Here is a 72,089-nt window from a genome sequence, read left to right as displayed (position 1 = left end):
AATTAATTATTCCAAATATTCTAAGAAATTGTCAAATCCTTTGTTCTGTTGTCATTTAGCAGTCGCAGGCTGAATGTAAGTATCTAATTAAACTTGCTAAACCTCATATGGAGAACTCATTTTTTAACTGATAATATCAAGATGTAATCTAACACTTATTATCACATTACAAGGTTCAAGGTACATATTGCTCAACTGAATGTATATGTTTTTATGCAAATCAAGTGACAAGAATTACTAAGTCAAGAGCAAAATATGTTGTTGATACTAAAGCTAAGGAAGTTAATGATAGCTCAACTAATAGGTCCTCATCAGAGCTTGAAATAAATGTCAAGGTATAACATTAAACACACTAATATATATGATGATCTGACATAAATATTCTAAGTTAAGGTATTGTGAAGTGTTATATTCTACTTTTTACCATGTTGATTATTCTTAGAATGTACATATTTTTGTATTCGATTTTATATTAGGTTATGAAATAATGCATATGTTTTTTTTCCAACAGATTTATACTATATAATTTGATGCAGATCAAATAAGAAGAAAAAAGATTATTGAAGAACCTAAGTAATATGAAAATCTTGATAAAGAAACTTGGCATAAGATGAAGAGGGAATGGATTGATGAAAAAGAATGCATTGGAAGGGATCCAAAAATAGAATTAATGGAAGTTTGGAAATGTGTGATTGTGAATGACATTCAATCATTTTCTTTCTTACGTTTTCTGTATTTTGAACAAAGTATGTATGAACAATAGTTACGTTTTGAATGTTCGAATTCCTTGTTATGTTTAATAAAATACTAGGTATGGTTGGAAATATGATGTAATTATGATAAAGTTTTTTCTTGCACTGTTGTAGTCATCATATATTTTCCAATGTTTTTGATACATTTAAAATGTAATTGTAGAGAATCATAGCCTCATCATTAATATCATTAAATATTGTATCTATATCAGGTGTGACTAGAATCAACATCTGGAATGTAAACCAAAGAACCATTAGCTACAATGAATATGTTACTTGAGTGAGATTCCTCTACAACATCATTACTTTGAGTTAAAAAAAAGCCATATAGAATAATATTATGATAAAATTCTAGATTTTCTGGTATTAACTTTAAAATCAATGCGTATTTGTGTAATATTCTAATAGTATAAATGTTTATACATATAGTATTCTAATAGAATAAAAATTAAAATTTTCTAATATCATTAGAATGATGCACTTAAACACACTAAGGTCATATAATGCTGAAATCAAAGCTTTTAAATGGCTAATAATATGAAACAGAAAACAAAATCAAACTAGATACAATATTTGAATCTATCGCATGATGTATCATGTTGATAATCTAATTAAATAGTTTTATAGGTTTCTTGTTAAATAATTTCATTTTTTAAATAAAAATAATATGTATATGTAGAATATTCAAATAGAATAATGTTATATGTTATCTGTATTCTAATAAAATTATGTTATAGGTTTTTAAATAAATAAGTTAATTTATTACATGAAAATAATGTGTAGTATATGTAGAACATTCTATTAGAATAATGTTATATGTTGTTAGTTTTCAGAAGTTTATACATAATGAGCTTTTTAAAATATAACACTACTTGATTATATCAGCAACAAATATCAATATAGAATATAACACATAACAATAATCAAATCTAGAATATTAGTCATGGTAAGAAAACACATTCAATTACATCATCATTTATAAATGTATATTAGAATATTACACTTATAAATTATTAAAAATAGAATTATACACTTCAATAAGATATCAGTATTATCAATATAGAACATATAATAATAGACTATATCATTAAATATGTGCACTATATCATGTATCATATTCGAAACGAAATATGGAACTAATTGAGTAGTTCAACAAACAAAAATCAAAGTAGACTATAACATTATATATCTGTACATGTAGAATATCCAGAATCCAAACTAAATAATCATTAGTTGAACTAAGTTCATTGCTTGAGTGTGATTCTTCAGCACCATCATTAATTTGACCTACAAAAAAGTATTCCATTAATATTTATTATTGTATAAATATTTACAAAATTGTATTCTAAACTTAATTTTCTGAATAAGTAAGGACGTATGAGTAATGTTTTTCAATTATTCTAATCAGAATAATATACTATGTACTATGTAATGTAATAAAAAATTATGATGAAATGGGACCAAGTACCACTTCTGCTTCACGCTAAACTGGTCCAAATTCATCATTTACTTCACATGATACTAACAAGGAGGATAGTAAATAATCTAAACCATTCACTCAAATAATCAAAATAATAAAAACAAAGAGGAAACATGTTCCAAGCTTCAAGCTTCAAGCTTCAAGCATCAACATGGTATGAGATTTCCCTACAATGATTACACCAATCTTTCATATATGCACCATTTAGTGTACTTATCTAAATATGATGGAAAAAGAATAACATTTATATCAACAAGAATATGATTTAATCATTTAGAGGCAAACCAAAGGAAAAAAAAACTTTTGATAAGTATCCATTTCCATTTCAAGGTTAGTGAAGGTGCATGATCACTTGACTTGATGTAACGATTTTGTTCTGTTGTGCTTATCTTCAACTTATATATGTAAAGTTCACACTTCAGTGCCATAATATTGCTACTAGATAGCAGTTAATTAGGAGCATATCTAGAGTTTAAATGCATTAGAACTTAAGTTATGATTATTCTCTTAGGCATTTCATCAAACAATTGGCGTATCAAACAATTACTCCAATTCTTCTGTCCTCAAATAGATGGTACATCAATTGCTACTAATGATGAGTTGTTGAAATTGTTCTATAATGGAGAAATTGTTCCTTATTGATGATGAATTGAAGAAAATCGATCCTTACTTATCCTTATGTGCTTTGCAATTTGCGATTGAACAAAATTAATTAAGAAAATCATGAATATATTGACCCATTTTTGCAATTACAATTGAACGACTCCAACTCAAACAATCATCAGATGAAGAAGAAAGAAGATGAACTAGCAAATCACTAAAATCGTGAATTTAATAGCTGAGATTTTGATAGGAGAGGATAATTGATAAATCAATGAATGTCAATCTCAAAATCGCGTTGATCTGGTAGAAATACATACCTATTCAAGGCGATGAAGATCTTGATTTCGTGAATATGATGATTTTGATATGAAGGATAATTGATCGATCAATGAATATCTATCCTAAAGCAACGATGATCAGGCATGAGACTTGAAGATCGAAGGAGATAAAGATCCTGATTACGTGAATATGAAGCTAATTTTTGTAACAGGTATGTTGATGATCTGTTTAACCTAACAATGACTAATCTACCCTTAATTAACAAATCAGGTACATTAATAAGTCTTAATCACGTTTTTTGATAAGCCATAGGATCAATTTTGATCAAAGGCTAAGATGTTGTCCCTATGTCTCACAAAAAACTATTGGTCTCAAATGAACCTCTACCTATATATATATATATATATATATATATATATATATATATATATATATATATATATATATATATATATATATATATATATATATATAGAGAGAGAGAGAGAGAGGACCACTTTTAACTTATAGAACCATAAAAGTAACCTTGTAACTTTAAGATTATTATATCAAGAACAAATTACATGAATGGTCCTTAAGGTTTTGTTTTTTCCCTAAAGTAGTCCCTACGAAATTTTTTTCCCTCAGATGGTACCTACGGAGCAAACCTTGCACACAAAAGGCCCCTATGACTAACTTTGTTAACATACTCTGTTAAGTGTATGTGAAAAGACAAAAATACCCTTTGTTTTTATTTATTTATTTTGTTTTTAATATTTTGTTAATTTGAAATTAAAAAAAAAGTGAGACCCTCTCTCTCTCTAACCATTCTATCTATATCTCTCTCACACGGTGGAAGAACCACCTACCGGAGGTACGTTTTCCGGCCACTAGAATAGCGCAATAGCCCTTCTTTTTTTTCCTTCCTGTCGATACCCAATAGCCATAAACACCCCCTAATCGGAGCTGATCGTTGTTATTCTTTTCGTCCCTATCTCTCTATTTTGCTCCCTGATCAGATGAAGACGGAGACTTGTTCCCTTGGTTCTCAACCGGCGACGACGCATATTAAACCCCCATAGGGTCGTTATAGATCGGATCTCCCTCCTCACGACTGTGTAACCACCACCAAGCCTCCATTGTTGGCTGCCTGTTTCCAATCGTGTTCCTAACCTCCGAACGCCACCTGCAACTGTGATTTCTTGAATTTTCTTTTCCAAACGTCACCTGCAACTGTGATTGCAATTGTGATAAGCTTCTGAGGATGTCTCCTTTCCAATCTCAGGTACTTGCAACCTTCCTCCTCATTTTCCTCATGCTTCCTCTTCCCATTGCTTCTCACCTCCAGTAATTTTTCATCCTCTGCTGTCACATACAACAAACAATCATACAACTTCGGTCGATCTCTCTAAATCCCTAATTTTCTTCAAATTACATCAACTAATCATTTACCTGGATGTCAGATTTGGATAAACCAGGTACGTCCATGTACATAATCAGTTCCTTGGGTGTCTCCAGTATATCCACTGTAATGTTGCCTTCCGATTCTCCATTTCCATGATGAGAACGATAAGAAGGGAAGATTACCTGAAGATTATCTTCCCAATTGCGTCAGGGACATCCAACTGATGGCTCACTAGACCACCAAAATCAAGATCTCCTGGAGAAGAAATCGCAACCCTGCTCATGATTTTCTTTCTTTTGAGATTAGAATTGAGAATTAATCAGTTGATTTCTTGATGAGAGAAAGAGAGAGGTGGGGTGTGTATTTTTTTTATTGAGAACAAATTACACGAATGGTCCTTGAGAGAGAGAGAGAGAGAGAGAGAGGACCATCATAAAACAAAGGGTATTTTTGTCATTTAAAAAAACTTAACAGAATCTGTTAACAAAGTTAGTCATAGGGGCCTTTTGTGTGCAATGTTTGCTCCGTAGGTACCATCTGAGGGAAAAAGGTTTCGTAGGGACTATTTTAGGGAAAAAAAACAAAACCTTAAGGACCATTCATGTAATTTGTTCTTATATCAATGAATTAGATTAAAAATGTGCATAATAATATTATACACCTTTTTCCATAGAATCACATACTAATGAGGGAATAATCGGGATTAAAAAATCATAATCCCTATAAATTAGATAAATTGATTGTATATTCTTTTTCTTTGTAAATTAGCCGTCTGCTTATCTAATCTGCTTATCGAATTGCTTAACCCGAAATATCATTCCACCATACAATTCTCCATGATATAAAAAATACTCATAAACCACATTAAGGAAAAGGTTGCATGCCGTTAATTTTCTGACAAAGCTGTTCATGAATATCAACTCTTTTGTGATGCAATAAAGATTTGAGGAAGATATGTTTTAAGATGCATCTTTTAATAACTTTAAATTAGTCATTGTAGGATTTGAGGGTCTTCATAATTCCTTTATTTTTTTATTAAGGAAATTATGTGTTCACTTTTCATGTTAATCCACTTATTTGATTATGTGATAAACATCATCGGTGGTTGTGATACAAGATTAATCTAAAAATTTATTTTGTTTGATACATATAACATATCTTGAAGGTTCCTCTACCTGTTGTTAATCGAAGGCGGTGGCTTTGGTACGTCTTGTTTTTTCAATCCCCGTTTTTTTCATATTTATTTTATAGATCATTCTTGATTTGTTTATTAAGGTAATATGTGTAAATGTATTTTCAGAGGCTACCATGGAAGCCAATCACAAGATTTTTAAAGTAAAATATGAAAGTGGGACATCGAAAGATGTTTAATATCTCATTTTTCTGCTATATGTTTACATTGAACGAATGTATTGTTCATGAGGAAATTAGGCGTCTTTAGTTATATGAATTGAGGTTATTTGGTAACTGGATTTGGGTTTGACAGATTCTTTTTTACATAATTTGTATGTGGGCTTTTTTGGTTCATATGGGATATTGATGAATTTATTTACATAATTTATTGTTTTTATACAAATGTCATTTATGAACATAACAAATTTCTGGGTTTTTAAATATATGTTCATGACTTACATTCGCAAGTGAACATGTGAAGATGCATACATTTAATGTTCATTTCGGATAGTAACTTCATACGTGTTCACTTATAAATATATGACTAATTTATGGGTTTTTGTATGTTCAGTTATGAACATTAATATGACAACAAGTATGTATATATAAGTATTTTGATAACTGCACATTTAATGTTCATTTCTGATAGTAACTTCATAAATGTTCACTTATAAACATATACGATTATGACTAATTTATGGGTTTTTGTATGTTTAGTTACGAACATTAATATGACAAGTATGTACATATACGTATGTTCAGAACTGTACATAAATGTGTATTATAAGAATCTCCTACTATTTTGTATAATAATTAATTAAATTTATTATACCCTTAATGACTGTCATTTGATTCAAGAGTGACTAAGGTGTTTCTATGGTTCTATGGATAATTTTGGTTGTATTTTGATCCAACCTATATATATATATATATATATATATATATATATATATATATATATATATATATATATATATATATATATAAAAGGTCCGGTTCTAGTGATAACTTATAAAATGGTGAGAACTTGAGGAAAATTCTCCTCTAACCATTTGGTTAATAGCACAAACATCAAACCCAAATACTTGGTCTTTATGCGTTAGCATACGACTCACGTCCGTTGTAACTAATACGAACTCGGTGATTTAATCACGTGCGGCGAACGTTCATTGAACGTCATTTAAGTGAGTTTTATTATTTTTTTCGTTTTTTTTTACTATTTTTTTTTTAATTTTTCGTTAAAAAAATTTTCAATTTTTTTTACAATAGATATATATCCTCGGTTTTAACATTTTTAATTTTTTTTTTTTTTTTTAAATTATTGTTCTTTTGTTTTTTTCGTTTTTTTAATATCTTTAGTACATAGTTAAAGATACTGGTGTTTTTCTTTATTTTTGTTTTTAATTTTTAATTTTTTTGTTTTTAATTTTTATTTTTTAAACTAAGTATCGGTTTGAGTTTTTAATATTTAACAATTATAAAATTTTAAATAAGAAAAATATTAAAGATCATAATATTTTCCGTTCATACTTTTTTTTAATCATATTAATTTTGGATCATAAAATTATGAATCGTAGTATTTTGAATCAAATCATTTTTTAATCATATGATTTTGGATCAATAATATATTCAATTAAATATAGTTTTTGTTTAAAAAAATATGAATCATTATATATTTTGAATCATTTAATTTTGAATCATAAAAGATATAATTAAGGGTTATAAAATATTTGAGTTTAAATATTTTTAGATCATAAACAAGTTGAATCAAAAGTTTTTTTAAATCATAAATATTTTGAATCATCACATTTTGGATCATATTATGTTCAACATTTTAAAAAAATTTAATATTTCTTAGAATTATAAATAAATACTTCAAAAACTTATTTTTGAAAAATTCTTTTTACAAAGTCACTAGTATATTGAGTAGAAGTATCCCTTAAATTTTTATAATTTTTTTGGGTTTTTTATAAAAAAAATAATAAATAAATAATATTTTTTTTTCAAATTTTCATGATTGTGCTTATTTTGTAGTACTCGTCGATACAAAGTCAATGATACAAAGAACGTCGAAAACGGAGTTTGTATTGATAAGTTATGAATTTCACAGCGTTATTTATAGTCTAAGTCTCCTCGAATCGAAACATGAAGAACTTGAGAACTAGTCGACAAAGTCTAGATAAAAGTTTCAGTACTCTTTGATAGCTACACGTGGATATAAAAATCATCGAAAACGGAGACTGTATGCAAAAGTTATGAATTTTAGAAAATTAATAAATCTGGACGACTCAGATCTTGACAGGTGGCGCGATCAGATTACACCCTTCTTCCCGAAGGCTTTCAACCAGATGTTGGCACGTGGCTTAAGGAGAAGTTGCCACATCACCACACGCAGCACGCCCCTCCTGAATTGCTATAAATATGGTCGATTTCTTACTCATTTGTTTGCCAATTTCTCCTAAACTCTCCTGAGGTCCCGAGGCCCGATCTTAGTACTTCTTAGGTGTTAGTAGCGAAGCTCTGGAGCGTGAGAGATCCCCGAGAAATAGAGCTTTCGGTTTCGAAGTTCCGCCCGCTTAATATCCGATTTTTCGTCAAACAACTTGTAAGTTGAGTTATGCTTACCGTGTTTTAAGTATAACTTATATTTATGTTTATAATCGTTATTATGAACTTATAAGTAAGATTTATCATTAATACTAGTCGTTGTACTGACTGATCTACTTGCAGGAATGATGTCAAGGAAAGATCAGTGAGTTGTTTAAAGTGGATTTTCCGAACAATATATATGTATATGTCAAATGGATCCTACCTCCGATACGATCTTACCTGGTTGTTTCTTATCAACTATATATATATATATATATATATATATATATATATATATATATATATATATATATATATATATATATATATATATATATATATATATATATATATATATATACACACACACATGTTGTTCTAGATGCTTAGGAAGCATAATTTATAAAATATATAACATTAACAACAACGACATAAACATTGTTCTAATCAACCAACGGGATGCCACAAAATAGGAATAAAATTACAGATGCCACATGGGACTAACAATTAGAGAAATCACTCAAAAAGAAACCAGTTTCCATAATGCACTAATGTGAAGTCAGAAATTCAGTCATTCAAAATACGTGTGTTAGCGTGGAACAAAAAATGAGAAATTCGTTTCTGTTACATTCGTTAATCAACGACAATAATCAAAATATAAAAACGAGATACTATCATATTCAGAAATTAGAAATACTGGAATACTGGAATACTTGTTTAATTTCAGTCGACAGTAAAAAATGAGAGGTGGAGTAAAGTGAAATCAGATTACCAAGAAACAAAAAAAAAACAACGTTTGAGCTTTGTAATTGCCGCAAATTTGGAAATTTAGAATTGGAACAAAACGTAAGTTCTTAATTGCCGCAAATCTACATTAGCCCATTATTAACATAAATGCAATTTTTACTTTAAGTCCAATTTTCTAAAAAGTATGTTGTTTTAATTTTAATTGTAGAGTGACCTCTTAAAATTGAAAATGAGCTTTTGTCTTTTAAATTATGAAATTGTCTTTTAAATTATGAAATTGGATCTCTTCTAAAACATGGACATTGTACAATCGCTCACCTCACGTATCCTCAACGACGCCCCTAATTATGTTAACAAATGAATAATGATATAGAGATCAACAAATCACTCTAGGTTTCACATATTCAAAGATGTCTTAGATATATAATAAGAGTAAATTACACAAATGGTCCATATGGTTTAGGGTAATTTGCTCGTTTGGTCCCTAACTTATTTTTTTAACTCGGAAGGTCCCTACTGTTTGTTTTTGTTACGCGTTTGGTCTCTATCTTACCTAAAAATACTATTTTGCCCTTCATTTTTAAATTTATTTAAATAAACATACCCCAACCCCACCCTCCTCACCTTACCTTAACTATCCCACCATTTTTTCATATTTAAATAATAGTCTTTTTAGGTAAGATAGAGACCAAATGCGTAACTAAAATAAACCGTAGGGACCAAGTGCGTAACAAAAACAAACATTAGGGACCTTCCGAGTTAAAAAAAATAAGTTAGGGACCAAACGCGCAAATTACCCCAAATCATAGGGACCGTTCATGTAATTTACTCATATAATAATGTATTATTATTTATCGGATACCATTTTTGAATATTTGCAATATAGATTTTGGGATCGGATAATCTAATTCATATATTTTTGTTCGCCTCGAATTTCTTTCTCCAGCCGTTCACCGCTCCTGCTCCTCTACACCTCCCTCATGCTCCCCTACACCATGTATTTATATTTGTATAACCAAATACAAAATAATTTTCAATATTTAGTTGGAATAAGTTTTTCAAAAACAATGAAAATTTTAAAAATACTATACTACAGTTAAGTATATCTTAAAAGTAGGATGCTTTAATAAATTTAAAAGTATAGTTAATGTTAAAACAGAAGAAACTAAATTTAAATGTTATAAAACATCCACAAATAAAAGTTTTATAATCATTTATTAGATTTAACCCAACTAATTACCAACCTCAATAACAAAAGATATTTTTATACTTTTCATGTTAATTGATAATTAGTGAACATTTTAGTATAATTATTAGTTGTTTATAAAAAAGTTAAGTATATTCATATCAATTTTTATATTAAAATGATTAGTTTGTTTGGCATTCATTAGAGTAAACAACACTAATTTTTCCACTGATATCTTATTTAATGTTCTAACTTTAGGTCTTCATAATCATAATGTCCTTTAAAAACGTATAAATATGGTATTTGATTTTTTTATTAACTATTTTCATGTATCCGTAATGGATCCAGAATTTTTTTACATAAAAATTAAACACGATACATATTGAAGATTAATTAATATTTCTTATTGTAAGATGATATAAGTAAATGATAATGGGTAGGCCATGATTAAAAGATGAGGAACATATAAAATGGAATTTTGCTTTCTAATTGTCCCCAAAAGGATCCAACTTTGTGTTGTTTAATATTCTGTCTTTTAGCAACTTGTAAGTTGGCTATTTTCCATTGTTCCAAAAATGAATTTTCTAGTTAACTTCTTTAATTACTCATGTAAAAAATACCAATTTTAATACGATACATACATAAATCATCTCTTCGTCTATCTAAAAAGTAGGGCTTTTCGGCTTATTTCCTTTCTTCTTCTGCTTCAAGCCTAAGGTCTGTTCAAAACATGCTTTGATTTGTTATTCATCACTTGGTTTTTTTTGTTTTTTTTGTCCTATCAACAACTCGATTCTGACCATATCAAATAACAGTGTGGTAATTTGGGGTCTACTTACTGGCTCTGGCAGATCGTACACATCACATCCTCTTTTAGTTATTTTGTAAACAATTTGAAAGTCATTTTTAAAATCTTTTCCTTAGCTTGAGACTGGATTCACACGAGTGTTCCTCCAATTCCCTCAAACCAAGGCTCTGATACCAACTTGTAACATCCATAAAAATCACAACAAATTTCAACTTTTTAAAACAACCCCAAGTCATAGAAAATCATTATTTTCAAAGTATTGTTCCATATCAGAGTATCACATAAATTTATTAAAATCTTCATTAAATATCTAAAATGTTTATTCAATGAATATAAAACAGACATTATACAAACTTAATTAATGATTCAATATTGTCACATCTCGCCACAATTTAAAGTCATTTTAAGGACCAATTCCCAAGATTTTTTTCGTTTGGAGTTCAATATACAGTTGATGACCGACTTCCATTCCAAATCCGGACTGGGTGTTTATGTTGAAATCAGAGAAGGTGAACATTAATGCACTGAGTTGAAAGAGATTTCGCATTCGGTTGGTATTTTTGAGCAAAATGATAGACTTGTTTGCGAGGGATAATCCAACTAGATGAAATTATTTAGTTACAATCAACTTAAATGTTTTGGGTGGAGATCGCGTCTAAACATGGTGCCTACCAAATTTATTCTGGACAAAGCTGAGGGATTGATATTGACTCTTTTCTATGTCATATTTGCTATTCTCACATGAAACAATTGATCATCTTTTTGATCTATTGTTTCGTAGTATCTTTCATTAGTCGTTAATGGGATATTGATTTTTCATCTTCTATTAGAGTTTCAGAGTGGATCATTTGTTCAGATCGTGCGACTTTAAATGAAGTGCAAAGAATGTGCTTTTATCCTTCCATCTTGTTGCTTAATATAATATTTGTGGTTAAAAAAAATGAAGCATGCCAAAAAAAACACATAGCAACGATGGTCAAGGAAGCATGTCAGTTTCATTTCAGGGCTTCATTTAATTCCACTTTTCAACTATTGGACATACTATACGGAACACTATATATGAGATTATATTACTTTACTCACGTGACGAGAATAGATAAAGTACAATCATTATCAATGATGTTATGTCAACTTGCTATATAGATTTAATAACTTTATTTTACCATATGCACAGAATATAATAACATGATATAATGACTTAATACTTAGAATTTAATCATTTATATTGCAACTGGTAAGATGTATAATCCACTATTAGATTATCCATGAACCACCCTATATAAGGAGGAGAACTTATAGATCGAGAACCCACAAACCTCTTCTATATCTCTCATTTTTCTGTCTAGTTGAATTTCAAGACCTCAATTATAGATGAAAACACCGTACTTTTTTGTTTTCTTCTTCTTCTTCTTCTTTTTAGGAATATCAGCATATCCAGGCATAAAAAGACAACACTATCCATGCAAAAACTTAGTTTTATATTTTCATGACGTTATCTATAATGGCCAGAATGCTGCTAATGCAACTTCTGCTATTGTAGGCGCACCCCAATGGGGAAACCTCACAATATTAGCAGACAAGTTTCATTTTGGGAATATAGCAGTTTTTGACGATCCAATCACATTAGATAACAATTTTCATTCTGTTCCAGTAGGTCGGGCTCAAGGGATGTATTTTTATGACACCAAGAACACATTTACTGCTTGGCTAGGGTTTTCCTTTGTGTTGAATAGTGCACAACATAAAGGAACCATAAACTTCATTGGGGCTGATCCGATTATGGTGAAGAGTAGGGATATATCGGTGGTTGGTGGGACTGGAGATTTCTTCATGCATCGGGGAATTGCAACTATTATGACTGATTCTTACGAAGGGGATGTGTACTTCAGGCTTCGTGTTGATATCAAGTTTTATGAATGTTGGTGATCACACTCATCATACAGAGTAAATTATCTGCCGACTGTAATAAAAGTCTGGGTTTATCAAAGCGTGCTGCAATAAAATAGTCTTTTTTTTTTCATGAGTTTAAAATGGTCGTGTAAGATGTTTGAATTACATACATAATTTTGTTTGAATGCATATATAAGTTATTCAAGATTAATTGCTACGATATATCGACCTCCTTAATATTTTGGATTTTTGGCTTTAAATAATAAGATACTAGGTACGAGACTCATATATTACATGAATTTGTTTAAAAGAAAAAACTAAATATAAAATTCTAAACATCTAAAAAGTTTGAATTTATAACAAAAATGAAAAAATATTGAATTATAAAAATTAAAGTGTTTTTTTCTTTAAATTTAACAAATAATTCAGATAAATAAATAAATGAAATTAATGAAGCAATTTTGAAATTAAAAGGAAAGTTCGTTAAGAAAACTAATATGCATTTATTATTGTATTTAAATACTATGTTGAATTTAATAAAATAGAAAAACTATAAAATGACATGTGGAATAAAAATTAATTCAAAATAACCAAAAATGACATTTGGTAATTTGAATAAGAGTATGACAAGTGACAAAAAAAAAATTTCATTTATTAGAGTAGATTTCGAAGAGTAAATCTTATTAATTACCAAGATAGCTAGCCAAAACTTAAACAATTCAAACCCGGCTCTTTGTGGAATTTGAATGGAACCACTTATTAGTATGCAAGTGGAAACATTGACATGTCCCCATAGGCAGAAAGAGTTTAGTGCAACATATATTATGTCAGTTATAAAAGCCCGGTAAAAAATAACTAAAATCTTCAAGGCCTTGATAGCAAAAACAATTAGCTATGGGTGCTTCTTCCCATACTGATTAAAGATGTCATGCAAAGCAATTCAACAAGGTGGGTTCCATTATTTCATGCTTTATGTTGAATGATTGAGCAATGGCGAAGCTACATGAGACGGTGGGGTACTACATAATCCCAAAAAAATGTCTTATATATAATTATTTGTAAATATGTGTTATATTATTGTACCCACAGACAAAGGGATTGTACCATGTTTTAATGATTGTGATAGAAAAACTACGTAAAATATATCTTTTCTGGTTGCTACAACAAGCGTAGTGAGAATAAATTGCGGAATCACATAGATGATCAAGTTTTAAACGATTTTTTAGTCACACTTCATTAAGAATGATTTGTTTCTACAGATTCTTGATGACGATATCATTGATTGATTTCAAGACATGACGACTAGGATGATTCAGTTGTAACTTTTGCTTAAATTATATGTTTTTTTTATTTATGACTTTAAATATTAAGAAATTTTTTGCATTAATATCTTGAATCTTGACAATATTTGTATCCATTTATCAAAATTTATGGCTCTGCCACTGATGATGAGTCGACGCCAATATTTAAAAATCTATCTAACCAACACAATTTTAGACTATGATCTTTAGTTTTAATGTTATTTTGTGCCAAATATATGTCTTTTACTTTTAACAATTAAATAACAATAATGTTTAACAAAATTCTATTTTTTTTCTAAAATTGGTAATATATTATTATTTTAGTATTATACATAAAGAAATAAGAATATTAGGTAATTGAGAAGTGTTATATTAATTTGTAGGAGTTAATGAATAAAAAATAATTAAAAAATATAATTATTTACCTTAAACCATATGAGCTCATTGTAAAAATGAATTATCTAGATGTTTTTTTGGGAATTTATTTTTGTGAATCATGTTATTTTTTATTCATCTATTTATTCATTTGTTTTTTTCACCAAAAAAATATGTAGAAAAAAAAAACTTTTTACCTTCCTACCAGAAAAAATTTCTTACCGGATATATATATATATATATATATATATATATATATATATATATATATATATATATATATATATATATATATATATAGTAGGTTAAAACCCGTGGAAACCACGGGTAATAAAAAAAAAATAATATTGATGATTAAAAATAATTATGAAACATCAAATTTTTATTAAAATTTTATTAAATTAAGTTAATGATTTTGATAGAAGGGATATAAATTTGAATAGAGTGTAAAAAAAGACAATCAATCATGCAAATAGCATTGATATACGAAAATTTTAATATAACAAAAACGTAATAAAAATAAATTAACAAAACACAATAAATTTAAAAAATTCTTTACTGCTCTCATGTAAATGTAAACCCCTTATGTTTATTAATTTTAACTTTTATTGTTTTTGAAATTCTTTACTGCTCTCATGTAAATGTAAACCCCTTTTGTTTATCCATATTGGTCTTCCTTATATTTAACAAATATAATAAATTCTTACTAATTAAAATAGAAAACCATTTACACATAAAAATTTTGTTAACCATGTATCTTATAATGTAGGGTCTCCAAAGTCAAATTCAAAACCGACAATAAACCCTTCCCCTCAATTCCTATCAACTATCATATCCAAATAATAAACCAAAAAGCATATTGTGAAAAAATTTCAATTTTGACATTGCTGTTTTAAACAAACACATTTCTTTCAAGAATGAACAACATAATTACTTTTATAATAAAAACTAAATGAGTTAGGTTACATTGTTATCAAAATTAATTGGTTACCAATAAAACCTAATAAATAGAAAATAAAATAATGGACGAACAGGACTTCTGACTTCTAAGCTTGTCTTGATCTTAATATATTATTTTTGTATTTTAATTGGTTTTTAGAACACACTAATCTTGGAAGTGAAATTGATTATATCGGTTCTTAAGATTTTGAAACCGGTGTATAAATCACTTGAAATTCTCCGATTTCTAGATATTTAAAAATATTTTATTCTCAAAAGTTTAAATAAATGAACATTCCTAATTTAATGTAAGTATAAGAATGAGTTGGTTTTGCAAAAAAAATGTTTATATGTTTGGTAATAAATATGTATTGAAAAAAAATGCAAATTTGCGTATATGTTTTCTGATGATGTCATCTGTTGAAGATATCTAGCCAAAAAAAAGCAAGTCATGTAGGCTAGGACATATTTTTGAAGGGTATATATGTAAAATACTTTTTTTTAATTGTTAAAAGATGAAATGATAAATTTACGGTATATAAAAGTTCATGATAGTTGATGAAAGGTATGCCTGAAGAGTAAGACAAGTCATAACTCTATAAATAACTTCAACTAAATCTTGGTCATCCTTGTCAACTCAGAAGCCAATGGTAAAATGGTAAATAAATGGAAATATGCATAGAATCGTAACAAAAAAAGTATGTTAAGTGATAAATATCCAATTTATTAGAGGAGATTGTGTGGTTCACCTTCAAGGGTAGTAGAATATAACTTCTTGAATACCGAAAACGAAAATTACATCAAATACATTGATTGTATCAGATCATAAAATATTTTTAAAAAAAATGGAAAAATGTACCTATCATCTAATATTTCCACAACAGGCTTCTTGTAAGCTGATAGCTAAGGTGAAATGAAAAGAAATATATAATGTCAGTTTTATATAAATGGATTTAAAAGATATAGGTTATATAAAAGGCTTAGCAAACTGACAAGCCATTCTTCCTACCTGTTTAATTAAAAATCCAGAATCAGAGGTCAATCGTATACTCCAAGCTATAAACCGAGTGATACTGGTCACTTTGAGTTTAAAGAAAAAGATGATAGCTTTATTTTTGGCTGCCAATTGTAAGTATGAAACTAAAGAAACCACAATCCAACTTGGAAATTGACAGAGAAATCATTTGTTTTCATTCCTTATCATTTCTTTTCCATCAATTTCAGATATGTTGTCATGAATTCAGATTTCATATTCTTTGTATAACTATAAATATGGAATCATAATGAAACTAAAAATTGGGTAAACTTTGAAAGATAGAAAACTGTAAGGATTGAAGAAAGAATTTCCTTGATAACAGGCATTTGATCACCAAAAATTAACAATATACCCATTTGAAGTATCACGATGGCAATTAGCTCGGTCACTTGTAATGCATGATTTTAAGGGTGGAATTAAATGGAATCGAAAAATATGTAGATTTTTTAGCGGGCATACCTTAAATTGAGGGCTGCAATCTTGAAATTTGAATCAGTAACGAAATGATTTTTCAACAATCGTAGCTAATTGAAATCAGAGAGATTCACAAGGTTCTGACTCATAATCATCTTCTAAGAAATAAACCTACTGAATTTATTCAACTGAGTTGCAAAAGAGCTGGCTTATTTGCATCACGGCTATTGTTCCCATCATACTTATTACTTATGAAAATAAGACTAACAACCCTAATCAAAACAAACCACAGAGAAAATATAAGAATTACCTCTCTTTATAAAAATTGAAATCTTAATTATGTCTCCTAAGTGAAAGATAATTTCGCAACTCTAGTTGAAACCTACAATCCAGGTGGAAATCACCTAAAAAATAGTGCACAGATGAAATTTTAACAAACTAAAACAGGAAAAAATAATCCCATTTGAGTTAAAAATATAACTTTATCAAATTTTAAAAATAGTTGACCCAGTTTTTGACCATATCTTTGACAGAAAGCTCAACCGGGAAGAGGAATGAGGATAGAATGTGCTAAAATGCTTCTGGTCTGTAAATGGAAAAATTCAGAGTCCAAAATCGTAATCTTAGCAAATAAAATACTGAAAATACTTTAATTTCATCCACAAAAAAATACTGAAAAGACTTCAATTTCATCCCACCCGGAAACGTCAAGGGGAAGGGTAGAAAGACAAACCTAAATTTCAAACTGCATTGTCGGAGCTGGGAGGGTGGAGACGGCGCCATAGCTTCACAACCTAGACATCACCTTGAATCCAGAGAAGAAGAATAAGGATTACCATTAACCATTGATCGGATCGAGGGTTCGAATGGGACAAGTATTAACCGAATCTTACCATAGAAGCCCTACTCCACTGATTTCAATTTTGGATAGATTACGTTCCTTATTTGTAAAAAAAAATTATCGTGATTTCAAAACAGATTAACAAGTGTTGAATTCAAAAAATCAGGGATCAGATAAGGAAACAAGGCAGAAAATCAGGAAGAGAATGAAGACCGGAAGATAAGTAAAGCACCGATTCAAATCCCTGATTTTTGGATTTTAAATAGGTGAAGATCATGTTCCTGATTTTGCTGAGGGATGAGTAGAATTGACCAAATGGTAATTTCGGGAATTCACTTAGAAAAATGAGTGGAAAAAATCGATTAGGGAGGCTGATTGATCGCTACGTGGCAAAAATGGTTTTATTTATTAGTATAGGGGATATACATATATATATATATATATATATATATATATATATATATATATATATATATATATATATATATATATATATATATATATATATATAGAGAGAGAGAGAGAGAGAGAGCTAGGTTCAGGTGTTTAAACTAATTATTGTGTTATTGTATGCATGAATATGGACCAATCAAAATTAAATAAAAAATTAAATAATTAAATAAATAAATAAGGGTAATAAAGTAATTTTATAAAAAACTTCCACAAATACTTCCTATAATTAAGCTAGTTATTTTGACTTTGACCTAATTTCTTCTCATTCTTATATACACGGCCGTTCACTATCAAAAACCCTATTCCACCATAAAAAAAACTTCCATCGACGTACACCACCTCGATTTACAACAACGCCTCACCACTTCCACCGATCCCCATCAATAATTGAAATCGTTTTTTGAATCTGAATGTACCCATTCCTCTTCAACCGCTCGTTAGATCGAGCTAAGGGATCAGTCAATCGATGGGGACAATCGACGGGATCTTCGTCGACAAATAAGCAGAAGCAGCTCGCGAGGTAAGTTGGCATCAATCTTCGATGATCTGCCCTAGGCCTTCTTGATCTCATCTCTAGCAACCACAGATTAAGGAGGGTGAAGTAGATGCGGTCGATGGAGCTCCGGCAGTGGCTGGAGATTATGAACGAGGGTAGGAATCGATCTTTGGCGAGCCCCTCCTTATTACATTGTTCGTCATCGGCGGTCCAATCAAGGGGAAGAAGAATGGATCGAAAGCAGATCGAATGGGGTTGCACGTGTTTGGACTGCACATAAAAATTTGATAGCTGAGACCCAAGAACTTGAGGGATATGCTTCTCTACTTTTGCATTACAAGGGCAGCAGGTATCTTTCCAGTTTTGCCCTTTGTATCAAAAGATTTAATAGATAGTATCATTAAAGTTTTGCTAATAAATCATATCTTGATTTTGTTTTTGTTAGGAAGCGAGTTGGAGGGTTGAAATTGGAGGAATTACCTGGTCTAGAAGCTTTGCAGGTTCCAGGTTGATGCACATAATTCCGATTCTGTTGGAATGGAATCATGAATTCCAATTCTGTTGGAATGGAATCATGAATTCCAATTCTGTTGGAATCTTAACTACAATCTGGCTTTGTTTTGACAGAATTTGATGCTTGAAGAACGGACCGCAAATTTGAAAGTGATTCTAAGCATTCTCAGGGAATATTATTCTTACATGATTTGATTCATGACAGTTATTTTCGTTAAATGTCTAATTTCATGGATGATCAAGGAAAGAGTTATTCTTTTGATAGAATAATCTACAATAGAATGATAGGAGTATATGTAATAATATATTCTGCTAGAATATTCAGGTCGAATAATATACATATTTTTTATTTGTTATTAGTGAGTATTTCATTATCATAGACTATTATATAAAGTTTTTACTTTTTTAAGAATGTAATGAAAATTTTGAAGTTGTACCCAAAAATGTGTTATTAGTCGGTGTTGGCATTCTCATAGAATATCATTCTAATAGAAATATTTATCCTGAAATTCGTAGAGAATATGATTCTAACAGAATAAAATCGGGTTTAATTAAAAAAATTATGTTATTATTAAAATTAAAGTAATTAAAAAAATTAGAATTTTAAAATCAAGAGAGTTAATTATCCCAAAAAATATAGAATTTTCCTTTTTTAAATTTATCTCAATTGTCTAAAATACCCTTAGAATGAAATTAGATGGTATTTTTCAATTATCTTTAATTTAATAATATATATTAATCACTTTCTTAAATTGAGTAAAATGATTGGTCCACATTTATGCATACAATAACACAATAATTAGTTTAAATAGAATAACTTAAGCCTATATATATATATATATATATATATATATATATATATATATATATATATATATATATATATATATATATATATATATATAAGATATAGATCCGGTAAGAAATTTTTTTGGGTAGGAAGGTAAGAAATTTTTTTTCTACATATTTTTTTGACGAACAAAATAAATGAATCACTAGATGATTCATTTGTAAGATGATTCACAAGAAAAAATTCCCAAAAAAACATCTTTATGATTCATTTTTAAGTAAATTAAGAAAAAATTCACTTTTTATGAGAATTTTAGTGAATAACAACAAAATCATTGTATAAATGAATCATCGAGATGTTTTTTTGAGAATTTTTTATTGTGAATCATCTTACAAATGAATCATCTAATGATTCATTTTGTTTGTTCGCGATAAAAATATGTAGAAAAAAAACTTCTTACCTTCCTACCAAAAATTTCCTTCTTATTTGATCTTGACTATATATATATATATATATATATATATATATATATATATATATATATATATATATATATATATATATATATATATATATATATATAGTCATACAATTAACAATTAAAAATAGACTAGCAAAGAGCTAACAAAAGATAGTGTCGACAAGGAAACAAAGCAAATACATGGAACACCCAAATGATCTACATCCACTTAGGCTGTGGGGAGTGGTCACAGCCAAACCCCCAACCAACTTAGCGCTACGTAGATATTTTATCATTCCACAACCAACCCACCTGGTTGTGGAAATGGTGTTCATTAGTGGGTTGGTAGTGAAGAGGCAAAAAGGAGGAGAGAGAATGAGAGAAAATGTGAAGGGAAAATTAAAGAACTAATAAAAATGTTTGTCTTCTTCCGTCTTCACAACCACTACAACCCACTTCACAGCCAGACCACCGATATATGGGGCGGTGTTCACAGGTGAGTTGGTGTGCCACATGTGTGCCACATAGGAAACTCACGCGTGGGTGTGAACCCACTCCGGATAGCCTTATGGTGCTTGAAGTCATTGGTTTTTTTTTGGGGGGCGGGGGTTGGGGGAGCGGGTTGAGAGGTGTGGGTTGAGTGGGTTTGATATGCAGTATGCAGTTTCCGTAACCCGATTCCACCATTTTCAATCCATGCAATAATTAATTGTACATTATTCTTCTATATTTGTACCAAAATATTTTTATATGTTTTTAAATTAGTTTTATATGTTTTTAATATTTTTTAAATTAGTTTTGTATGATTTTTATTAGTTTTTGTTCGTTTTAAAATTAAAAATTAAATGAGTTGAGAAAGATAAGGTTTCCATGTGTTATAGGTTGAGAAAGATGGAAGAAAGAATAGAAAGAAAATATGATGAGGCAGTGGGTTGAATGGGTTGGGAGTGGTCGTCCCCACTAGAAAAAAAACCATATGAGAGTTATAAGTGACAGAGATGTAGCAACCAAGTAAGCATCGAACATATTAAGGGGTCGTTTGATAGTTGTTGACTGAGTTAGAACTGACTGGGTTAGAAGTTGATTGGGTTATAAATTCTGATTGAGTTAACTTCTGACTGAAACTTGTTGTTTGATTTTACGTCTGACTGACCAAACAAAATGACAATATTACCCTCAAACAATATTTTTTTATAATAATACATTTATGCAATAATCTTAAACCACAATATATTATTAATTAACTCCATTTATACAATAATCTAAAAAACATGAAGATTAAAAGAAAAAATTAACATATCTCTTGATTGTCTTCACTTCTTCTTACCAATTGAAAAAAAAAACTTGTGTTTGCATTCATATGTACTAGATTTGAACCATTATCATAAGTGGTTGCTACTTATCAATATTGTTTCAACAATCACATGAATAAAATATGAAATACATTGATCCTGGTTACAATTTATAAAAACAAATCATAAAACTACAAAAGAAAAAAGCTTGAACTCAGGGAAAGGGGTTGTCACACTTCTTTAATTGATGGTAAACATTGATCAGTAACCCACCTGTTTAAAAATTTGTTTAGGATAACAAGATAACAAACCTCTGGTGTAACAAGGCAAAGAAACAATCCAAATGCAAAACCATAATAAGAAATCAAATACATAAGTCATCTACAGATCTAGTAAGCATCATTAGTATAACTCCAAGTTTAAAGTAGCATAATACCAATACAAATTTGCAGATTTTGATCTAAATTAATCACAGCACATCTCAAGGATCACTTTTCAAATCACTAGTTACTTGAATTTTATCCATTAGTATATGCTCGTTCTACCCCTAGCTTAAAAAAAATAACTCGATCTCGGCCTATCTACAAAGAACCTCCATAGTAATTCAAGCACCAAGCTTAAGCGAATCAGATGCTAGAGTTCAAGAACCCATAGTAAATTATTGAGCTTCTGATTTCATCACATCAACTACCTATTTCCGGGCAAAAAAGAAATCATTATGAAAAGAAATCAATTTTTTGTGAAATCAGAAGGAATCAACAAGTAATGGATTGCAATTGAAAAGAAATAGACCCATTTGAGATGGATTAACCTCATCTTCTTTCCAAATCAACATACCCATAATGCCAAATCGTGTTCCACAGCATAATCGGTACAAATTGAAAAACATCTTCAAGCATGAAAACGAAAAAAAATGAAAAGAAAAAGGAAATACCTTATTGGCGGTGGAAGAGGAAGACGATGAACGAACGATGGGGATGTAGGTAGGTATGACGATGCTTCAGGGGGTTGTGAGTTCAACATTGAAGGAGGTAGCCGGTGGTGAAGAGGATGGCGGCGGAGGAAGTTTCCAGCGAGGCTGAAGAGGATAGACAGAAGCAATAGAGAGGACGAGTGATGTCCGTTGAAGGAAAAGCTGCTTGGAGCGAAGGAGATGGTGAGCCATGGGTAAGGGTAAAAGACGTCTATTTTCCAGTCATCCTTTTATGTTTAGCGAATCGAATAAGAGCAATATGGATTGACTGTGGACCGAGTAAGCTAAGAAATAGAGATTATCAAACACACTGACCGGACCGGGTCAGTCAAAATGTCTGACCAGACCGGGTCAGTAAGAAATTAAACAGCCCCTAAGCATTAAATAAAAAAAATATATGTAAAGAGAAATTCTGCTAAGGCTGAAGGAAGTGGTAGCACTCCTAGCACACCGCAACATCAATTTTTTTTGCTGACATGCAATGTTTTAAAAACCGGTTTGAACCGGCCGGTCGAACCGGTTGGACCGGGAACCGGGAAAGAGAGCGGTTTAACTATCACCGGTTTTATATCTATTTCTGAACCGGATCGAACTGGCAGGTTTTTACAAAAATCCGGTTGAACCGGTTAAATTGAATAAAAACACATGAAATTGAAACCTTTTGGATAATAAACTTTGGTAGTTTTTTCATATTTTTTAAGAGTTTTTCTAAATAAAAGCACATGATAAATGTTATGAAGTTTTTTGATGCGTTTATATTCATCTAGGACTTTATTTTCTTTTTAATGCACATAGATTAATGTAAAACTTGTGGTTATGAGTTATTTTAATGTATTTAGATTGATCTACAACTTGTTTTCATGTGTATTTTAATGCTTGAACTTGTGAACATCAAATTCTTGATTTGTATATGTATGTATGTGTAGGAAAATACGAAAAAATATGAAAATTATAGAAACCGGTTTACTCAGCGGTCGAACCGGTTAAACCGGTTGAACCGGAAACCGGTCACCGTACCGGTTCAACTAAAAAACCGGTTTTTAAAACGTTGCTGACATATCATTTTTTTGCTTCCCCCTCGCTAGCATCTTTTTCTTAACATTTCATAACTAATGGTAGCACCCTAACATTCTTTGATTTTTTTTTATTTTCTTTTTCAAACTTAAATAAATTATATATTTTTTTTAAAACTCAAACATTAATATTAAATAAAAAAAGGTTACAATAAACTAAAACTTAAAATATGACTTAATAAATTAAAACATGACTTAATACCTAAAATTTAAAAGCATGACTTAATACTCAACTTAAAACATAATTTAAAACTAGATTTAAGACATAAATCCTACTACATATCGCAATTAATATTGTTTCGCAATCTCCACCTTTGCGTTTGCAAAATTCCGACGATCCTTTTCGGACAACTTCAAGTCACTTTTTAAAAAAAGCTTTAGCGCACAGTTCCTTTCTATTTCCTTTCTCACTTCCAAATATTTTTCATGCTTACTATGCAACCCTCGGATGTCGTTCCTCATCTCATCCACTTCACTCGATGAACTTTGAACACCTTTTAGCTTTCTTTTTGCTTTATCTCGTCCCATATGACGAGTTGGAACTTTATATGGATCTCGTTGTTGATGTCAATCACGATATGCGCATCAGAAGATTGATTGTGGGTTGGCTCGGAAGTTCTGGTTCGTTTGGACATACCCGTAAAATCATCAGCACTTTTTAGAGCAAGCCATTTTGGTTTGTTCTTCACAACTCCCCAAAACGCCTCATTTGCAAAAGCTTTACCGACTTTTTTCTTATAAATTTGACAAACTTTAGCTAGGACATCCACCTCATTTGCACTGTTGTGCGGGTTGCGGGTCGCGTTCATGTAGATGCCATTAAACTCCATTGAATTTTTGTTGGAGGTCCTCCATTTCGAGTATATTTGACTAGTAGAGCGGTACTCCTTATTCATTCGGGCACACAAACCTTTACAAACTCTAAATTTAAACGTTGGCCCATTTTGGTCGTCCTCCTTCGCCAAATCCTCCGATACATCTAGTCATGCTTGCGCCAATCCCCTATCTTCTTTATTCGTCTATCCTTCGCATTTTGCCTTTGCTTTTTCTTTTCTTTTTCCTTTAGGCCAACTTCGGGCTCTTGAACATGTCCTTCATCGGATGAATCAGTAGACTTATCGACTAGGCGGTGTGGTTCAGATTGAAAATTAGTTGGGGTTTGGGTTGGTGTTGGGGAAAGAATTGGGTTTCTTCAACGGACTCAAACAGATCAAGTTTGAGATTTGGACCGGGTATGGGTTGTGAAATTAGTTTGGGGTTGGGGTTGGTACAATGGCATGGGTTGAGATTGGAAATGAGAAGGGTATTGATTAAGTAGATATAATTGTGGAGCCATAGTAGGATAATAGTAACTAGCGGGTGAATGAATGAGTTGGTCGAGTGAAGTTCGATACCAAGTTGGTGATGAAAGGTTTGGTGACGGTAAGTTTGAATATATATATATATTTTTCTTTTTGGGATTTTGTTTTGGCTAGGTGAATTGATAAGTTTTTTGAGAGAAAAAATGGGATTCTGTGTGGTGAAATGTTGATGTTTAAGTGTTTATTTATAGTAGTTGGAATAAAATTCTAAAATTTAAAATTTTTTTAGTAAAAAATGGCTATTTTTTATTAAAAAAGAAAGATTTTTAAAGAAAAATTGGTTAAAGAAGGTTTGAATTCTAGTCAAGAGGCAACCACCAATCAAATCCATTTACTACTCCGTCGAGCCTAATGCACACGCCAAGCTGCATTTGACACCCCTCCCATGTTTGAGCCGAACAAATCTTTTTGATATAGCATCAAGTCGTCAACCCCACAAACACAAAGTGGCAGTGCTTCCCAAATTTTTTGGAGACTTTCCCAGTAGAACGAACTATTAGAAATATAGATATTTTGGCCGTTCAATTTTTTTTTTTAAAAACAGACTAGACTATTAGAATGATATAGTTTAAATGTTTAATAACCTCTACCTAGGTTTTTTTATATTAGTAACACGTTTTGTTGTTCCAAAAAGAAAAAAAAAATGATATGGTATATTAGTGTTACCATCTCTGCCAAAACTGTTGTAGAACATGTTCTTCTACACCATGATTTGCCTATCTTCTAAAAAATACAAAATAAAATAATAATAATAAATAAAATAAAATAAAATAAAAACCAATAAATATTGTTTTTCATAATTTTTCAACTCCTGGGTTTTTTTTCTACAATACACATATGCCCACTCCTCACCCCATCTACACCCCCATCCCCTGATATCTTTATTAGTTACAAGTCCCAAATTTGCAACCCAACTTATTAGTCCATATCTGCAATCCAATTTGTTAGCCCAACAAGATAAACTGTCCATGTCTGTGTCTCAGTATTGCACATCTACACCATGGCTCCATTGTAGCTTCGAATTGATCTCGTCCACAACAGTTATCGATCTATTCCATAGCTTAATATTTTTTCTCGTCGTCTCATGTTTTCTCAACTATTGATCTCTTCCACAGCTTCATATGGATCTCGCTGTCTCACGTTTGCTCCCCTCTTTGGCTCTCCTTCTCTAAGGTGCTGTTTGTTTTTTCGAAGAGAAAATGTATGAAGTCTGCGGACCACCTCTGCAATCCTCTATAGCAGAAGAGGTGGAACAAACGGCTGCGGCATTTAATAAAAAATATGTTTGTTTTTTAATAAAAAAAAACTCAGCTGAAATTAAACCTGCTATTTGTATCTGAATCTGTATGCAATACTCCAATTCTTGTTAGCACGATAACCCTGACATCCATTCTCCCATACTAAGAGGTTAAGCATCAACCAAGCTATTCACAATTGGAAATATATATATATATATATATATATATATATATATATATATATATATATATATATATATATATATATATATATATATATATATATATATATAGAGGTTTAGGTTCTATGAAAAACAAAAAAACCTTTAAAATATATAAAAAAAAAATACTTACAGATCACAATTTTTTTTTTTGACTTTATATATACAAAAATCGCAACTTTATTAACAAATTCATTGATTTTTTGAAAAAAAAACAAAAAAAAAAATTCAATTTTTTAATTTTTTTTTCAACGAATTTATTAAAAAAGCTGCGATTTTTGTATATATAAAGTCAAAAAAAAAAATATTTGTGATCTCTAAGTATTTTTTTATGTATTTTTATGATTTTTAGGGTTTTTTTTAAGGTTTTATTGTTTTCCAAATAATCCTTCCATATATATATATATATATATATATATATATATATATATATATATATATATATATATATATATATATATATATATATATATATATATATATTGTATCTGCTTCCAGTTTTTATACAAAGGTTGAGTATGTAATGTGTTTGGTGAAATTCTTTAAAAGTGATTTTATTTTAGAGTCAATATTTTCTTTTTGTACTTTTTCAAATTTGTCGAACTGATCTTGAATCTTCATTAAAATCTTGGAATTACATGCTAATCTTGAGGATTTTGACCTTCTAATCATCTTCTAGCTCTAGTAAAATTTGGTGAGCAGAGTAATTTTATTCCTAAGAAATACTTACTAAAGTGCTCACCGGCCTTTTGGCCCTTTAACATCAACTTCCAAGTGTACTTTTTAATCACTATTACAATAAATGTCAAATATATGACTTGTATGCGTAGAATCCGTACATATCCAACTCTACTGCACATGAATGTATATAAGGTTGACTTTTAACAATTATGTTGTTATCATTATCATGGTTAGGGTAATGGGAGTGGTGTTACATTTGTTACGGTCCATCTAAATGCCAATTAGGATTTACAGCATTGTCTCAGTTTTTTGCTATTTGCAAGGCGTGAATTGTCATTTTTGTCATATTCATTTTTCTTGCAATTTATTTAAAATTATATTTTAAAATTTCAAACATATTATTTTTATAAAACCTAAAGATTCATTAAACTGGAAAATAAACTTACAAACATACTATTTATTTTAAAAACACAAGACTAGAAATTAAAAACATCACAAGACCACTAGAAATTTAAAAAAATCACACTGGAAACTTAAACACACAACTCACTAGAAATTAGAAGACAACGAGTTCAAATTTGAACAAATTTTGGACATTACCTCATAATTTACCAAAACTCAACAAGGTGGAAATCGTTATTATTTTCAACACGATAAGCCTGAAGAGAATTCTGTAGCAAAGTATTTTCATTTTCACCATTTTCGGCTTCATGCATCACCCTACGAAAAACATTAAACCGAGTTGCAAGTGCGTTTGCTCGCCTCCAATTGGCATACATTTCTTCTTTACGTTGAGGTACGGGGGCTTTGCGGTTGTATATGTCGGTGACTCGCCTCCAAAAAGTAGTAAGAAGGGTGTCATTATGGATTGGATCTTCTGTTACATCAACCCATGAACGAGCGAATAACATCTCTTCTACAAGAGACTAAACATGAGCCATTTTTAGTGATGAGGTTTAAAAGAACATGACAAATAAGAAAGTTAAGAGAATTGAATTAAGAAGATTTGAATGAGGTGAAGAATGAATAAAGATGATGGTATTTATAGTTGAAGATTGAGGGTTTAAAATTTGAAATTTAAAAAAAAAAACGGTTATATTTTTGAAATTGAGTATTTTTTGGAAAGAATGTAATTTTTGAAAAAATAAAATTTTGTAATAAATCGGTAAAACAAAAAACAATACCAACGCTTCACTCTCTCTCATCGATAAACCATCGCCGAGTTGCCGAGCCGAGTTCGACTGTAACATCCCAAAAATTTGAGCCAATTTAAAACTTTTGATTCATTTGAAACCATTCAATTATTACAATTTGTTTTCAAAATAGTTTATACATCAGAGTTCCCAGAAATCATAATCGTAAATCGAGGAAGTGTACGGTCACGCCTTCGCCTACCCGCGGCCATCCGATGAACCTGAAACAATAAACTGAAACTGTAAGCCCGAAAGCTTAGTGAGTTACCCCCGAAATACCAACCTCATATAACCATAATCATATCATATCAACAAATACAGAACAGCCATGTATCTCGAGTATACAGTGTGACTGGTCCGCCCGCACCGGGCCTTCAGTCCACCCGGTCCACTCTCTGAGTCTACAGTATGACTGGACCGCCCGCACCGGGCCTACAATCTATCTGGATCTATCCCTAGCCTTCGGTATGACTGGACCGCCATACGGGCCTACAGTCTATCTGGACCGCTCGTAGGGTATGTTGGCCTTCAGCACGAAGCAGGACCGCCTCAACCCAAACATCAAGCAAATAACCATGTGCACATATAACAGGTAATCACATAATAGTCCATAGACAGACAAACCGATCTAGCAGATCATATAGTATAGCAACATCCTAACCAGGATACCGACCTAACCGGTCACTAACTTAGCATCATCCTATATACCAGGATACCGACCCTAACTAAGTCACTAAACATAATACCGTCCTAATTACCAGGACGCCGATCTAACAGATCAATAAACATATCAACAATCCTATAACCAGGATGTAAATCAGTAAGCATATCATGCAATAATCCAAATACAAACCATAAAGGGCCGGCATTGGTGCCTTAGACCCTATTGATATAGTGAGGATAACTCACCTTGCAATGTCGGACTGAACCACAAAAACACGCTCCCGAAACACTGCCCCAAACTCCAACACCTATAACCATCAATGATCCAATCATAAATACCCACTTACCAATTATCCTCAAAAGTCAAAACGGTCAACCCTTGGTCAAAGTCAAAGTCAACTATCAAGGTCAACAGTCCATGTTGACCTCAATTCGCCGAGTATCCTCAGCTACTCGCCGAGTTCCTTACATAACTTGCCAACTCGCCGAGTCACCATGCCACTCGCCGAGTCCAAGGCAATCTTCATCGGACTCGCCGAGTTGTTCATCCAACCCGTCGAGTTCATGACCATCTTCATATGACTCGCCGAGTCTACCATGCGACTCGCCGAGTCCCTTCAGTCCTTCATCCATACAGATGCTTTTTAAGCCACGCTAAGACTCCATACTGCAGATCCAACTTCCCAAGGCATACTTATCACGTAAAGTTGCAAACTTTACGTGCATGTAAGGCTCTAATGACTCATAATGCCAAATCCAAGCTTGAAATGGGATTTTACACTTAAGGAGGGGTTCATACTTGCCAAAGCTGATAGCTTTATGGACTTACAAATCAAAGAGGGTTCAGATCGGAGGTTACAACTTCAGATCTGAGCTCATACCCAAAAAAATAGCTTCATAACCAAACCAAGAAGCCCTAATTTCATCCAAAGAGATCTAGAATGAAATGGAGTTGGGATAACAGCTTAATACCTTCCCAAAAGATGCCAACTGAAGTAGATCTTGATCCCCACGAATTCCTTGCTTCAATCCACTTGTTTCCCCCAAGATCTTCTCACCAAGAATCCTCTTCCAAAGCTTAAAACACACAATGGGGCACACACACACGTATTAGGGTTTGCTAAGCTCTCAAGGGACTGTAAAGAGGCTGAAGGTGGCTTATGATTCTTTAAATAGGGTGCCAAACCCCGGAAATTAGGGTTTTACCATCCAGCTCCAACTCGTCGAGTCACTCTTCCGACTCGGCGAGTTGGTCACTTAACACGTGGTCCAAACCCGTTGCTACTCGACGAGTCAGGCAACCAACTCGTCGAGTAGACCTTGAATTCATGAGAATTCATAACCATATATTGGTATTCGAGAATCGGGGCGTTACATCGACATGTCGAGGCCTTGGCCCGGTGTTCGCCGGGGTCGCCGAGCTCTTTCCCGAGTCCACACCGAGCAGTCTTAGAGAATGATTCCGTAAATGTCAAATAGATTTGACGATTTGTTACTACTGTCCAACTATACATGTATATTGTTTATGTTCCTAGATTTAATCTTAGTATAAACTTTATTCATTTTCTGGTGTAAGTTAGTTACACACTATAATATGTATTTTTTATTTTATTTTAAACCAGAGGTTTTCTTGATTATGAGATCATAATAGCTCGTCCTTGGTCCCCGGTTACATAGCTTAAATTTTAAAATTGTTTTAATGTGTTTGGTTTTCAATAAATTTTGGTTATATATAGATGATGGATTTATTGCAAGATCATAAGGATGCTAACGTAGAAGAAGGTTTTGCAATAAATTTGCGGATTCTATGTCATTGCTCAAGACATGGAATGAACTCTGATTTTTTTCAACATTATATTGAGACTGTGTATTATACATTTAAGAATGTGTTAAGAACTTCGACCTTTTTAAGTTCGGATTTATACACTAACTCCAAAAGATAAAATGAAGTATTCCGTCTTATCTTTACAACACCACTGACCTCTCATTTTTATGATTTTTCTGTGATTTTATACAAATTTTATAAGGTAGCAGGTGCAAGCTGTATAATTCAGTATTTTTATTTTAATAGCTTTGGACCAAAAACATGTAGGGATTGGAATCTAATTATGATGTCTAAATATGAGCGAAAATGGACATTCATACCTTTCCTATGGGTCTAACCTCACCTCAAACGAAATATTTGTCTATGATTTTATATGAATTTTACAAAATAGTAACAAACGCTTAAATAAAACAATAACAGCTTTACATATACTCACACACATACGGTTAGGGTTTAGGTTTGCAATCCCTCCCCACCAAAACTCTCGACACCTCAAACACACAACATATTTCAGAGGTTTGATGTGTGGCTCGGCCCCAAGAATACACGAGGATGATGAAACTTACCTAAACTTGCACGATTGAGAGCTCTTTTGTAAGACCGTAGGACCACTTTGTGATTTCCTTTCTTCTCCTTGTGACCCTTGGTCGGAGAAATGGAAGAGGGAGAAAGGGGGATCCGCCTAGGCTAAATATAGAGGGAGATTAGGGTAAAGGTTTTCTAGGGTTGTCACTTTAAACCTTGGAGTTTTGTATTTGTCCTTTCTAGCCTTTCTATCATTAGAATTAACATTTTTAATCCTAAAAATTTTTAATCCTATAATTCCAAGTATATTGCACCAAACAAATAAATAAATAAAACTATTATTATTTAGAAAAATAAAATGAGACATTACAAGTATCGACATATGTAACTGAACATATATATGTTCATAGATAAACATTGGTAATTTTTGTGTGATTCTATGGATTTGTGTTGAACTCACCACTATATTACCAGACCCTAAGGAAAGTGCAGGGTATACGAGCATACACACCCCTAAAAAATAGGTCTGCATTTTAGCCAAATTATATATTTAATATATTAATATATATCATTTTATTCAAGTTTATAGCCCTTCTTTTATGCGTCTTTCTTCACAGTCTATTCCACCTCCCATTTCTTTTACTATATCAGTTTCCAAAACTTACACCAAAACTTTTATTAATTTGTATGTTTTAAGGGCGTGTTCGGCACGGAGCGTTTGAGAGCTTCTAGCTTCTACCGTTTGACAAAACGCTGCGTTTTGAACAGAAAGTCTCGTTCGGCACTACAAGCTTCTAGTGTTTAGTTTAAACAAAACGCTCCAAATCCAAATGTTATTTCATGTAGCGTTTAACAAAATGTTACAAGCTACAAGCTACTCGCTACCAGCTAATTTTGCCGAACACGCCTTAAATAATTTAATTTATTTTTTACTCATGTTACATTTACAACCCCTTGTCTATGCTTCTTGCTTACAATATATCCCATCTCCAATTTCTTTTAGTGTATCCATAAGTTACATATTTAGCACTATAGTTTTTATTAATTTTCATTTTCTCTCTTTTTAATTAATTTAATCTATTTTTAGTTTTCCTACATCACAACTCACCCTCTTAAATAATTTCGTTTATATAAAAAGTATTATTTAGGAGCTCATTTTAAACTGTTGAACCAAAAAACCAATCTTGGCCGTTAGAGAAAAACATAATTGTTTTCTTCATTTTTATTTTATTTTTATTTTTATGACTATTCTTTTATCGAGAAAAAAACGAATAAACCAAAATTCATAATTTTTATATTCTTTTCATAGACATTCATATTGATATACAAAAATTGATTTTTTTTTCAAAATAAAACTCACTTTGTTTTGTTAGGGGTTTTTTTTTTTTTTTTAATATTTAGGCTTATTTTTTATCGAAAAAAATATAATAAATATCTCAAAATTCATAAATTTTGGTACACTTTAAATAGACATTTATATAGATATAAAAAAAGTTTTTTTTTTTCACTTTATTGGTCAGATTCACATTGCGAAGCGGATTCACACTGTGAATCAGAAATGCATATAATTTGATTATTAACATTCACAATATTGATCTGACTTCCTACACTTTGATAATTCACAAATTAATTTTATGAAATTAATATGTGAATCGAAATATATTGCTTTATAAATTTATAATATTTTAATGTTTTGATTACACATAAATTGGTTTGTAAAATTCAGAAGTGAATTTATTCACACAATGAATATGAATTGTATATAATTCAATTTTCAAGATTCACAATGTGAATCTACCTTACTATTATTTATACTTTGAATCTAAACTGAATATAATTTTTTTTTTCAACATTCACAACATTAACCTGAGCTAAACTTTGGAGAAAAATAAACATTGTTTTTTATGCATCAACATGAATATCTATTTCAAGAGTACACAAAACTATGATTTCTGATATATGTATTTTGTTTTTCCAATAAAAACTAAACCTAAAGATTAAAAAATAACAAAATGAAGTGATTTTTTTTAAAGTGGTTTTGTAAAATTCGCAATTGAATTTGTTCACACCGTGAATCTAAGGTATATATAATTCAGTTTTCAACATTCACAATGTGAATCTGACGTACTATTATTCACACTATGAATATGTACTATATATACTTTAGTTTTCATCATTCACAACGTGAATCTAAGCTAAATTTTTGATTTTTTACATCCATATGAATGTCTATTTAAAATGTACAAAAAACTATGAATTTTGATATATCTATTTTATTTTTTTGATAAAAACAAGCGTAAATATAAGAAAAAACTAACAAAACAAAGTGGATTTTTTGAAAAAAAATACGTTTTTTATATATCAATATCGATGTCTATTGAAAGAAGATAAAAAGTTATAAATTTAGGTATATTCGGTTTTCTTTTTGATAAAAAAATAGTCATAAAAAACGAAAAAAAAAGTTTTTTGTTATGATCTGATGTATGTGCGTCCACCCTAAATGATGAAAATCTATGGATAAGATTGGTTCTTTAGTTTAAAATGGTTCTATTTGAACTTTATATATATATATATATATATATATATATATATATATATATATATATATATATATATATATATATAGAGAGAGAGAGAGAGAGAGAGAAAGAGAGAGTTATGTTCAAATGTTTCCAACAAGTATTGTGTGCATGGATGCACCAATCACAATTTAGCAAATTATTAATTATTTTATTAAATATGTAAGGGTAATTATGTAATCTTTTATTTTAATTCTTTATTTAGTCTGATTGTTATCCCTTTATATTAGGCAATGATTTATGACTGATTTAGTTATCATTAATTTAATTTTCTTTATATATTCGATTCAAACGTCCCCCACACACCGATCACAATTGTTGATTTCATTAGCTGCTCATTACTTTGTTTTACACAATCGATGGATGTTCATACTGGAAATCGGAACCAGGTATTCATACATTATTAACAACAACATCTGACCAGGATAATGAAGATTCGATTCAAACGTCCCCCACACACCCATTTATTGTTTTTACATATACATATGTATCAAATATGATAATCTTGCAGGATAATGAAGATCAGAATCCCGGGAAGGTTCTGGGCAATGTCAATGATCCCAAGAATCTGGTGAATGAAGTTGTGAAGAAAAAGAAGAAGATGTAAAATATGCTTTGGACTTGGTCATGATAGCAGGAACTGTCCTTTTAGATTGAAGAAAGCATAGAACTACACGAAATTCATCAAATTGGTCGTTTTTAGATATTATTAAGTTTGATTTCAGTAAAATAAAAGTATGTTTTGATGAATTATATGGTATTATTAAGTTTCATTTCAGTGTAATAAAATTATCGTTTGATGAATTCTACGTGTTTTTCTGTTATTTTTATGTTTACAACTAATAAGATGTTTGTGTTTTTCTGGTATATTTATGTTTCATAGGAGCATACAGTTATCATTCCAACAGAATTTCAAAAAAAAACATTACAGTTATCATTCCAACAGAATGTCAAAAAAAAATGTTCATTATATTTCATAAAATACGTTTGATGTTTCATAAAATCAAAACACATAATGTCAAAAATAAAATTTGTAAACAATGACTTGAACTTAAACAGTTTAAGAGTTAACTGTCTTGTAAGCCATATTACTATAACATTCTAGTAGAATGATTTAGAGATAACACGCAGTAAACAATTTTGTTAGCCATATTGCTATATTATTCTAATAGAATGATATGCAGACAATACAATGTGCAGAGTTTTATAAGCCATGTTGATACATCTTATCAGTCATGTTTTCGAGGTAACACACATTGCTAAGTTTTATAAGTCATATTGCTAGATTATTCTGATAGAATTCTTTCGAAAATAAAATAATATGCAGAGTTTTAGAATCCATATTGATATATCATTCTGATAGAATTATGTCGTTAATAAAATATTGTGCAGCTTTTTTTAAAAAATTACATAATAATATTGTAAAGTATTTAATTTAATGTACTGTTGAAATGTTTTATATTTGGAATATGAATAGAGTAGCCTATGAATATTTTTATCTTTATCATGTTTTAAAAAAGAATCAAATCGGAATCATTTATTTTTATCAATGATCCCTAATATCAAGCCTTTTAATTTGCATAGAATCCGTTTTCATCCCTATTTCTTTTATATGTCAGTTTATCGTATTTTATTTTTTCAACTTCCAAAGCATATAGAAACACTGTCGAAATTTCTTAGGTATGGGCAATCAAGTACCAGAGGTCAATAATCATATTTACGAGGAACATTATTTGGCTAGTGATGATGAAAATGGAATTGAAGATTTCGATTTTCCTGATAATGATACACTATATAATGGCGGATTTCACATAGGAGAAAGCAGTAATCCTAATTTAGGTGAGTTTTTGAATTATTTGTTTAATTTTTCATTGTATGTCAGATTCTATCTTGTAAGAAACATGTTTAATATTAAATGTTAATATTTTCATTGATGAACATACAGAGGACGTAAATCATGAAGAAGACGAAAATCAGTTCGTTGATGAAGATACAGATGTTAATATTGATTTTAATGAAGGTATTAAATTCAATTCTAATATTGATATGTTTACAGAATAATAAAATTCTTTCAGAATAATATTTATAATATTCTTTCAGAATAATTTTCTATTTGTTATGTTTAAACAGGACAACCTCATGTTACACATGATTACGTTTCTCCTGGTGGCACCTTGTATTGGACCCCGATTGTTTCAGACAATATCAAACCAAAAGTTATATCAAAAGTTGATTCATATGGTGAAGCAGTAACAACGTATAGAAACTATGCATTAGAATCTGGTTTTGATGTCAGGCTTGGAAGAGTCAAAAAAACGAAAAACGGGATTATTACAAATAGACATCTTGTATGCGATCAGGAAGGTAATCCAAATACTAGTAAAGTAGATACTCTGGACATTCAGCATAATAAGACTCAAAGAATGAAAGATTTATTTAGGAGGAATTGTAAAGCGAAAGTTGTTTTAGAAATAATTCTCGGTACTCTTAAATATGTCGTGAGTGATTTTGTCGAGCAACATAATCACGAGTTGTTTAGCAAGGGCAATATGTACTTTACTCGTTCAAAGAGAAAACTTGATTATTCCCAGGAAATTTTCATTCATAATTTGTCAAAACATAATGTTGGTCCTGTAAAAGTACATACACTGTATAGTGCTCTTCAGGTCGGTCCTTCGGTTCGAGGTGGATTGGTTTCTGATTTCAAAAATGCTAGGAGAAAACTTAATTGTTACATAGGTGGGAGGGACGCGAAATTCCTTGTTGACAAGATGAATGACAGGAAGAAAAATGTCTCATCATTTACTTTTGAGTATAAAGTGTTGAACAAAATATTGAATGTTCTATTCTGGGCTAACAAAACAGCAAAGTATAACTACAATTCGTTTGGAGACGTTGTATCACTCGATGCCACATTCAGGATGAATAAGTATTTATAAACTTTAATACTTTTACAATAAGAATTTCATTGTTTTCAGTTATGTAAACTAATATTTTATTTTTAAAATAGGTATGATATGGTTTTTGTTCCGTTAACTGGCATTGATAACCACAAAAAATGTGTAACATTTGGTGCTGGACTTTTAAGTAAAGAAGATGGAGTTTCTTATGAATGGTTGCTTAGAGCTTTTTTGAAAGCTTTTAGAAAACAACATCAATTGGTTATATCTGACCAAGATCCAGCTTTGAAAAAAGCTATAGATAACGTTTTCCCGTTGGCACATCATAGGTTATGTATGTGGCATATAACAAAGAAGTTGCCAAATAAGGTATGCATAGAAAGACTATTATCCTTATTTTTTGTCATGATTGTATAATGATTTTCTCATATTCTAACATAATCGTCTGCTTTAACTTTTTCATTTTACTCATCCTCATTAAATTTCAATTTATATAGATTTTATCAATTGAAGATGCAGCCACCAATCAAAAATTTTGAAAGCGTTTTCACTCTATAATTTGGAATTCTAAGCTGGAACCACATGACTTCGAGAATGTATGACATATGATGTTGGAGGAGTTTAAAATTACAGATAACAGTTGGATGAATACCATGTATGGTTTGCGAAGATTTTGGATCCCCGCATTTTTCAAGCACATTCCAATGTCTGGTCTTATGCGAACTACATCACTGTCTGAAAGTCAGAACTGGTCATTTCAAACCACCACATTAACCAGTTCTTATCTTATCATGTTTATGATGACATTTGATTCAGTCATGGAACGATAAAGACATAATCAAATTCTCAATGATTTTAATACTGCCACCACTTTTCCTAAATTCATTACCCGTAGTCCGAATGAACCTCATGCTTCAAAGGTATATACGCGCAAGATTTTTTATCAGGTTCAGAAAGAGATGTCAAGAGCTGAAGATAATTGTTTCCAAAAGAATGTGATATCTTCCAACGGTGTTGACACAATTATTGTTTTGGAGAAAAAAAACAACATAACCACTAGGCAAACAAATGATGGCGATGTTGATGACAAAGACGAGGAATACAATTACGATTGTCTTATAAGGGATACAGAATACACGGTATATTTTTTTCACATTTATTGTCATTTTATCATTTGAATTTAAACGCTAAATATTTACAACTTAAACATTCTCACTAATCATCTTATATATTCCAGGTCACACACTCAACCAAAGATGGTTCATTCAAATGTACTTGTATGCATTTTGAACATGTAGGAATCTTATGCAGACACATATTTTGTGTGTTTAAGTTTTATGGCATTGAACAAATTCCTGAAAAGTACATTTTGAAACGTTGGCGTAGGGATGTTATTCCAAAAGAATTACTGAAAAGACGCTTCACTAGTTCTTTTGACGATTCTAATTCCGACATGACTGCTATTGATATTTTTTCAACTGTTGACCGTTGTGTGTCTTTTTTGAGCCATGATGCAGCTAATTTAAAGTTATACCTTGATGAGCAGAATAAGTTGAAAAACAAAGTTCGTAGACGATTGTCCAAATCATGATCGACCGACCAGAGCAGAACATTTCAACAAGCTTCTAGGCGTGGTAGTTCCTGATGTAGTATCTGATGTTAGTGAGATTCAGAATCCTTCAGATATTCGTAACAAAGGATGCGACAGTCATGGGAATAGATTAAAATCTAGACAAGAGATGATTGAGAAAGAAAGCTCGAAACCTAAGAGAAAGTGTGCTACATGTGACCAGATGGTTCATCATGACAAAAGAAATTGTCCTTTACAAAAGGTCCAGAAATAGTTTCTTTGTATGTTAGTTTAATGGTTTTAGTAAAATGACATTTCATTTTAATTTGGTCGGTTCACATTCAATGTTATATTTTATGTCGTTTAATAAAGTATTCACATTGATTGTTAGTGACGATGCCATTGTCAATTAATCTAACAATATTTATGTTTTTTTATTTCTTAAAAATAATCATATAACGAAATACAAATATTCATTCCATCAATTCTATAAATTCATTCTTTTCATTACTTATAGCAAGTTATACAACTTTTTTCAATCATTTTAGTATTGATTTTAATTTTATCAAAATGTTTTATTGCTTAGTACAGTATACAAACAATGTGTATAATTTATATACAAGTATTGATTATACAATATTTACTTTCAAAAAGACTATATATTATTCATTCCAACAAAATTTTATACCGAAAGATACATTTTTTATCTACATCCAATTTATATACAAGTATTCATTATACCATATTTGCTTTTTTCTGAATTATACATTTACACAAACATATTTATTTTCAAAAAGGATACATTATACCAAAAGATACATTTCTCATCTACATCCGGTTAATAGAAAATAAAAAACTATAACATATTCTTCTAGAATCATAACAATAAAAATATTCTATCAGCATCAAAAAACTGTAAAAACAGCCCAGGCACACAACATCTGAAGTCGATGAAATTGACTACATATTTCCTAAACATATCCATTCCAACAGAATTTTATATTGATTTTTTATGCATTATACATTTACACACACATATTTAATTTCAAAAAGGGTAAATTATATCGAAAGATACATTTGTCATCTACATCCAATTAATAGAAAATAAAAAACTATAACATATTCTACTAGATTCATAACATCAAGAATATTCTATCAGCATCAAAAAACTGTAAAAAACAGTCCAGGCACACAACATCTGACCATTTATTACAAAAAATACATCAACACATACATTATTAACAACAACCGTGAATTATATTTAAAACAACTTAATAATTTAATACTAAATTTTTTCATAAACAGCCCATCAAAAACTTAGTATTAAACTACTACTCATTCTACCAGAATTGTTTTTTCACAATGCACAACATCATCATCCCCGAATTTAAACAATGCATCAACACAACCATTAGACCAAAATTAACATTCCATTAGAATATATAAGCTTACATACTGATAACAATGTCAATATTTATCTTAAAAAAACCAAACTACCACTTCAAATTCTTACCAACGACCCTTTGCTTTTCTCTTTTTCTTCGTATTTTCAGCTGACTCTTGAAGAAGTATATTTTGTTCCAAAATATCCAGCTTACGAAACGCTTCAAAATCTTTAACTATCATATTCTTAAACTTGTTGAACTCAGCTGTCAACAATCTTGCCATGTATTTCGTTCTTAACTTAATTATAGCACTCACATCACCAGACATTTTACCTGTAAGACCACACTCCCAACACCCTTCATTTTCCCCCATGTAACTTTCCATATGCCTCATGAGGTAGACTCTACAATCTGTTCCAGACTTTTCTACTTGCCAAGATATGTTCACCACCCGCCCCGCCTTAAAACTTAAGGCTTTTGTCATTGGATGATGTTGTGATGTTAAGTAGTTGCAAAACAATTTTTTCTGTCATTGAATACAACAAATACATCAAACATAGTCTTATAACAATCTTTAGAATGAAAATCGAGTGCTTAGAATTTTATTGATTATCTTATCACCAAGTTTGGTACGATGTCATATTTCATTTCCAAAGTTCCCGTTCTCTTCACATGATCTACTATGTAGTATAAACTTGATCTCAGATCAAAGATGAGTAAGTAATACTTCCCATCATCAACTATTGGGAAGAAAACCTTGTATACATTAAAAAACAAAGTTAATTTAATATTAAGTGATGCAACAAATAATACATTTACTGAATAAACTTACAAGCGCAACATCTCTAAAACTTGGCTTGACATCAAATTTCTTAATGTAGATTTGCAATAGAGTAGCAAAAAGCCTACATTTCAGATCTTCCGACTTTAATTCATTCAATATCTCTTCTGTCTGTAAAAACCCACATCACCAACAATATTAATTCTAAAAAAAATAAATTTGAATTTAAAGTTAATTTACAAAAAAAATTCATACCACAATAGTTGTAGCGAAGAAAAATCTTGAAAGCGATGATTCATCAATTTAGTTCTTCATTTTATTTAAAAACCCAGCCTAACAATCAATTACTTAGAATGTATTAACATTCCTTGATTGAATTGATATGCAAAACCCTGGTGCAACAAATGACATGTTCCAATGTCCCAAATCTCATCCATGTAACAAAAATTATATATAAAATCAATCTACATACATTCAAATATGTATTCTAAAAATATAATAAGTGACTCATATATACTTAACCATCATCTCTATTAGATGCAAAAACTGAATTGCATATTCTTGTTTCATCCTTAGTCAGTTTATCCCCAACCTTAACAATTCTTTCAATATAGGGGGAATGAAATATTTTTGCCTTTTTAGGGATACGTTTTTCCCTTTTGTCATTATCATCATCTTCTGCAGCATTATCAACAGCTTCTCCTAGATTTCTTCCAACCACATTATCCCCACTGAATCCTACCATTAGCTTTTTCCTTCTATACACCTGTAACTCAGTTTCATCCAACAACTTAATCATTTCCTCATTCACCCCCAGAAGTCGATGAAACTGACTCATTGTTAAAGAATTTGTATCAACAGGTGTACTATAATTGACATCTTTTTCTACATTAACTTCAGTAACTATCAATCCTCTAACAGGTGAACTATTTCCTTCACCGCCATCACCTATATCATTCATATTAAGCTCATTACAACCCTCCGGCTCATGCACTTTTTTGTTATTTGCCCCTTCATGCACTTCCTTGAAAAGCTCATTCATCTTTCCGATCCACTCAGTCAGCACCACACTATCAGGGAATTTTTCCAAACCATCCTTCAATGCAACCTCCATAGTACTTTTCGGTTAGAATTAACCCATAACTATGCTCTAAAACAGCAGCGCATGCCTGCAATACATATAATTAATTATTAATTACATTCCAAGAATATTTCACCAACTTTAATATGAGAAATGTATAGACAATTTAGTAGTATTCCATAATATTTAATTTATATTCTACCAGAATATAAATTCAAATATTAATTACAGTTATTACAAATTAACTAATTATCCAAAAAAATATACTATTACCTCCTCATCTCCAAAATCCCTCTTAAAACTGTCCAATTGTTGCTCTTCACCTCCTGTTTCATCCTTCATATCGACATCATCATGCTCATCCCGAAATTGCCTCCCGAACCCTCCCAAACTAATTTCCAATCGTTGAATCTCTAATAAATTAGCACCATTAATATTCCTAATAAAAGGAAGCCTTTTATCTTTCTTGATAGAATACTTCATGTTATACACGTACACCAACTAAAAGAGACATTAACTTAATCAATACATCAATAATAAATCACTACCAAATCTATATTTTCGTATAACACTATTTCACACTTACAATAAGGAGTGTAATAGGACCACTGTAGTAGCTTGATTTGTCATCCCTTTTCCATAGTTTTTTCCTTGATCCCAAGCAATCAAGCATATATTTACACCAATTTAACTTTGAAAAGTCTTCTACCAACACCAACTTCCTTACCACTTTTATTTGATTTGTTCCCATCAACATCGACTCTATGAAGTTGTTAACAAAAAGGGTCAAAAAATTAAGCCTAAACATCAAACTATCTTTTGTTGTAGCCTGAATCCTTCTTAAATACTCCTCACCATTGAACTTATCACAAATATATTGTCCCCTTCATTCTTCCAGAATTTGATTCCCCTTATCACACAATGGCAACTCATTGATGTCTTCTCCACCGATTGGCAACCCCATCATATCATGCACTGTCTGTTATGTTATCTCAATAACAGAGTTTTGTAGGACAAGTCTTCTACTATCGGCATCATACACATCTAAAAGATAGTAGCTTAGTTGCCCCGTATAACTTGTTATATTCACTTGCAGAATTGACCTAAAACCCATTCTCAATATTACTTGTTTTTGTTCCGGTGACATCCCCCTAACAGCTGTAGTGATGTTATCACATTTCATTCTGGTTGGAAGGTTTCTTAAACCAGGTGGATATTATTTACTTGTTTTTCTAACATTATCTTCTTGTTCCTCTTTGACAGATTCATCAATTCCCTTATTCTTTAAATTTTTTACAATTGGAACTCTATCATATTTCCTCTTTGACCTTATCTCTCTTTCCAAAATAAGTACATTTAAAGGTTTAGGACTTTTCTTTTGTTGAACTGATTTATCAAGAATTTTCTTTGACCTTCTTTCTCGTTTCACATGTTGTTCTTCTTCTTGTACTTGTTCTGCTATAACACATAATAAATATTAGAATGTTTAGTATAAGATATAAGATATTAATGTTTTAAAATATAAGATATTCTTCTTATTCTAACAGAATAAAAATTTATTTCAATAACACAAATACAATACACACAAAATTCCCATTCTAACAGAATAAAAAAATGACATATTACACAAAAAAAATCAAAGAACTGCAATTCTAATAGAATATAAAATAAACTACAAAAACATCATACATCTCATTTTGAAACATAACCCACTGAACATTGAAATACTTATATTCATACACATAATTGTATTCTATTAAAATATTCTACATGTATAGTATATCAATCTACAATAATTGTACCTATTTCAATTTAACTCATAATTCTAACTTAATAAAAATTAAATAACAAACAGTAAACATACTATACAACTTGTTGCAATGATAACAGTATAAAAAAGAAATTAACAAAAAAACACCCTCTTCAAACTCTATCAGATGATATTACATACAAATTCGAATTCTACCAGAATCATATACATTTCAATGCAAGACATATAATCCACTATCCATGTGTATAGTCACACTCATATACAACATTCCATTCTAATAGAATTTTACACATGTAAACTATATCCATCTTTAAGAATTTTGAATGTTTCAGTTTAAGTCATTAATCATATACAAACTTTGTTACCTTCAGGTTCCGCAATGAAATCATCATCGCCATCTTCAAGATTCAAGGTCGTTTCTGATGTGTTCTTGAACTTCGACTTGAATGAAGTCGATCGTGTACTCATTCTTTTAGAATACCGTTCACAGAAGCCCCCAAATGTCGATTCCTTCTTCTAGGGTAAAATGTCGATATTTATATGAAAAAACCTTCAAAGAATCTTCCGATTTGAAGATTGATTACAAAAAATCAGAATATGTTTCAATCTCCAAAGGAATTGGGGTTTTGATTTTGATAGTATGCGAGATATTTGGGATTATCGGTTGATCACTTCCATAGTTATCGACCGTTTCCTATTAAAATGACGAGTCAATGTACCATTCTACCCTTCCGTGACCAGTCATTTAATGAAATCCTATTAATTTGTTTTTTTTTCTATTTAATTTTAAAAGAAAATCACTTTCTTAATTTACCACAAATGGCTGGTCTAGAATCCTTTACACAAGCACACAATACTTAGCAAAAACAAAATGGCCTAACCCTATATATATATATATATATATATATATATATATATATATATATATATATATATATATATATATATATATATATATATATATATATATATATATATGGAGATGATCAAATGAGAACACCTAAAAGGTTGAGAACGCGAGAACAGTTCTGGACCAATCAATATACAAGGGTATATGGGTAAATGTGTATTTTAATTAAATTATAAAAAATAAATTAAAATGGTATGTTACTAAATTTTAGGGATTCAAAATACTGTTACTAAAAACGAGAATTATTCATTTTTTTATATTATTAATTAAAGATAAAAAACATTTTATCAATTTTCTGTCTAAATTTAAAAATTAGAATATTTTATCTTGTTTTACCTAATTCATGTTCATAAATATATCAAACTAATTTATCTTGAATACATAAACGACTTGCTTTAGTTTTATCAAGTATTGTCATATTCATAAGTGAAAATGCCATGACTAGACTCGTTTTTTTTCCATGAATTGAAAACAAAGAATGTTTAAGAATTTATCATTTCATTCGAAAAGAATAAACCACTAATCATAATCATAAATGAATACAAATCTAAACAAACTCACTTCATTACAAAAGAATAAACCTCTAATCATAATCATAAACGACTACAACTTTATTTTAACAAAATACAAAAGACTTCTAAATTTCTACATTTCCGGTGGTTATATTCATTGATAAATATACCACTAATCATAAATGACTTCATACGTCGTTATTTTTCTTCAAATTTTCTTGTTGCTACCATACAAATAAAAACAAAGAGAGGCGCCTTTGATCATGTTGTCGATTTCCCAACTTAGAGTTATCCTTATTCAAAATATCAAGCTCTTAGATTAAACCTGTTCAAAACATCAATCATTAAGGTATAAACGCATGCGGTTATAATATAGTTCTATTCATTGATGATTAAACTCAAACAACCTATTTATAAAATATGATTTATCAGTTTTGACATTCACTTGAGAGTCTTCTAAATAATCTTGAATGTTTCCTAAAAGTCCTTCACTATCCAAAACACATTTGATGAACTTGCCCCACCATTTTCCTGAATTTAAAAAAACAAATTTATATTAAAAAAATCACAAAAAAAAAACTCTATTCAGAAATGAATCATGTTACAAGCGGTAATGGAAGATATACAATCAATAAAAAAACTCTATTCAGAAATGAATCATGTTGCAAACAGTAATGGAATATATACAATCAATAGTGAATCCAATTGATCGTATTAATAACTTTAAATTTCCATAACAAAATACAACCAACAATCAAATATTTATAATTCATGATCAGGTTCTCCACTTGCAACCAAGATTTTCACAAGGTTGATAACACAACCAAGTAAAGATGCGATACTGAGAAAAAGGGTTGAAAAAAAAGAGGGTTGGTTTGGTTCGGTGTTGTCAAATGGTCGTAATCCACAAAGCAAATAATGTTCAAACAAAAGAGATGGGTGTTGCTTTCTCTATTCCTTTGCAATCACTTATGACCACCCAACAATGGCAAGGAATCAAAACTTACCTGAGTCGTCACTGCCTTGCTGCGCCGGAGTGGAGGCGAGGTTGCGCCGGTGAGTAGAAATCAATGAAATCATTGACGAAGAAGCGAACAGGGAACCAGTTACCTGAGTTGTCGCTGCCTTGTTGCGCCGGAGTGGAGGCGAGGTTGCGCCGGTGAGTAGAAATCAATGGGATCACCGACGAAGTAACGAATAGGGAACCGGTCTTCGGAGGCGTGTATAGGACGAGTTGAGCCGACGATTGAGAAATGTGAGAAAGAGGTTTCTAAGAAGGAGGCGGCATTAGAAACCCTAGAGAGGGGGAAATATAGATACGGGAAGATGAAAGGAAATAGGTGAGAGAGTGAGAAATTATAGGAAATAGGTAAAGTTGCAATTCATATTATGCCCTTCTGACCATTTAAATGTTACACTTTAATGCCAACAGTTTTAGAATTTTTCATAAATCGCCCCTTTAATAATAACCTTAGATTTAAATATTTAAACGATCCAGATCTGTTCTCACGTTCTCAACCTTTTAGGTGTTCTCATTTGATCCTACTCCTATATATATATATATATATATATATATATATATATATATATATATATATATATATATATATATATATATATATATATATATATAAACGGCAAACAAAACACTCTCTACATTACTTCTAAACAACTCATTTCGTTTCCAGCGAGACTTAAACTCTCAACCTTTGGCTACATTACTTCTAAACAACTCATTTCGTCTCCAGCGAGACTTAAACTCTCAACCTTTGGCTACATTACTTCTACCGCTTTGCTACAAGCTATTTGGTGTGTGTGTGTATATATATATATATATATATATATATATATATATATATATATATATATATATATATATATATATATATATAATACAAATAACTAACAAAAATTATTTAAGATTATAGTAAAATATAAATATACTATATCCGTTTTATTTTTATATTTACAGACATCTATTATTATAAAGAAATAACTTTAGAACATGGAAAAAAAATCCTGTAACATTGTGATGCTCTTTAGTTTGTGTGCGTTTGAAGGGACGTGTTAAAACAACCAGGCACGCATTTCAAATGTGTTAGTTCAGCAACTTTTGGATCATTTTCTTATTCAGCGTTTCCAACTTGTTGGTCTTTTCATATATATATATATATATATATATATATATATATATATATATATATATATATATATATATATATATATATATATATATATATATATATATATATATATATATATAGGTTTGCACAGGTTAACTGGTCTTACCATGTAGGCATGAACCCAACCTTTATTTGACAAGTTTCACATTTTTGAACATTGACAATCCTCATTCATGATGGATGTTTTAAAATATTTGTGTCTAACTAACTTCTTGTATACAAATGATCAGTTTTGATAATAATTATTTATAGTATTTGAAAAAAAAAAAAACTTGTTTTAGTATGTATTATAAACCTACTCAACATTTGAAGACAAGTTCTCTTTATAAGCAATCCATTACGTTCGGACAGAACTGTAGCATTATTTCTGTTTCGTGAAATTATTTCGAACTAATTAACAAAATTTGGAAGTAATCATACGAAACACATAAAGTGGGTTGACCTAATGCACAACTGACATGAGTTGTTAATCTAAGCCAAAAAGTAGTAATTGGTTGTAAATTTATCATCTTTACCTTAGTAGTGAAACCAGAACATGCTTAAAAGAAAATGATATTACTCTAAATGTATGAAATTTTCATAATAATATTCAAATGTATTTCATGACAACTTAAAGGGTTCACATAATTTTAGTAACTCTTCGATGGAAGGTCAATTTCATTATCATAAATATTTTACAGATTGGATTAACTCAACAAGAATATAATTGAATCTTTGATACTAATCATTGTTATTTTAAGATGGCATAAGATCTAAATACATTGCATTTTAAATCGAAAATTAGAACACAAACAATAAAAGAGAGAAGATATTATCTTACTAAGAGAGAACACCTAATTAATTCTTGATGTATACAAATGGTCCCCATTGTTTAGTGCAACCAATCATGATGAGTAATCTTGAACTTGAAGGTATACAAGTCTTTAGGTTCCATCATTAAAAAAACATATCCAAAAACCTTATATAAGGACAACTAAATAACGCTTATCTTCACAAAAATTTCTTCAAACCATTCTAGTTTTCTCTTTTGGAAAATGAGATCTAAGCATCAAATTTCCACTCTTTTCCTTATAGCCTTCTTCTTGTTCATTTTAGGATGTTTTGCTTCACCTAGGAAGAATACCCGCTCTCATCGTCCTTGTAAAGAATTGGTGTTCTATTTCCACGACATTATTTACAATGGCAAGAACTTCAAGAATGCAACTTCAGCCATTGTAGGTGCTCCAGCTTGGGGAAATCACACCATTCTAGCAAATAATAACCATTTTGGGAATGTGGTTGTATTCGATGATCCTATAACATTGGACAACAACTTGCACTCACCCCCTGTTGGGAGAGCACAAGGGCTTTATATCTATGACAAAAAAGAAATCTTTACATCATGGCTTGCGTTCTCGTTTGTGTTTAACTCGACTGCCCATAAGGGTAGCATTAACTTTGCAGGTGCTGATCCTTTAATGAACAAGACAAGAGACATTTCAGTAATTGGTGGAACGGGTGATTTCTTCATGACTAGAGGTGTGGCTACTCTCATGACAGATGCGTTTGAGGGGGAGGTTTACTTTAGGCTTCGTGTTGATATTAAGTTCTATGAATGCTGGTGACCAAGAACTGAAGCTTTCTTCCAAGATTTTGCTGACGTTAGTTTTCTATGTTTATGTTGTTTGTTTTAAAAGGATGTAAATCCATCTATCTTTTCTTTGAAGGCATAAGAAGATGCCAACTTTTCAAGTCATCAAGTGTTATTAAATTTAAGTACGTCTTATTGTTTTGGGTTTTGTCAATTTTATGGTAACATGGATAACAAAAAGTTTGTCGTTTATCTATATTTAGTCGAGTTCTGAAATCATAATATATTACTTTACAAGTAATAAATTCGATTTGTTTTGTCTCCAACCTATTAAAAAGATGTTAATCACCATGGATTACTTTAGGACCTGTCACCTGTTTAACCGTTTTTAAAACAATCATTTCTTTGGGACTCTAGAAAATCTTATTAGGAATTTTGTATTATTTATTTTACATTTTACAAGTTTCTTCTATGTACAACTATCTTAAGCACAGTTGTCAATATCGAAATATGACTTGATGGCGTCTTTTACGTTGCAAGCTTTTGATCTTAAGATTGGATTAGAATTGAAATATCCTACCAAAACAAGGGCCAACCTACATGTATATCATTCAACGATGTCTATGGACTCCCCTGAATTTGAATTATTTTTATATAAAATATATTGTAAAATTTCAATGGACGCCTATTAGAAATACCAAATCGAAAAATTATTAATAGTCATGGAATCTTTTAATACATTAAAATGCAATGTCCAGACGTTAGGATGAAATTTGACTAAAAAAAAATCTTTTTTATGGATATTATAATCTATTTTTGAACTTTTGTATTTTAAATTATAAGACAACATAATAGGTAAGAAGTGGAAAATATTAGAAAGAGCGAAAAAAAGCAAAAAAATAAATAAATAAATAAATAAAGAATACAAGTTTCTTGGTTAATTAGAGGTCGTCGTCCTTTACTTCTCTCGGTCTTCATCTTCTACCTCTCTCGCTTCCATCCTCCTACAAGGACGACAGACCGACCGCCGGAATCAATTTTCTTCTACTTTTTAGGCTGAAAGTCCTTCATTTTGTCATACTGTCACGTAGATGTCACTTGTGTTTTTACCATAAAAGTATGGTTTGTTGTCACATCCAATGAGTGGTGCCACACTTGGGTTCTTTTTTAATAAATAAAAACTTTATTATATATATATATATATATATATATATATATATATATATATATACTAGTCGTTTACCCGCGCCAAGCGACGGGTACAAATAATTTCTTTCGACAATTATTTTTATTTGGAAACATGTATGATTCGGCATTTAGTTTCTTTTCAGCAGACAATAATTACTTTCAATTATGTTATTACTTTGTTTTAGGAAATATGTCATACTAAAAATAAGACATAATGTATTAGTAAGTATCAGCACACATTAGTTTCAATTCAACGATTTGGAACCATAGGGACCAAACATTAGTGACAATTCAACGATTTCATTAATGTATATCAAAACCACAAGGAAAATGAAGTCTGTTGATAGGGACTTAATTGACATAAGTATCTTTTCGGCTGATAATAATTAGTTTCAATTCAACGGTGGACATTGAATGTGGGTGCGATGAATAGTTTTCGGAGAATAGTTATCTTTTTCTGGTTAGTTTCTTTCGAAAACATGTCATATTACGAAGAACATGCAATGCATCAGCATGTAGTTTTCTTCGCAGAACATGACATATTTAAATAAGAGAAGATGCAATGCACCGAAAATATATCATTTATCATTAAAATATATATCTATAATTTATGTTGCTATTTTTGGTTAAAAATAAAAGTATGTTGCTAGATTGGTACTCGCGCGATGCAACAACGACAATTAGTTTCTTGCTTGCAGACAACGAATAGTTTCATTTCTGTAAAAAATTTGAAGCATGTCATATTCGAAAAAATACACTATAAAAAATACCATTCAACACTAAAAGTATTAATCATATATGTTGTGTTTTGGGTTTAAAATAAAGTTATATTGTTGATTTGTTTAAAAATAAATTGTATGTTGTTGTTTCGGTTTTAATATAATTAAAAGCTTCATGTGGTGTTTTATTTAAAAATAATAATAAACTTTTAGTGTTTAACCATAAAATACATTTTTCAAACTACCCATGTTTTTATTTTTTTTAAAACTAACTATTTTGATCTTAAACTAAAATTAAAAATATATAATAGGGGCCACATTTCTAATTTTCTTTCATGTAAAATTTAAATATTTTTAGTCTATTATAAATTGAATTACTAATAATTATGAGTGTTATAAGACCCAAGTCGGCGCGATCGGTCGAACCGGTTGGATCGTGACTCGGTGAAAAGATCGAGCCAAGTAGAAGAAGATCTTTGCATATTTACTACCCCAAATGAAACGACCGAATTAATAAAAAAAAACAGTTGAACCTGTGGCAACTGACCCAGAAAAAACCGACTTAATATTAAATTCTAAAATAATTAGATTAAGCCCAATTAACCATTAAACATCAACCATTCACAAACAAATGATTCAGGATTCAAAGATCAATGAAGATCATATACATTCAACAATCCAATAACTAAAGACGAAGAGACAAACGTTGTTCATAAATCCAATTGGAATCTATCGTATCATTTATATGTACTTTTCATAGCAGTTTACTTATGCTTTTTACGATTACTACATCCAACTGGAATCTATTGTATCATTTATATGTACTTTTCATAGCACTTTACTTATGTTTTTTTTTACGATTACTACGATGTACTTTCAAAATCAAAAGTAGTATGCTATTCCTTGAATTTCGGATGGTATAACAAAACAACAATGCCATTATGTGCATTTTCATTAATAACAGTTGCAGGAAATAAAAAAAATAGGGAAAAAATGTTGCTTTTTTCTTAAGAGACCCGAGCCTCTACAAATTGATAAATAAAAAAGTTCAAAAAATTACAATCCAAAATAAAGAAAAAAATACAAAAAAATTCAACCGATCCACATCTAATGATTTAACCATTTCCTAATACGAAAATCCTTCCTGTACCAATCAATTAGTAGCCACATGAAATGAGTCCCACCAGCCACTTGCAACAAAATCTATCGATCAAAAATTTATTAAGATAATTCCAAAGAAAAACAACATATACAATTAGGAAAAAAAACGTTACTTGACACTCTCTCTGAACAACCAACAAAACCACAACCCAAAGGTCCACCAACCAAGAAAGCAGAAAGAGTTGATCCCTTAAAAAATCCCAGCAACTAAATAGTAAACCAAACACAACAATTAATAAAAATCAAATTAACAATCTCAGGGGTAAAAATGTCCAAATCTCCAATCAAACCCCAAAAGATGTAGTACTTACACTAAGACCATCTGATAAATGTCCATAATCTTCCCCTGCACGAATCAGACGTCAAGTAAATTTCCCAAACCCAATAAAAGAATGGTTTTAATTAAAAGTAGGATGTTATTTTGGGAAGAAACTGAAAGCAAGATTATATATTTGTTTAAACTGAATAAATATATACACACAAAAACACAACAACAAATTTAGGTGGTAGGGGTATAACGGCCGATTACTTTTAGAAAAATAAAATATTATAGACGACAGGGGTAAAATGGACCTATGAGACCAGTAAGACCATAACAGGAAACATATATGTGAACCTGTGAAAACAAAAAAAGAAACATAGCAGTTAATTCATAACGAATATGTCAACTTGTCTAATATAGCAATGAATTATGTTTGTGATGGTGTGTGTTTCTATAGCAAAAAGAAGGAAAAGACTAAGAGAATGGGTGGGGTACAGGAACTGATTGAGAGTAAAGGGTGGGTGGTTGAAGAATAAAACAATCCTTTTTCTACAACAAACAAAATAAAACCACCAAGTATTGAGTGTATGAAACCACATATAACAGTAAAAGTTGGAGTTTCAATAGTGATATTTTCAACCTTAAGAGGTTTCTGAAAGAAAATGATATCCTAGTGTTAAAACTATAATAATAGAGCAATTCAAACCAGAAACATGCTTGGAGTCAAATAGTGTCAACATTTGATATAAGAAATGAACAAAGTGAAGTAATGATATCGGAAAGATTGCAATTGAAAAAGAGATACCTGACCACCCTGAAAAGTCAGCTTCTTGTCAATATGTTCAAACATAACATTGGGTTCAAAATTGATTTTTCAGATGCAAGGGAGACAATTTCCACAAAAAAATGGCAGCTTATTATTTGACAGCAGGTCTTCGCTTATTGTAAAAAATTGATACTTTCACAGGTTTTTATCAATGTCCACAAAATACGATTAACAAATGCAAGAGATTCTAAGAAATCGAAAAGATAAGAAGATATCTATGTAAAGCTACTATCAGATTTACATAAACAACTAAACACGCACAAACATAGAGACAATATCTCGGAAAAAAAACAGAGCATGACATACCAACACCAAACGGAACATATCTGCAAAAAAAACCCCGAATAACCAATTTCTCTCAGATTTGTTATAACAGAAAGCGGGTTTGCCACATATTAAGCATTGTAAACTAATCTAATTTGCTTAAAAGATTGACGAATTGATGGATTAAAAATATGAGTTACCTGCAAACATATGAAAAATACAAAACAAACATGTAAAATCCAGAATAATGGAGAAAAATAAAAGATCAGTGTGAGAAACTAACCTCTAGCCGACCAAGTTTTTATTTGGGTTCGTCTTTTCATTTCCTCTCATTTCGGAGTTGTAAACACACATACATGGTTAGGGTTTTTCTTATGAATAGAGAGATGAAGAAGACAATGATCGTGGTGCACTTATCATTGATGTTAAAGGTGGTGTCGTGACTGGTAAAATGTTGGTGACGGAGGGCGGCGGCGGGTTGGAGCGCTTTAGAGAGAGACGAATGGCAGAGGAGTCGGTATAGAGAGTAGTCGTATTGGTGCTTGATATGAGATGTGGGGTTATGGGTGTGAGCTCGGGCGTGAATGGTCCAGTAGGTGGCTCTACCATTGTGTCTAGGGTTAGGGTTAGGATGAAGGAGAGAATGAGATGTGTATTCAAAGTTCAAAATGAATAGATGTATCTAAAGTGGGTGACTGAGAAAAACTCTTACACCATCCTTCCTGAGATCGTTCCCTGCACAAAAAAAAAGAGGTTTAGATGTGTGACAGAGACATGGAAAAGAAATAAATAGCGGTAAGTAAAATCTTTATAGATCTAAGAACAAAGAAAACCATCAACAACATTGAATCTGGAATTTGAAAGAGCTATAAATATGAAACTTTGAAGTAACAAATTCCTTTATTTCTACCGTATTTATTATCTTTTTATTTGAATGAGTCTTTTAACTTTCAACTAATTTGGGGGTGTCTATAAGAAGAAGCTGACCGATTCAATGGCCATGGAATACTCGGTCAATCTTATCTTATAATTGATAAATTCAAATATGGATTATGACTTTTTCAAATGTTGACCAAATTAAGATTTAGGATTCTTTGATGCATAAAATGAGTGTACATAATGCATTAAGGGTTGTACCTCTTAAAATTCAGCCTTTGACCAAATTTGCATAATAAGTAATAAAGATATAAAAAATTAATTAAAAATAAAAGTTTCATTACATTACATAACTTAAAAAAAAAGCAAACTAGAAATATTAAACCTACAACTTAAAAAAAAACACACATCAAACGATTAAAAACTTAGAAAAAAACTAAAAATTAAAAACGATTAGCATAACGTTTTTTAGAGGATGACATTTTCAAAGGTTTTGGAAACAAAAGGATGGTAAAATACGAAGTGCTTGTGAGTTAGTTTGGTTAAAAATGTCATGTATTTATAGAGTTGGTAAAAAAATAATAAAAATAATTTTGAATTTTATTACCTTCCCAAACGGTCAAAAAACAGCCGACCAATCAGATTCAAGAAACAAACGCTCCCTTTTACTGCCGAAGTGCGACCCTGGCCGCACCCTAACCGCTAGGGATGAGATTTAGAACCGGAAAACCGGACCGGAACCGGAACCGTTAGAACCGGAATATGTAAAACCGGTCCGGGTCCGGGTTTAAAGAATGGCTCTATCCGGGTTCCGAGTAATCCGGGTTTCGGGTCCGGGTAAACCGGGTTTAAGAACCGGAACCGTGTTAGGAACCAGAACCGGTTTTAGGGGCTGGAACCGGTTTCTATGGAAAGTTTAAAACATGCATATCTCATTCGTTTGAAGTCGGATTGGCATGAGATTTTTTCCATAGTATAGTTTATAGTTTTTACATGATTTTAGACTATAATTTTATCATTTTTGGTTTTATATTCATTGACTTATAGTCTCTCAAAGTCGGGATATCAAAGCTGGAAATTTTATGTTTTCAGCTTTTTTTGTATTCTATGATAGTTTTAAAACATACACATCTCATTCGTTTAAAGTCAGACTGGCATGAGGTTTTTTCCATAGTATAGTTTATAGTTTGTACATGATTTTAGACTATAATTTTGTCATTTTTGGGTTTATAATCATTGACTTATAGTCTCGCAAAGTCGGGATATCAAAGCTGGAAATTTTATATTTTCAGCTTTTTTTATATTCTGTGATAGTTTTAAAACATGCATATCTCATTCGTTTGAAGTCGGATTGGCATGAGGTTTTTTCCAGAGTGTAGTTTATAGTTTGTACATGTTTTTAGACTATAATTTTATTATTTTTGGGTGTTTATTCATTGACTTATAGTCTCTCAAAGTTGGGATGTCAAAGCTGAAAATTTTATGTTTTTCAGCTTTCTTTGTATTTTGTGATAGATTTAAAACATGCATATTTAATTCGTTTGATGTCGGAATAGCATGCGGTTTTTTCCAAAGTGTAGTATAAAGTTTGTACATGATTTTAGACTATAATTTTGTCATTTTTAGTTTCATATTCATTGATTTATAGTCTCCCAAAGTTGGGATATCAAAGCTGCGAATTTTTTTTTCTCAGCTTTATTTTTGTATTTTGTGAAATTTTAAAACATGCATTCGACCCACTTTACCCGGTTCCCCGGGTTTTTCGGTTTTAAACCCACTTTACCCGGTTCCATTCGGCCTATTTTGATATTTCCGGGTTTTCCGGTTCTACACTCACTTTACACAGTACATTACCCGGAACCGAACCGGAACCGGTTCCTATATACCGATCCGGTTTCCGGTCCTAAAAAATCTCATTAACCGGTTCCCGGGTTTTCCGGGTCCGGGTCTACCGGTCCGGGTTTGGACCCACTCTCATCCCTACTAACCGCAGTCAAGGGTCGGTGTTCCGGATTACGTGGTATTAGAAGTGCGTTAGAGGTCGTAGCCACTCCCCCAAGTCTTAGGCCTCCTTATCTTTGAAGTATCTTCTCCCTTACTATGTTCGTATTTAGTCAAAATAAGTAAATGTAAAGCAAAAGTAATTCTACTTGCTAGAGGTCAAGTCAAGTTTAAGAGGATGTTTGGGAGCATTTTTCACTTATTGATTCTTCGAAAAAGTCATGAATTCTTGACCTTTTGGAAAAGTCGTTTTTGTTTAAAAAGTTGGTGTTTACCAAACATTTTTTATTATTGTCTTTTTAAAAAAACCAATAAGTTAATAAGTTATTTTGAAAAACATTCTGAAACACTTACTTTTGTAACGTAAAAGTAAAAGTTTAAAAGCTTAGAAATAATAAAGTTCTTTTCATATTTTCTCAAAAGTTATTTTACTTGATTATTACTTTATAAAATTTAAATTTATATTTAGTTTAGAATAGTCTTAATTTTCTATTTGTTAAACATGATTGGAACTTGTATTTTTCAAAAATGAAGTTATAAAGAATGATTTGTGCGGATAAGATAAGTGTTCAATTGATGAATTTTAATGGGCTCATCGTACATATTAACAAAGCTTCCCTAATTATTTTCAAAATTTAAATACATCAATGCAAACAGTTAAAAAAAATTACTAGTATTTTTTCTAACGGCTGAATTTAATTATAAAAAAAAACACATTAGAAAGGAGCTGGTGGGAACGCCTAAAACTAATTACAAGGAAAAAAAAAATAAGATTTTGCATCCACAAGTTCCAATCAATATGAAATTTATGTTTTCAATATATTAAAGAAAATAGACAACAATAGCAACGAAGATTATGTCTTTATGAGGTCTAATTCTATCATAGACGCAATTGTTACGAAATCACCATAGACTCCACCAAGCCGTAACCAAAATGGCATCAAATCAACCACCTTTTTCGAACAAATGAAATGCGCAAAGAATCGAAGCAATCCGTGAAGGTGGCGACAGAAGTAATCGCGCACCAAATTTACTAGTATTTTATAAAGTACGTTAGATCTATTATATTAAAGTTAATATCAATATGTCGTGCTTGCCTTAAATTGTATTATTGACAACACCCAACTATATAACCGATTTTTTCAATTTATTTATTTTGTCATAATCAGACACATATAATTTGAATCTTAGATTCGAGGCCATACCAAAATAAATAATTTCTTTCATATTAGTTGTAATTTACATCAAAGATTAACTATAATTCAAATTCACAAAATGATTTGATGTTGAACTAGAAATTTTAGAGGATAATAATTCGATGTTTCCAACATAGGGTAAAAACATATAATACAAAAAAATTTATATCATAGTCCATATTAATCCATTAACATACCTCAAAATATTAAAACATGAATGATAAATTGAAAACAAAAACTGTAAATCTATTGATCTAATCTAACATACAAATGATACATCATCCTAATTTTCTAATTTAAAGTAAAATTAGTCTAAATATTTAACTAAAATGAGAAGAGCCTCCAAGTAAATTATAAAATCCAAATATCAATTATATTTGTTTTTTTATAAAGCTAAATACCATTTTATTGATTATTTTATTAATTTTAATATAATAATATTGTTAACAATCTTATGATTTTTTAACGATCTTACAATCATATGTTGATCTTACTCTCGACTTAATGATATTAAGATCGATATTATTTTTTATCGGTACCATCGTAAGATCATACAATTCTACGATCATGATTGTCTTTTTGACAATATTCATCTTAAGCATTGACGGAGCTTGAACATTTGACTCGGGGGGGCGAAAGTAAAATATATAAAAAAATTGAAGAACAGGGGGGGCCGCAGTCAAATTTTTTAGTTTTGGGTGTAATATGTAAAATCTTTAATAGTAATGGACTAGTTCAAAAAAAAATCGGGGGGGGGGGGGGGGGGGGCACAGCCCCCCTCGCCCTTAAGAAGATCCGTCCATGATCTTAAGTATCAAAGACTTGTATAGTGTGTTTCTTTGTTAATTCTCAAGACATATTCAACGCGTAAGGGAACAACTTGGACATGATAAATTATGGTGTTGGTTTTTTCATTCAATCTACTTATTTAATATAATCTTATTATTAGTAACTATATATAAGAATACTTACACTAATTTTCGACACATACAATGCATTGAACTCTAAAATAATGTTTAAATAATTGACACATCAACATTGTATTTTTCATACAACTTTTCCATATAATTCTAAAATTCATTGAATTCTACAAAGTTCAATGGATTATATTTTTAAAAATATATAAATGAAATTTTTTTGAAGAACCACGCGTAAATAAGAGCATTATAAGAAATGTTGCAATATATGGCATCAAGATACAATGCATGGCATCCAAAAATTCATAACTAATTCACAAATATAAATAAACAGACTAAAACGAATATAATGAACATAAACCAAAATAAATTGATATAAATGAACATAAAAAAACAAAGATGAATGATCATTAATAAACAGATATAAAAAAATGTTCATAAAAATGAGCAATTTCCGGTTCATGTTCGTCCAATTTATTTACAATCCTATTTGGAGGTGTATAGTCACTAACCAGAAGATGGAGTATGTGGTTAACCATATTCTTTTATTGTAACACTACTCGTTATAGCCATTTTGAATATTTGAAGAAAACACAATGCATACAAATTTGTCAATAGGATTCTAAAAACAAGTGATGAACTGTAACATCTATTTTCCAGGTATTTGCTTTGGACCCTTGGGTTATGAATTGTTTGCAAGAAAGGTCCCCAATGACAAATCCGTGACTTTTGGGTGTTGCTTGAGTACGTTGGGCGTACACATTGGTACGTTGGGCGTACTGTGACCCGCGCCAATACGTTGCGCGTACTCCGGTACGCTGGGCGTATGTAGTTCAGACCAAAACCCTAATATTTAGGGTTTGTGAACTATTTAAGCACCATTATAGCCCCAATACATTTCCCTTTATCAGCCTCCATCCCAAGATCGACCCTCCTTGCAAACCCTAGTCCATTTGAGCATTTTGAGCCTTTGGAGTGAGTTGTGTGCATCCGTGTTTGTGTAACGCCTGGTTCCTGATATGCACTTAAATTATTTATTTATTCATTTTGGAAGGGCTACTCGACGAGTTGGTGGCCCTAACTCGTCGAGTAGAAGGCAGAATATGCGCGGGTTTTAAGTAAGCTACTCGACGAGTCGAAGTCTTGACTCGACGAGTCGAAGTCTTGACTCGACGAGTCGAAGTCTTGACTCGACGAGTAGGACAGCCTGGATGGAACCCTAATCTTTAGGGCTTGCACCCTATTTAAGCATCATATCTGGCCTCCACCCCAGCCTCCATCACCTCCAAACCCTAATCTCGAAACCCTAATCAACCTTGAGTGATATTGAGCTATTTCTTGCCATTTTGTGATTTAAAGCTAGAAGAAGGAAGCAAGGACTTGGAGTTGCAGAAGGAAGGCTGAAGATCCAGAGCTAGGGACTCATTTCTGTCTTGATAGAGGTATAAAGCTTATACCTTGGCTTCTATTCACTTAGATCTTCATTTGAGCTTGTATATTGTCACTTTTGGGCCATTTCCAAGGTCATTCCGAGATTTGAACTCTTGGGGATGTAAGGACTTCAGATCTGGGCACTCTTGAGCTTTAGGAGCTCAAAGTTGCCACCTTTATTCAGCCATGGACCTATTCCATGACTTAGACCTCCATTTTAGCTTGTGGTGGGTGTTTTAGCTTCATAACACCATGCATGCACGTAAAGTTAGCAACTTTACGTGTAATGCTAGTCTAAGGAGTTCAGATCTATGAGTTGGAAGCATTGGAATTGATTACAATCGATTGTATGGATTTGGCATATGAGGGACTCGACGAGTTGTTCTTGTGACTCGGCGAGTCGAGTCGTGGACCCCTAACCCTTTTTCTGGTTTGAGTGAAACCGTTAAGTCTAGGAGATGACTCAGTTAGTTGGGCAAGATTAGGACTCGGAAACTGAAGAACTCGACGAGTCCAAGGATGGACTCGACGAGTTAATATGTTTTGTCCCGATGTTATGACAGGAAGAACTCGACGAGTCTGGGAAAGGACTCGCCGAGTTGACTCAGTTGACCACGAGTCTGAGTAGTACATGAACTCGTCGAGTTAGGAAATAACTCGACGAGTTGGGGTTGATTGGGAGTTGACCTTGACTTTAACTTTGACCTGGATGTTGAGTTTGATCAAGGGTAAAATGGTCATTTTACCCTGAGAAGGATTATTAGATTTTTGACTAAGTATTATTGTGATATTGATAGCCGGGGAGTCGTTGGAGCAGCTATCAGATATTCCTCACCGCGAGATTTTGCAGACAACTTTGCGAGGTGAGTTTTCTCCTGTAGGAACGGGTCTAAGGCACCAAGGCCGGCCCGTTTAGATAGTAGCATTTCCGTACCACGGTCCGATGCCGGGCGGGGCCCGAAGTAGATTTATATGTTTTCCGGATTTCGATCCGATGTCGGGGCGGTCCCGATGGCGGGGCCCGATGCCGAATAGGGTTCGATGCCGGGAAAGTCGATTCCGAGCTTGACTCGATATAGCAGGGGCGGGGCCCAAGATATGTTATGTGATATGTGTATGGTATGTGGTAGTTGGGAATACTCACTAAGCTTCGTGCTTACAGTTTTCAGCTTTGGTTTCAGGTACTTCCACTAGCAAGGGGAAGGGCTCGGGATGATCACATGGCACACACCACAGTTTTAGCCTAGGATTGTTTAGACTCTGATATTTTTCTCACATGATCGTGATACAGTATTTGACATGAAGTTTTGAGATATGATTTGTGATTTATTATGATATTGATGGATTATGGTTTTTACTAAATGATTTTAAAAAAGAAATTTTTGGTTTGTATTTTTAGGATGTTTCAGTTTGTGAAGAAGGAACTTCAAGAAGTAGGCTTTGCTCTCAAGACTTTGGATCCAACATCTTCTCTTCATTGTGCACCATTTGGAGGTATAAAGCTCCAAACTTGGCTTATGTTTCTTTAGATCTTAGTTAAGCCTTGATTTTCATCCTTTTTCTCCCAAAACCAAGAGCTTAGTGAGTAGGAGGTACTCCAAAGCCTTTAAGGTGTCCTTTCAGACGTTTTAAGGCATTTTAAGTCATAAAAATGCAAGCTTGGATCTTGATTTTCCCCATGCAAGAGTTATGGTGTAGAAAAGGTTTGAGTAAGCTAGGTTTTTAGTGTTGGGCTTCTTGTAGCCATGCAAAGGCATAAAGTTTTCAACTTTATGGCCTTAGGGGTCTTATTAAGCTCAGATCTGGAATTTGGTCGTAGGGTCTTAAGGCATTAACACCTTATTATGGGTTTTGCCTTAGGGGTGCGTACGTTGGGCGTAATTCCCAGTACGCCGCACGTACTACACCTCGGTCGCGATCTATTCCCGCATCGGTCGAGTACACTGCATGTACCAGTTGGTACGCTGGGCATACACCCCAGTCCAGCTTTGGTGATTTTGGGCCTTAAATCGTTGGGCTTTGCTTGTTGGGCTTGGACCATATATTTTTATTGTAATAGGTCACTTCTGATTTTGGGCCCATTTTGGACTTAGGATGATCTTTGGGGTTGGGCCTAGGATTTTTATTGGGCTTAAAAGAAAAGGATAAATTGGCCCCTTTACCTTGGACATTAGGCAAGTAATGTAGGTTTTCAGTGTCCCAATTATTACTTGGGGCTTTGTTTGTTTAGTTGGCACGTGGATTTTTCAGTCCAGCAGCTCGGGCATTTATTTGGTTTTTCAGCAGTTGAGGTGAGTTTCCTCACTAGATCCATGGTTCGAAGGCACCAATGTCGGCCCATTGCTTGTTGTGTAGAATGTTAGATGTCTTGTGATAATTATATGGAAGAATAGGATCTGGCCCCTGACATTTGCATGAAAGACCAGGGTCTGGCCCTGGCAGTTATATGAAAGACCAGGATCTGGCCTCTGACATTTATATGCAAGACCGGGACTTGGTCATCGGCACCGAACGGAAAGATCATGGTTTGGCCCATGGCAGGAAATGATTATATAAATATGATTTGGCCCATAGTATTTATCTTCTTTCATGTGTGGTATGTGGTACTTGAGGGAACTCACTAAGTTTTATGCTTACAGTTTATGTTTATGGTTTCAGGTACATCTAGTTCCAAAGGAAAGGACCCGACGTGATGGCACAACATCCTCCCCTCACGATTTCCGCATTTGATATATTTGTACTCTGATGTTTTGGATATTATGACTTGATGTTGATTATGAACGATTTGATAAGTTTTAAAAAGAAAAATTTTACTATTACTTTTGGGTCGTTACATGAACAACTTTATAAAGGCATGTTCTACAATTTAGTGATCGATAATAATTTACAATAAATTCAAAATTTTAATAGTATTTGTATATCCCTTATAACAATCTGTATCAATTTAGTAAGAAAATATTACAAAAGTTTTCCTTTTGAAACAAAATGAACATAAAATTGTCAATAAAGTTATAAAAATATGTGACAAACAACTATATGAAGGTGAAGACAATATACAAGTTAGTGATGGATACTAACGAAACAATAAATTCAAAATCATATATGCATTTATGTAAAGTTTAAGTTGTTGAATTTATGTTCATTTAGTCACCAAACTTTTCTTAAGTTGTATTATGTCATTAGACTTTTTTATTTTTTATTCAAAGCGTTCAATGAACTTGTTATTAGTGGTCTAAGGACCTCTTTGAGTAAAAAACAAGTCTAGTGACTCTTTACAAGTTAAACAAAGTTTAATGATTAAATATACACAAATTCAATAGTTTAGTATCTAATTTCAACCTTAACCATTTTTTTATTCTTTATTTGTCATTTTTTTAGATTTTTCTCATGATTTGCAGACCACGTCGATCGTAAAATATCACATTCTTTTAACGTGTATAGATAACATTGATATATCTAATTAAACAAGATATTAACAGTTTAAAAACATATATGTTTAATTAAAGTTCAACAAAATGGTGAGAGTATGATAATAATGAATTATTTTGTGTAGGTTTTCGAGGGCATGAGTGATTATAAATCATGAATACTAAATTTAGAAATGTGAATTATCAAAAGTTACATGTTCATGCCAATTGGGTGGTCAAAAAGCAAGACAATTATAAATATTGATGTTGTGGTCTTGAAATTATATAATAATGGAAACAGCAACCCTAGTCGCTATCTTTATATCTGGTTTATATGTTATTTTTGAGGTTCAACGAATTAATTTTTATGAATCATTTTTAAATGATAAGTAAAATAGTTATAAAGATCATTGTATTTCTATATTTTTAAATTCTATATTTGAAAAAGAAAAAGCTTTAAATCTTGTATGGATCATTATCATTATAATATTTAACTAGAGGGTGATCCCGCGCTTCGCAGCGGACGGAAGGTGCTTTTGTTTGTTTCTGGTAGTTTGAGTTTTGCACATTGAGTGATTACGTAGATAAACAATTTTACATATTTCATAAGAAATTAGTACTTGATTTTGCATACGTCGGAATAGGGAAACATACATATTCTTTTATACATGCATACCCAAAAGACATACCACTATACCATAATACCCAAAAAAACATACCCAAACATCCATATTCATTGTTGCTATTCAAAAGATCTATCCATCTACTTCAACCATCATTTAAGTTTTCAATGATGGTCTTTTGCTCTTTGATTGTTTTGATGGTTAGCAGGATCCTTACATGGGAATATAATAAATAAAAGTAATGGTCAGTGTTGTCATTATTAAATATAAGAAAACAATTGTAACACCCGTTTCCAGGTATTTCCATTAAACCCTTGGTGTTTTAAAATTTTAGCATTTAAGCCCCTTACGTCGGGTGTACCAGCGTTCTACATCGGGCGTAAGCCAGGATAAGGATCGAGGTGGTGGATGAGTATGTTGGGCGTACATATAGGTACGCCGGGCGTACTCGTGCAGCTTCCCAAACCCTAAAATTTAGTGTTGTGTCCCCTGTTTAAGCATCTTAATCCCCTTGGACCTCCTTATAACCAGCCTCCATTTCCTCCAAACCCTAAAATCGAAACCCTAGCTCTTTTGAGTGAGATTTTAAGCTTTAGAGTGATCCTTGAGTATTCTTTATAGAGAAGGAAGATCATTCAAGAGGTGATAGTGCATTCTAGCCTTTCAATCCAGAATCTACATTTCCTTATTAACCTTTTGAAGGTATAAAGTTCAAACCTTGGAGCTTGTGTTGATAGATCTAGTTTAGAAATGGATTTAAGTTCATATTGTCCCAAAACCTTGATCTTTGTGAGTTTGGAACACTCCAAAGCATATGAGCTATCCTTTCAGAAATTTTAGGGTGCTTAGAGTCATAAAAATGTTAGCTTGGTCCTTTCCTATCTTCCATGCATGAGTTATGGAGATTTTGGTGAAGTGAAATGTTATGGTTTTGGGATTAAGCTCTCTTTTGCCATGCAAAGGCATAAAGTCAGAGATTTTATTGATTAGGACATCCTTTAAGGATCAGATATGAGGTTGGAGTAAATTTCTTAATGATTAAGACATTACAAATTGGATTTTGAGTCAAGGCCAAATACATTGAGCGTAATCCTAGCTACACCCGATGAAGCCAATTGTGAACCCGACTCCTCCCGCCCTACACTCTACACCCAACGTATAGATGTGTACGTCGTGCGTACGTCTGTCGTTGACTTTTGACCAAGTGTTCCTTTTTGGCAATTTGTATGGGTCTTGGATCTTAGGAGGGGCAAAATAGTAGTTTGCCAATTTATGGATTAGACTTGGCTTGGGATTAGTGAAGTATGAAAATTACCTTAATTATTAATTCGGGTTAATTGGTGTAATTATTAGGCGGAGTCTAGTTCTGGCAGTTTGGGTGTGAGTTTTATCAGTCATCTGTGTCAGGTGAGTCTCCTCACTTATTCTTACCTATATGGTAGAATATATTTATATATGTGATTACTAGTTGGGTCTATGTGCTATTACTGTGATATGTGTTACTTTACGTGTGTTGAGACTTCGGGTGTTCTCTAGGGTTGTTGATAACCCACAAGGCGTGCTGTTGTCCACTAAGACTTCAGGTGGTCTCCAGGGTTGCTGATAACCCATAGTGGTTTATTTTGTTTTGTATTGTATGTGGTATTTTGGGGAACTCACTAAGCTTCATTGTTAGAATTGTTGATTAAATGTGTTTCAGGTACATCTGAGGATCGCGGGAAAGCAAAGGCTTGATTGTACACATTCGCCTGCAGTTTATGATACCGAATATTTTCGGACACTCAAATAATTTGATGATGATTTGTATTTGACACTGTGTTTTCTTGTGATAGTTTTTATGAACAGTGTTTTTATATGAAATTAAAAATGAAATTTTTGTTTGAAAATTTTGAATGTTACCACAATGATGCTAAAAATAGATCATAACATCCGAACATACTTTAACATAACTTAGATAATGCCCGTACCAGTCCAAGTAATGTATATAACTCGCATTTTGATTTAACGCACACAAAACTTTGGCCTTTTTTAGAAGCATATCAAATATGAGTAAAAATTTAAAGCAAACTAAATTATGTAAAATCTTGCAAAATAGGCATACATACCGGGAACTTTATTTAAATTTGATAGTCAATAGAACCCACCATATATTAATATCCCAAAGAACCTTTATACAATTTTATATACTTACCATACATGAATTCATGCGTAGAAGGGATATCATATCTCCTGGAACTTTAAAATACAAATTTGCATCGCTAGCTGGACCTATATTGAAATTACATTGATCAAATTGTTTAAAATTATAGTTGGAAATATTAAACTTTTTTTAGTTTCAATTATCCAAAACTTAACCATAAAGTACATGGATATTATTGGTGAGGAAAAGGAAAGAATCTGGAAACTTACCACAAAACATCTTACAATAAAGCAGGTAAAGCATATTGTTGTCATAGATCCAACCTAACAATATATTATAAAATTAATTAACAAATTAAATACTATATGAGCGGCTCGTCATATTGCTAATAATCCTATCTTCCATGAGCGTACAAAACATGTGGAGATGGATTGCTATTTTGTACGTGAACGTGTGGAATCTGGACAGGTCAAGCCTTTATATATCAGCACCAACGATCAAGTTGCTGATATCTTTACTAAACCCCTCGGAATGGATCGGTTCCAGTTTTTACGTGGCAATCTTGGCGTTCGAGATCTTCACGCTCCAGCTTGAGGGGGAGTGTTGGATATCTTTATCTGATAGTTATATTAACCTTTTTAGGTTAGGATTATTGTTTTCTTATTCCTAGTCTTTTAGTTGTTATCTTTTATGTGCTTGTTCCACAAGCTTTTGTTCTATATATATGAACCTACGATTGCTTTAATAAAACATAGAATCTGGAACATATTTTTCCAGTTTTAAGTTCAATTATCAATTCTTTAAACCGTTCGGCGGGAAGTTCGTTTATGTTCGTTTATTTAATAAATGAACGAACATGAACACAAATTCTCGTTCGTTTAGTTAAACGAACGAACATGAACAATGGTCTCGTTCGTTCAATTGTGTTCGTGAACGTTCATTTATGTTGTTTGTTTACGTTTGTTTAAGTTCGTTCATATAAGTTTCTTTTATGTTCATATATGTTTAATTGTATTTGATTAAATTACTATATTATATGTTCATTTATGTTCATATATGTTCAAATTATGTTTATTTATCTTTGTTCATTTATGTTCGTTCGTTTATGTTCGTTTAGCATGTTAATGAACATAAACGAACGAACATGAACAATGCAATTTGTTAAACGAACGAATATGAACAAGAAAACTCGTTCGTTTATCCGTTCATGTTCGTTTATTTGTTCGCTAACTTAAACGAACGAATAAAAACAAGTCATGTTCGTGTCCGTTCGGTTCATTTACAACCTAATTAAAAATATTTAGAATTACAAAACAAGTAGCTTTTTCTACGTGGTTCATAAATGTCCATTGACAACTCTACCTAATTTAAGAAAATTTTATTGGCTTCGTGGAAATGCACTCACAAATGCATGTGTTGGTGAACTACATTTCCTATTTTCCAATAAATTTATTGACGTACTTTCATATATCATACATACTTATAAAGCTAGAATTTTTCCTTGAACCTCATGCATTTGAAACCCCCATAAAAATTTGCAAACACCTCATGCATTTGAAACCTCCTATTTTAATGAATACCACTCAAAAGTCTCTTAATAATGATTAACAATTCAAAGGTTTTATAACTTCTATAATATATTTAATAAAAAAATTAATGGATACTCTACTATAAAAAGGTCAATCTTTTTGAGTAGACACACAAATACAAATCACATACAAAATTCATAAAGAAAACAAGTTTAAAGTTTTTTGTATTGGTTTGAAGGCTTTGAATAATTTTTTGAGCCATGATATTATTATGAAGTTTTTAATTTGTAAGTTTGTTATATACTAATTCTTTTATGTATTTTCTTGATTTAAGTATTCATTTAAGAAAATCATTGTATGTTGTGGTTGAATTTTTAATGTAAATTAGATTAGATTCATGTTATCGATCATATGTTATGGAATGTGATATATATAATATTTAATTAACTATTGTATACATGCTTGTATGTTCATGTTGCTTCAAAACAATAATTAATTAAAAATCATGGATATGTCAAATTATCCATGTAAGCCTTTTTTAAAATGCAAATTGTCAATCTTAGCACTTTATATTTTAGTATATGTTTAACATTTTAATTATAATAATAAGTGCTTTTGAAAAGTTTCTTTCACTTATTAATAATAACAAGTGGTTTTTAAAATTAATAAGCAATAATTATAAATAATAAAATCAAATTACATTGATATGTTATATTATCAATGCAAGTCTCTTTTGAAATACAAATTGTCTATCTTATCACTTTATTATTTAGTGTATGTTTCACATTTTAATAATAATATTAAATGTTTCTTAAAAGTCTTCTTTAACTTATTATTAATAATAAGTGGTTTAAAATTAATGAATAACAATTTTAAATGATAATAACATCAAATTATAAATTACATGTAGCTATAAATAAATTGTATTTTAAATTAACATCATTATTTAAATTAGAAAATGATCGCATAAGTAAAAATATAATTAATCAATAATAATAATTGTTAAAAAATAATACTAAATAGATAATTATATTTAATTCTATTAATGAGGAATGTGGGTTGATGTCAATAAATATTATTGTTCAAAATAATTGAGATTATATATATATATATATATATATATATATATATATATATATATATATATATATGTATATATATATATATATATATATATAAATTAGTGTAAAAATATTTATCTCAAAGTTAATGTCAATTACATAACCATTTTAAACATATATTTTTCAATATTTTAACAATATATTTTTAATCTTCGCTGCACAACGCGCATGAATTTCCTTTCACCACATTAATTTGAAACTCTCATGACTTTTCAATTTCTTTCTAATAATGATTATAAGTTGGTTAATAAGATTAAATAAATATTAAACCTAAAGTGCAATCATATATAAACTAAATTTCAATATTAAAAGAATATATTTACTTCTACTTATAAAGTTATGTTTTTTTAACTTTTAATATATTATACTTAATTTATTAGTTTTAATATATTGTTGGATTTAAACCATTATTATTTTAAGCTACAACTTTTGAACAATTTGTATAAAATACTTAAATTATAAATTTTAAATATAACATTATAGGATCCACTTAAATATAAATTTTAGTTTAACTTATACAACCCGAAGAATATTTTGTAAATAGATAAAAGTGATAAATTGTAGTGTCTTTCTAATAATGATTATAAGTTGGTTAATAAGGTAAAATAAATATCAAACCTAAATTGTAATCATAAATAAACTAAATTTCAATATTATAATAATATCTTTACTTCTATTTATAAAGTTATGTCTTTAATTTTTAACATATTATAGTTGATTTATTAATTTTAATATGTGGTTGTATGTAAACCAGTATCAGTTTAAAGCTACAACTTTTGAACATTGTTGAAAAAAATACTTAAATTGTTAGTTTAAATATAACATTAGAGTGTCAACTTAAATATAAATTTCAGTTCCACTTAAAAAACCCAACGACTATTTTGTGAATAGTTAAAAGTGATAAGTTGTAGTGCTAAATGAAAAAACAAAATTATAATATCAATTTAACTAAAATATTTCCTATATATAATTTCATAATCGTTAAAAGTTTTCAAATAAGTAGCTTAAAATAACTTACAATAACAATAGTTAAAAATAACTCTATATAAATGATTATAATGTTACCTTTAAAATCAAAAAACAATGTTTGATGTTTTAAATAATTATAATGATAGAAATTAAAACGTTAAGCAAATAAATTTAAAAAAATTAATTAACAATAACAACAACAATAAATAACATTAAACCATATATTATATTTAATTTTATTCATGAGTAACTCGCGAGTAGAAATCATTCAAACAGTTGAGATTATGCAGTTATAATATATGTATACACTATCATATAATTTAAAATAATCAATATATTATATCAATTTAGTATACGAATTATTATATCAAATTTAATAACAATGTATTGTTATATTAAAAAAAACATAGTTGATTTGTAAAGATTTCAACTATATAGGTGTTTTTGCGCAACGCGCGGGCATTCGCATAGTATACTTATAAATGAAGCATTTTTCCTTTCACCACATTCATTTGAAACTCCAATGACTTTTCAATTTCTTTTTAATAATGATTATAAGTTGGTTAATAAGGTTAAATAAATATAAAACCTATAGTGTAATCATATATAAACTAAACTTCAATATTAAAAGAATATATTTTCTTCTACTTATAAAGTTATGTTTTTAACTTTTAACATATTATACTTAATTTATTAAGTCTAATATGTTGTTGTATGTAAACCATTATCATTTTAAAGCTACAACTTTTGAACAATTTGTATAAAAGACTTAAATTGTTAATTTTAATATAACCTTACAGTATCAACTTAAATATAAATTTTAGTTCAACTTAAACAACCTAAAGAATATTTTGTAAATAGTTAAAACTGATAAATTGTAGTGTCTTTCTAATAATGATTATAAGTTGGTTAATAAGGTTAAATAAGTATCAAACCTAAAGTGTAATCATAAATAAACTAAATTTCAATATTAAAATAATATTTTTACTTCTACTTATAAAGTTTTGTCTTTAACTTTTAACATATTATACTTAATTTATTAGATTTAATATGTTGTTGTATGTAAACCATTATCAGTTTAAAGCTACAACTTTTGAACAGTTTGGACAAAATATTTAAATTGTTAATTTAAATATAATATTACACGGTCAACTTCAATATAAATTTCAGTTCCACTTAAAAAACTCAAAGAATATTTTGTGAATAATTAAAAGTGATAAATTGTAGTGCTAAATGCAAAAACTAAATTGTAATATCAATTTAACTAAAATATTTCCTAAAGATATTTTTATAATCGTTCAAAGTTTTCAAATAAGTAACTTAAAATAACTTACAATAACAGTAGTTAAAAATAACTCTATATAAATGATTATATTGTTACTTTTAAAATAAAAAAAAATTTGTTTGATGTTTTAAATAATTACAATGATAGAAATTAAAACGTTAAGCAAATAAATTTTAAAAAATTAATTAACAATAACAACAACTATAAATAACATTAAACCATACATTATATTTAATTTTATTCATGAGTAACACGCGGGTCAAGATCATTCAAAAGATTGAGATTATGCAGTTTTAATAGATGTATATATTATCATATAATTAAAAATAGAGTAAATTACATGAATGGTCCCTATGGTTTAGAGTAATTTGTGTGTTTGGTCCCTGACTTTTTTTTAACTCGGAAGGTCCATATTATTTGTTTTTGTTACGCACTTGGTCGCTGTCTTACCTAAAAAGACTATTTTTTCCCTTGATTTTTTAATTTGTTTAAATAAACACAACCCCAACCCCACCCCCACCCCCTCACCTTACCTTACCTACCCCACCATTTTCCCTATTTAAGTAATAGTCTTTTTAGGTAAGACAGACACCAAACGCGTAACAAAAACAAACAGTAGAGACCAAACGCGTAACAAAAACAAATAGTATGGACCTTCCGAGTTAAAAAATAAGTTAGAGACCAAACGCGCAAATTACCCTAAACCATAGGGACCATTCGTGTAATTTACTCTTCAAAATAATCAATATATTATATCTCCTTAGTATACGAATTATTATATTAAATTTAACATCAACATTATTGTTATATATAAAAAAAAAACATATATTTGTAAAGATTTCAGCTATATAAATGCTTCTGCACAACGCGTGGGCATTCGCTAGTATTAGTTATAATTAAATACAGATTGATTTAAATTAAAGACATATTGACATCATGTCAATTGTAAATGCATAAGTTGAAAAACGTTATATTTAACGGTCTTTAAGATATGGGTGAATGGGGTTTCAGCGATAGTTTTCCGTAATTGTCGAGTCAATGTTTTTTTAACTTTTCATATAGATAACTATAGGTAACTACTTATAAATCATCTTTTTTTTTTCATATAGGTAACTACTTGTATTGACATTATGTCAATTGTAAATGCAAAAGTTGAAAAAGGTTATATATATATATATATATATATATATATATATATATATATATATATATATATATACTTTAACAATTAAAAAAAAGGTTTTTTGTTGTATCAATATTACGAGAAGAAAAAAAAAATTCTTTACCAAAAAGTATATGAAGGAATTTTTTTTTCTTATTTTTTTTAATATTTTGGACTAATGTTTTCTAAGTTTCTATTATTATTTTTTTTACTTGT

The 72,089-nt window shown here is 30.7% G+C and overlaps 3 protein-coding genes and 1 long non-coding RNA gene across 11 annotated transcripts; 3 read left to right on the top strand and 1 right to left on the bottom strand.

Annotated features, from left to right (window-relative positions):
* The first annotated feature begins 12,261 nt into the window (after positions 1-12,261).
* Positions 12,262-13,113, top strand: LOC145165311 (disease resistance response protein 206-like). The gene has a single exon (XM_079084026.1). The coding sequence runs from the start codon at positions 12,373-12,375 to the stop codon at positions 12,925-12,927; it is 555 nt and encodes a 184-aa protein (XP_078940152.1). The 5' UTR covers positions 12,262-12,372; the 3' UTR covers positions 12,928-13,113.
* A 22,702-nt stretch (positions 13,114-35,815) lies between these two features.
* Positions 35,816-38,624, top strand: LOC145163327 (protein FAR1-RELATED SEQUENCE 5-like). The gene is made up of 6 exons (XM_079082167.1): positions 35,816-35,972; positions 36,079-36,153; positions 36,264-37,062; positions 37,144-37,402; positions 37,981-38,172; positions 38,271-38,624. The coding sequence occupies exons 1-6, from the start codon at positions 35,816-35,818 to the stop codon at positions 38,622-38,624; spliced, it is 1,836 nt and encodes a 611-aa protein (XP_078938293.1).
* Positions 38,625-48,224: 9,600 nt separating this feature from the next.
* Positions 48,225-49,054, top strand: LOC145165310 (dirigent protein-like). Its single transcript, XM_079084025.1, has one exon. The coding sequence runs from the start codon at positions 48,261-48,263 to the stop codon at positions 48,828-48,830; it is 570 nt and encodes a 189-aa protein (XP_078940151.1). The 5' UTR covers positions 48,225-48,260; the 3' UTR covers positions 48,831-49,054.
* Positions 49,055-51,686: 2,632 nt separating this feature from the next.
* Positions 51,687-54,108, bottom strand: LOC145165308 (uncharacterized). Of its 8 annotated transcripts, XR_013740012.1 has the most exons (6): positions 53,500-54,106; positions 53,259-53,278; positions 52,438-52,480; positions 52,176-52,210; positions 51,978-52,071; positions 51,687-51,906 (listed from the first exon to the last, which is right to left on the bottom strand). It is a non-coding gene; the product is annotated as an uncharacterized LOC145165308 (long non-coding RNA). The 8 variants fall into 8 exon arrangements; XR_013740013.1 differs by having other exon boundaries at positions 51,687-52,071; positions 53,259-53,416; positions 53,500-54,108; XR_013740010.1 differs by having other exon boundaries at positions 51,687-52,071; positions 53,500-54,107.
* Positions 54,109-72,089: the final 17,981 nt, after the last annotated feature.

The sequence above is a fragment of the Lactuca virosa genome, chromosome 3 (assembly GCF_052849685.1).
Source record: "Lactuca virosa cultivar CGN04683 chromosome 3, Lactuca_virosa_CGN04683_v6, whole genome shotgun sequence".
Classification (NCBI taxonomy): domain Eukaryota; kingdom Viridiplantae; phylum Streptophyta; class Magnoliopsida; order Asterales; family Asteraceae; genus Lactuca; species Lactuca virosa.
The sequence above is the reverse complement of the archived record's forward strand: the minus strand, read 5'-3'. Positions and strand labels throughout refer to the sequence as shown.

Excerpts from the sequence above, each read along its gene's own strand:
- LOC145163327 (XM_079082167.1), top strand. The coding sequence starts at position 35,816 with ATGGGCAATCAAGTACCAGAGGTCAATAATCATATTTACGAGGAACAT. Across the intron at positions 36,154-36,263 it reads TAATATTGATTTTAATGAAG|GACAACCTCATGTTACACAT; the intron begins GTATTAAATTCA and ends ATGTTTAAACAG. Across the intron at positions 37,403-37,980 it reads CAAAGAAGTTGCCAAATAAG|GTTCAGAAAGAGATGTCAAG; the intron begins GTATGCATAGAA and ends ATTTTTTATCAG.
- LOC145165311 (XM_079084026.1), top strand. The coding sequence starts at position 12,373 with ATGAAAACACCGTACTTTTTTGTTTTCTTCTTCTTCTTCTTCTTTTTA.
- LOC145165310 (XM_079084025.1), top strand. The coding sequence starts at position 48,261 with ATGAGATCTAAGCATCAAATTTCCACTCTTTTCCTTATAGCCTTCTTC.